At 35.8% G+C, this 72,089-nt stretch overlaps 1 protein-coding gene across 2 annotated transcripts; it reads left to right on the forward strand.

The window, feature by feature from the left end:
• Positions 1-4,821: 4,821 nt before the first annotated feature.
• Positions 4,822-60,500, forward strand: POT1 (protection of telomeres 1). Of its 2 annotated transcripts, XM_021553439.2 has the most exons (21): positions 4,822-5,080; positions 5,876-5,961; positions 9,491-9,624; positions 13,769-13,841; positions 15,123-15,214; positions 18,986-19,096; positions 20,912-20,959; positions 22,100-22,208; positions 28,919-29,049; positions 33,119-33,409; positions 37,289-37,444; positions 44,000-44,160; positions 46,450-46,538; positions 47,705-47,749; positions 48,176-48,332; positions 49,626-49,831; positions 51,123-51,258; positions 53,790-53,884; positions 55,364-55,455; positions 57,529-57,634; positions 58,656-60,500. In XM_021553439.2, the coding sequence occupies exons 3-21, from the start codon at positions 9,502-9,504 to the stop codon at positions 58,766-58,768; spliced, it is 2,334 nt and encodes a 777-aa protein (XP_021409114.2). In that variant the 5' UTR covers positions 4,822-5,080; positions 5,876-5,961; positions 9,491-9,501; the 3' UTR covers positions 58,769-60,500. The 2 variants fall into 2 exon arrangements, with proteins under 2 accessions (XP_021409114.2, XP_077639555.1); XM_077783429.1 differs by lacking the exons at positions 13,769-13,841; positions 15,123-15,214.
• The last annotated feature ends 11,589 nt before the right edge of the window (positions 60,501-72,089 follow it).

A 72,089-nucleotide genomic window follows, 5' to 3' on the forward strand; every position in this document is an offset into this window, starting at 1 on the left:
AGATTTTCACATACACTTTAGACTTGCTGAAGTACAGAATTGCCACATGCAGATGTGTCTCCAGGATCACATTAGTGGAGACTTTCTTCATTTCTTTGCCTACATTCATCCTCTCCCATTTCTTTTTCCTTGTCTCCTAGATACAGAAGAAAATTGTCTCCTGCCCAAAATAAGTCTTTCTTCACCCAATACTCCATTAGTGAGTTATTTAATGCTGGCTTCTTCTGAATCTGTTCAGTCATTGAGCTACTGCAATATCAGTAATAGTCTGTGAAAGTGTTCTATGCTATCATATAATTTATACAAATCATAACCTATACAATTTGGTGTAATAAACTATTTATCCTACTCTGCAATTCTTGCTTCTTAAATTATCACAACATACCCATTAAATACTTATAAACATAAGTTCTATTTATTTTTACACCCACATAAGTTATACCCATGTAAGTGAACTTCAATCAAACAGAACACCAATATAAGACAAACAGCAAAGAATTACTTATTTTAGTACTTCATATATACTTACTTCAAACTACTCCAATTCTGGCTCTGCATTTCAGATTTCCCAGCAGTTACAAGTCAAGAATCTGACTATTCTTGCCAGAAGGAAAATCCTTTAAGCACAGTACTTTGTAATGAGAAGCATGCTATAGTAATATGATTTCTTATTGAGTGACTACACATTAACTATTTCTATAAAGATGCAATTAATCAAAATTATTTCCTGGAAATCATCTAGAAATTCTTAAACATTTATACTGTAATAAAAATTTCTGTAATTTTAATAAATCTGGATTTTTGACTTCTCTTAGCTTATCAATTCTAGCATGCAACACATAATTTTAGATACACTGCAAAGGATCTCCGGCTGAATTTGGCTGGTATCCATAAAAGTTCAAGTAAAAACCAAGTGCTATCATCAAAGCAAAACAAAGTTAAAAAAGTAGAAAGGGCTGCATTTAGTCTGTGAAATGTCTCTTGCTGAACTTGGAAAATAATATACCAAGGGGGCTGGTAATGAAAATAGCCTGTATTCCTATAGGACAATTATTTTGCTACTGTTTACTAAGATATCCAAGAAAAATAAGACTGAAGAGATAGAATTTTCAATATTGCTTAAGTATCTGACTGACACTCCAATGTGTGTTTGGAAAGACATAATTGAAAAACTTGCCCAGTTTTTTGGTTTTATTTTTTGATTTCTAGGTGTTTTAGGATTGTTTTTTTGTTCTTTTTTTTTTTTTTTTTTTTTTAACATGAACTCAAGGCTAGGTTCCAAAACCCTTATCTAGTTCTTGCCTCATTAAGAGAACAGTCTTCAGAAGTGCCTGTGACTAGGTATTGATTTAATGTATAAGGCTCCTATTCCTGAAAGCTTTGATTCAATGTCTTATGTTACAGTTTTGATGCACAGGGGGACCTCGTAGTCTTCCTCAAGTGAATGGAAAGTTTTTATTATTTTCAGTGAGATTAGAACTTCAGTTGCATTTGGGGATTTCCAAGGATTCCTAAACTGGTTAAGAGCATGTGTAACTTCCATGTGGACCCCGCACCAAAACATGGGTTCAAGAAATAATGCTAGCTGTTATTAATTTAGGGACTTTTGTACTGTAAACAGTTTATTAAAATCCACAAAGCAAAACAACATTAAGATCAGAATTATGATTTTGGTGATTTTTTTTCCTCTGCAGAGGTACTATTTTCTATTATGATACATATAAATTGCAGCACATTTCAACATTACTGCAAGTAGTATGAGAATACACACACTAACTGGAACATTAAAAATCATCTTTTGATGTAATTCATCTAATTTCTCATAAAATTTCTTGAATTAAAACTAGTAACTGAAGAAGAGGAAGGTAACTACCACAAAAAGCAAGGTTAAAATTAAAGAAAAACAGACTTCAGGCTAAATTTTTGATAGACCCAATTGTTTTGTTGACACATAAAACTAGGGTATTCTTTTATCAAACTAAAAATTTTGCTTATATACAGTTTTTCTCTGTTTTTCTCTTTTGATTATATAGAGGACAAAAAATATTTGAATTCTTCTAGGTTTAAGATTACTTATAGAATGAATTTAATACTAAATTTAGAAAGTGTAATGGAAATAGAAGCAGCAAAAGAGAAGTAAGACCAGAAGATCAAGTAACCATTTAAATTACTCTGGAGTGCAACTTGATGTGTCCAAATGATTTTAATTTAATTCGCCTATAATGTATAAGCTTTCCATGATTTCACTTCACTGTAATTTTAATTGGTAACTTGATCAACTTTTTATTTGCTGATCAATTTTACTTATTGTTTTCTATATTGAAAATAATTGGTTTCAAAATGTAGATTTAAAAATAGAAGCCATAAAAGAAAAAAGACTATATTCCACCAGAAATGCTCACTCGACAGATTTTAATAGCCTAAAGATAAGTTTGATTTCTCAAAATCATTTGATGGAAACAAAGGATGTGGGCTAGACACACTAATCTTCTCAGCCTATCTGCTATAGCTGGCTCTTCAAATGGCAGATCATTAGTTCTCCATGTAACCAGCTGTGCTTAAATTCCCAGCTCTGACAGCTTCACTCTGGGCTACTATTATCATGCCTGTATAACAAGGTATTAATAATATTTTTGTTCATAATCAAGCATGGTACATCAATACCCAATGGAAGGAACAGGATTATTGAGAATCGTGATGATCAAAGAAAAAAAAGCCAGTTCCAGAAAAGATTGTCAATAGTGAAAATGAGTACAAAGCATAGATGTCCCTCCAGAGGCTTCCTGAATACGGATGGATCCAAGTTCCATTTTTTGAATTGGATTTGAATTCTAAGTGTAACTATAAAACACTCCGGAGACATAACTAAAAGAGCTCCAAAACAGGAGGAGGGTTGTGAAGGAAATTATTTGAAGGTAGAGAAAGGAGAAAATTGTTTCCACTGGGACTTTTAAAAAATCACTAAGTGATGAGAAACAAGAAAAAGAAAGCTGTCCCAGATATTCAGGACTGCAGAGATGGGAAAGGAAAGAAAGAGAGCATAGACTGGCAGCAGCCGTATCTCTGAGGTGCTGGAGACAGAAAGCTGAAGTCTCTAAAGGAAGAAGCGTCACTGTTGCAATGCTGAGCCACGACTGCTGTAATTTTGAATTGGCGAGCACCGCAAATGGGATCTTGGCAGGTGTCAGTGGGATCTTGGCATGTGTCAGCTTGCAGCATCCAAACACCAGCAATCCTCAGGGACCGCGTGTCGCTGTCAGCGACGAATCCTGGTTTCCATAGCCGCTCAAACAGCAGACGCCAGCAAGCACCAGGGTGTTCTTTTCCCCCGGATTTTTTAACCTTCTGCAGGTGGCAGCTTTTACGTTCGCCTGAGCACGGCCGTGGCATGCGCGTTTTACGGGCGAGCCCACATCGGCCCGGCCGCCGGCTCTGAACCTCCCGCTCCAGGGGCTCGGAGCGGAGCCGGGGCTGGGGAGCCGGGGGGACCGGGAGGGGCCGGGAGGGACCGGGAAGGGCCAGGAGGGGCCGGCACGGCTCCTGCAGGAGGGGCTGCAGCGGCCCGGGGACACCGGGACAACGGGACACGGGGACAACGGGACACGGGGATACAGGGACACGGGGATACAGGGACACGGGGACAGCGGGACACGGGGACACCGGGACACGGGGACAACGGCACACGGGGACACCGAAACACGGGGACACCGGGACACCGGGACACGGGGACACCGGGACACGGGGACACCGGGACACCGGGACACGGGGACACGGGGACTCCGGGACACGGGGACACCGGGACACAGGACACAGGGACACGGGACACGGGGACTCCGGGACACAAGACACAGGACACGGGGACTCCGGGACACGGGGACACAGGGACACGGGGACTCCGGGACACGGGGACACCGGGACACAGGACACAGGGACACGGGGACACCGGGACACGGGGACACCGGGACACAGGACACAGGGACACCGGGACACAGGACACAGGGACACGGGGACTCCGGGACACGGGGACACCGGGACACAGGACACAGGGACACGGGACACGGGGACTCCGGGACACAAGACACAGGACACGGGGACACAGGACACAGGGACACGGGACACGGGGACTCCGGGACACAAGACACAGGACACGGGGACACAGGACACAGGGACACCGGGCTCGGAGACAGCCCAGCCCGCGCTTTGCGGTCGCCGCTCTTCCCTCACCCGCCCCGCCCCGGTCCCTGCCCCGTGCCATCCTCCTGAGAAGGAAAATAATTGCCGTCCAAAAACAAAACCCGTTCAAATTAAAGGTTAAAGAGAAACAGGCTTCAGGCTAAATTTCTGTCAGACCCAGTCGTTTTGTTGACACATAAAAATGGGGTATTCTGTTATCAAAATTCTGCGCTTGTTTTTCCCCCTTTGGTTATATGCAGGACAGGGCATAAGAACCTCCAATTCTTCTAGGTTTAAGATTACTTTATAGAAAGACTCTAATAGTAGATTTTATTAAAAAGTAACTGGAAAAAGAAACAGCAAAGAAGGAGAGAAGAGGAGAAGATCAAGTAACCGTTTAAATTAATCTGCAGTGCAAATTGATGTTCCCAAATTATTTTAATTCACCTATAACGTATAAACCAGTCCCTGCTCCCATCCCCAGCCGTGTCCCTGGCCCGGTCCATGCTGGGCGGGCGCGCCCAGCGCCGCCATTGCGCGTGCGCGCGCCGCCCGACCATGCGCAGTGCGCGGCAGGCGCGGAGGCGGGCGGAAGTGGCGCAGGCGGCGGGACCGGGGCAGGGACCGGGACCGGCACAGACAGGGACCGGGACAGAGACAGGGACCGGCACAGACAGGGACCGGGACAAACGGGGCTAGCGGCACACGGGGACCGGCGGGTCTCTGCGCCCCGCTTTGCTTCCCTCCGGCCTGCAGCTGCCCTGCACACGGGCTCTGCTCCGGGCTCTGAGTCCCGGCACAGTGCTCCACGACTTTGGAAGTTGCTTTCTGCGCACTGAGTAAACCGAAAGGGGAGTTTAGTTGATAATTATGTTGATGGTCTTGGTTCTAAAGGCCTCGGCTTATTGTAAGTGGTGGATTGGCTTTCTGAAGCGATTGGTTCATATCGTGTGAAGGGTGGGATCTGCAGAGTAGCCCTCTCCTCCTGAGGCCGCTGCTATGCAGTGCATTGCTGCTTTCTAGAGCTGAAGTACTGTTGAGATAATAATGGCTGTGTAAGAATCCCTTTTCCACAGGTAATGTTTGATTGTAGTCTCTTTTGCAGTAAAAGTAAAGTAAATTAAAAGTAAATGTTAATCTGAAATAAAGGAAATTTTGTTTGCTTAAGAAACCTAGTTGTATTCTAAGGAAACTAAGTGTCACCTTATTCTTAAGAGTAAGAGCAGCTGAGGGTACACACTCCCAAAAAAGATAAGTGCTCTTCAGCAAGAGCAAGCTGAAGCCATGCATCTAAGGGAGTAAGATGTGCCACGCTACTGACTTGATTCCTCCTTCTATTTTAATTAATCTGACTTGATATTTTCACTTCTTGAGAATTCTCAAGGAACTAATATTTTAGAAAATTAGATTTTTGAAAAAATTCTAGACAGACTACAGACTTTGTTCACTGATGGTCTTCTTGATCTATGACCAAAGCATTGTCTTGTGATGGCAGATTGGGTTTGTAGTAGTTCTGTACTGTCTATTTTGTTCAAGCTGCAGATGTTCATTTTTACAACAGTATTATGTAAAATATAGTAGGAATGTATGGTTGGTCTACACAGGTGTGTGCTTTTATAATGGAGCATGACTTATTTCATAATCATTTTGACTTCTGCACAGTTAGCCCAAATATTGCACTGATTAGTATTTGTTTTTACAGGGGCTTCACGTATCTACCACTGTGACTGACTACATCAATAAGATGCTGATACTCTTGGCTATTCCTTCATTCTTCATGAGACTTTGGTGAGGTTTCCTCCAGAAGTCCACATAGTCACATGTTTTATTCTCTTCTGTTTCCCAAAATGACGTTGTTCTTTCATGTAATTTTTATGTGTGACTGAAGTATTTCTTGGTAGTAGGGAAAGGACTAAATTTTCTAGTTAGTAGGCAGAATGTCAAGGCTAGGCCAGAGCAACACATAAGAGCTACTAGGACCATAGTCATCGTCAGTCTTATGCAACTTGAGTGTTGCATGTCACATTCTCTCTGGTGGAGTTAAGTTGTATGTTACATCCTATATGCAATATATAGTCTACTTTAAACAGTCTACATCCTTTTATATAATTCTTTGTTAAAGTTGTGAAACTTTGTTTGCTCACTCTCCAAATTTTTGTCATTTTAATTACTGGAAGGCAAAAGGTATTTGTAGTTCACAGTCTTCTTTCTGCTCTGTGTATGTGTTGTATCTCTCTCCTCTTCAAGGAGTGTCCCATGCTGCTGTCTGCCTTTCTTGCAGTCTGTTGGTTTTGTTTGGAGCTTTTTTTCAATATCCATTGTAGAATGTCATAAACCCAACCTGCTTTTCTACAGGAGAGGTTTGTTGGGAGCAGATATTAGGCAGCAGCGCCCACCATCCATCTCCCGCATTTTCCATCCATCCTTATTTATAGCTCTGTTTACACCATTTTCAGGCTTCTTAGGCTCAAGTTGGAATTATTCCTGTCAGCACTAGTCAGACTTTTGGGAGCAATGAAGGTACTTGACTCACTTACTTGCACTTAGTTGCTCTCCAGAAGAGTTGGGAACAGCAAGGACAGCACTAACAGTATCTTCATGTGGGTTTTGAAAGCCAATGCTCTATCGGTTTGATTTGGAAATTTACTTTTATAACTCTTAGAACTGAATATTCATATCTTTGGTTTTTAATTGCTGGGAACAAGAATCTGAAAGCTTCAGAGATTAGCAGTTAGAACACATGACCTTTGTTTTATATATATAGGAGTTTAAATTCTGCAAAAACATCCCACTTGTTCTCTGCTGGAATGTTATTTACAATGCTATTTGTTGTTAAGACATCTTCATGGGAAAATAAAAAAAAACCAAACAGAAAAATCTATTTTAATTGCTCAAGTAGTGTAACAGAGAGAAACAGGATAAAAAAAATAGTTAATCTGTTATGTTGTATGTCTCCCTGGCTCATTATACAGTTGCTGGGTGAAGATCAATATCGCTGATTAACTTTGAAGTTGATTCTTTCTAGGTGGAATAGATCAGCTTCTCAGTCTGCTAGAATAAAGTAGGAAGTAGATACTTTGAACTGAAAAGCTGTGTAAATCTTCCAGTTGCTCTTTTTGCTGGAGACTTGAAATCTGGTAACGACAATGCTGTTGTGGTGTGTTTGAAAACATAGAGATAAAGGCATTGTTTTTAGCCTCATTTAGTAACATCTTAGAGAAACTCTTAACTTCTAATACCTCACTAGTCAAAAGCAGGAACAGCATCTGCACCTATGTAGGAGGCTTTTACTTCTCCTTCTGTTGAAGCAGAAATTGAAACCTGTCTGGTACTGCACCTCCCAGCTCTGTGCTGTCATAGGTAGACCCTGGCTGGAAGCCAGGTGCCTGCCAAAGCCGCTCTTATTATTCCCCTCAGGAGGACAGGGAAGAGAAAATATGACTAAAAGCTTGCAGGTTGAGATGGGGAGATCACTCACCATTTACATAGACAAAAGAGACTCAAACCAAGTAATTTAACTTACTGGTCATCAAACCAAGGTGGGATAATGACAAATAAGAACAAATCTAAAGACTTTTCTTCCACCTCTCCCATTTTTGTGGGCTTAGCTCCACTCCAATTTCTTTACCGGTTTCTCCTTGTGAGCAGTGCAGGGTTTGTGGTCAGTTCATAATGCTTCATTCTGCCTCCTTCCTCCTCATGTAAATTGGAAGCTAGGAAAAAACAAAAGTTAATCACCCTATATGTGCCATTGCAGCTGAGACATCCTCAAACCAAAGTATATTACTGATATGTCATGAGTGACTGTGACTTCTTGCTTATATCTGTTAGTCAAGAATAACAGTGCTGGGGAGTTTCCTGGAAAATGGGGAAGGAGAAAGAAGGGTTGCTCACAACAAGAGAAATAGTCATGAGTTATTAGTAAAGTCTGATATCTTTGGATACTAGAGTAACAATAAGGTGGAATTTAGATTTTTGTGAGGAATAAGGTATTTTTAAAATAATGTGTATAATTTTGCTCTCTGCACCTGTATGTGTTGACTTACATTTCTTGCTTATGATTCACTGATCTTTCCATTTTGCAATGGTTTCCCAATTCCATTTAATTATAACTGAATATTTTGTTGGAATTCAGTCTGCATAGCACTGCAAAAGCTCTTTTGAACTGTAACTGAAATGTAGTTTAAGCTTTTACTGAGTAGATTACCAAGATTTTTTTGTCCATTCAAAACTATAGGAAATACTTTCTTTCCTGTTCTTTACTATCATATGAAAATTAATAAAACTGTTGGAAATTAGGGCTGTGGCTATAATACTGTCATTTGGATTTTCAGAAAACAGAATTAGTTTTTTGCTTACTTTATTGCAAACAGAAGGTTGATAATGTTGTGGCTTTTTTTAGATACCCACTTGAAATAAAAATTATCCTGCAAAGACAAAGATACCCCCAGAAGAAATGAGATGACAATGTAATAAGAAAATACAGCAATAGCTCCTTATTGATAGATCACTTTTTTTATTTCTCTTATGTGTAACTTCATGCAATAGACTACTCTTCCTCTCTCCTATTCTCAGCAATGTAACACTGTCACTAGTAATTTATTTTATTGACTTTCGTTAGAGTGAGGACAGACCATAGGTGACACAGTCATACATTTCTTCCTTTGTACCAAGTGCCTTCCATGCTTAGCATGTGTAGATACTCACCTTATTTTCTTTATTGTTTTTTCTTTACTTGATTCGTTGATGAAGAATTTTCAATTTGTACAAAAGCATCTGTTGTTCATTTTAAGTTAAAATGAAAAATTTTTTAATTTCTTGCAGTCAAATTTTCTGAAAGGGAAAAAAGTGAATATGGGCTATTTGTCCATGACCTTGTGCTGGAGAAGGAGTCGTTCAAAGTCTTTGTGTGGTTTTTATCTGTATTTCTGTACATAAAATATTATATCTGTACATAAAATATTAAGACTGTTCACATTACCCTTTGCATTTATATGTATATCTATTTATTTCTATATAAAGTAATATTTTATTGCCATTTATGGTGTTCTGGAAAACACCAGAAATGGTGTTTGAAAAATCAAGTAATTTGGATGGTTGTCTACTGCCAAGGAAATGTTACTTTCTTCTTGTTGTGTATGGTACTAAGAGATGAGGCTAATCCCTCTGAAAATTCTTAGTTTTACATAATTGTAAAAACAACTGTCTTGTTGTGAAATAGGTAAATATTCCCCTTCTGAGTAAGATGCAACTTCTGGTAACTCATAATTTGAACAAAATGAGGAGCTTCAGGACGCTTTTCATGATTTTTGTTTAGATGAAATAGCTATGCCTGTTCAATTGCTGAAGATCATTGAAGGACAATCTGAGATTCCACTACCAAGCCATTTGCAGAAGGAGAATTTAAAACATTTGCAAGAAGGGTGTGATCATACCAACAAATACATTCAGGTAAACTGACCAGTAAAAGAATTTTGTCTTGCTTTGAAATAGCTCCTGTTGCATTATCAAGGCACTTTCGTATTCCATCTCATTTGGTGGCTTTCTGCAACTGTGGGTGTATTCATCTGTTGCATATCTTTTAAGCAGTGAAAAATTATGACCTTTTTGAACTTCATTGCATGTTGCTGTTACCTTCATTGATTCACAGTCCCATCCCTTTCTCTTATGTTATCAGACTAAAATATTGTAGGGGTTTCTTTTTACAGAGTTTATAAGCTGTGGATCAATTTAAAAACACATAAATATGCAGAATGTTTTTCTGAAAATTAAGGGATTGGGGGAGGTTAAGTGGTATTTTGTTTAAAAGAAATAGTAATAAGCACCCCAATACTGTTAAAGATCAGATTTCAGAGTAACTAAAACACTTCTAAAGTAGTTCTCCTTTTGTATCAAATTATGCAATATCCAGTTTTATAAAAAGTGTTGTTTGTAGAAACTACAAGCATCAAGACACAATTAGACTTTTTTATCATTACCAAGTCTGCACTTACGTTTGACAGTAATCCCAAATGTATTTCATATTTGAAGTACAATCTTGCTATACTAGTGAAATGCAGAAATAACTTTTTCATGCCTAAAACAAGTATTCTCTGTAAAATGCAGTGTTAATTCTTGAGTGTGTTCTTTTTCTATCCTGTTTAATTTTTTTTGTCTGTGGCTCTGAGAATCGTTTTAGGCACCCCTGATGCTTGTGTATCAGGAAATCAGCATTAACCCAGGCCTTCTTTCAGTCTGTTAAAGGGGGAAAAAAAAATAAGGAAATTTGGTTCTGAAGAAAACCTAAGTTGTCTTGAATGCTTAAAAAAACAGCACAAACATTTTAAAAATATGAGCTGAACTGATGTAATGTTTTTCTGTATCTGGAAAAAACATTTTTGCTACCACACCCATATATTCTCAGTTCCAAATGTAGTGCTTATATGACCCTGTGGTTGAGTCCATTTATGAGAAGGAAACTGTCAGAAGACCATCCATATTGCTAGAGAGAGGATAATTTTCTGCTGCTGTCACTCTGCACTGGATCATTGTGTGTCAAATTGATGCCAGGAGTGGTGCACTTTGGTATAGTGAAGGAACAGAACTGACCTGTTTGGAAGCAGGCAGCAGTTGAGTGGTGTAGGAGGTGATTTGATTGAGAATGATTCAGCCTCCCTCAGGTCCTGTAAAGGAACAAATGGAAACGTCAATAGCCACTGCTGCTAGCAAACAGGGTTATTCCTCAGGGGGTAGTTTCCTGTCCCTGTTCACCTGCCCAATACATAGACTTTCCTGCTTTGAAGAGCTGTATCTTCAAGCAGCCCTGACATGGAAGAACAGGGATTCTTGTTCAGAAGAAAGTGGTGAAGGAGACAAAAATGCATTATAAATTAGAATGTTTCTGCCAAAATATACGTTTCCATTCGGAAAGCAGAGCAATTGCTACCAGACTATGATTTAAAGCATACATGCAGTGTTACAGCTGAATCTGAAAGGGAAAGTGTGTAGAATCTCTTTCTCAGACTTCTGCCTTAAGTTAAGAGAACTTCATGCTGCTGGTGACATGGATTAGTCGGTGACTAAAACATCTTGGCATAAACAGCCCAACTGGAGAGCTGATAAAGCTGGTGCTAATGCACCATTAAATGTGAAGGAAAATCCCGTTCTGCAGGCTGAGCTTGAAGGGAATCTTAGAATGCACTGATGTTAGGTTATCTTAGTGGTGGCACAACTGTCACTCTAGACCTGCCAAAATAGGGATCAGGTCCTGCTTTGACAAGGAGGGAAGGGCAGAAGAGGATTTTTATTAAATGTGTTCTGGAAAAAGCAACAAAAAAACATTTGGGATGCTTTTGTCTGACTTGTGCGTCTTAGTCCTTTCATTCTTCTGCACGTTTTTATCTTCCTGGCACCTCTTTGAAAACTGCAAGTTCCAAATTTGTGGAGAAACAGCACAAGCAAACTTTGTACCTCCGCAGTCGTACTGTCTGTTAACTAAACATGATAACTTCTCCTATTAGTTCATAATTGTCTGCATTTTACTGTGGCAAGTCTGAACTAAACCTTAAAATCAACTGCTAAATCAGCTATAGAACCAAACTGAAGGAGCGAGGCCTTATAAGGAAGGAGACACATGCAGCTGAAGAATTGTACATTATGGGTTTGAGAGTGTGTCTAGTGGCATAATGGGATGTTGAGGGTTTTGGAAAAACCCTTTAGGAAAAGGTTTGCTTCTGAGTTTAATAAGCAGTGTAGGATTTATGAGGGAAGAGCCAATTTGAGAAAGTTTTGGTAAGGTAGGTTCTTTTGAAGTTTGGACATCTCAGGAGTTTCAGGCATGTGGAGAAGGCAGTGGGGCAGTATGAGGAAATGGGTGGTAGCTGGGGAAGAGAATTCTACTAACACCTGCTATAGTGTAGGTGTTTGGGATACACAGGAAAGTGGAGGGGCCAGAACATAATAGCAAAGAACATGATCCCAGAATTTGAATACTCTTTGGAAGATACTGGGATATAAAAGGAAAAATAAAAAATAAAGATTGTCAAAAAGCAGCCACTATCGCATCAATGAACTTCACTTTTAAAAAGTGTGCTGGTGCAGATCAAAGTTTCTTACTAAGAAAGAAATATACCTGTTAATGTTGAGTGTTCCTGAGGTGACTGTTTCATTGCAAAGACTTTATTGGAAAAATTCTGTAGTCTTTTTTTTACCTGTGAGTACAATTCAAGACAATCTCAGTAAGAACAATTATATATATAATGTGTATATGTATGTGCATATATATAATGAAATTTTAAACAAGGCTGTAATTTTAAAAACAAATGAGAAAACTTTCTGGTTTTAACAGGTGAGTTCCTGCTTTTCACAGAGAAGCCTAATGAGTTTGTTAAAGAGATTAAATTATCAAATTATTTTGGAAATCAGCATTTGTAAATAATATTGAGGTTTTGTGGAGTAGTATTCTTTCTTTATAAAACAGATAGTAAAATCTTGTTGAATTTGTTTTGGATTATTCCTCAGTTAGGATGTTGTAGGACAAATTTTACTCTGGAGACCTCTGGAGTGACAATTCCCTGCTGCATGTTTTATCCTGATTTGGTTTAAGAAGCATTTGCTAGCATTTAAGTCAAGCTTCCCACTGAATATGTGCACTGTAAAGTCACTGTGATTTACCTGACTGTCCTCTTAGTGTTGCATTTATAGACATATTACTATGCTCTCTTTTTGCAAGAAACCTTTTAGCCTATTTTTGTGGTGTTTTTGTAGTTTTTTTAAGAATTTTACAGAGTCTTTTTTCAATAATTTTATTTTTCATTATTGAATCAATTTTTGTGTTTTATCCTTGAGAAGGTTACAATCTGCTATACTGTGAAAAAATACACTTGACTGACATTTTTGGTACTGTTGATGATAACATCTTTCTAACTAGATACGATGATATCAAGAGATGTTGACATCACTGAAGTTGCTGATTTTTGTTTCACTGTAACTTCAGCATCTTAATAAAAAGAGTATTTTGAATTAATCATAGGATCTTTTAGAGCATTTGTATTATTGACAAATAATTAGGACACGACAGTTTCAAAACTTTGTAATGCTCTTTTACAGCTGTTTTTGTTTTCCACAGATTATTTATCTTCATATGTGTCTATTATATCTTTACTGTGATTTTGTTTTGATATTTATGTTGTAATCCTTTGCCAATATTTTTGGAGGAGCTGTATTTCTTAAGATTTTGATCACTACCTCTTCAGATGTCTTTCAGCTTTTGTGCTAAAACTCCTATCTTTTTTGCTATTTTTGTAACTAATAAAATTTACATGTATAGTTCCATAGCTACTGTTTTATTGTTTATCATCTAGTGGGTGGTATCTAAATAGTATTGACATGTAATACTTCCTTTCTTATGTCCCAAGAATCTTGCTTTTTACTCCTGTCTATAGCAATTGATTTTTCTTTTTTTGTCAAGAATGTAAATGGCAATTTGTACTTCTTCCATAAATTCTGGGGTTTTTTTATATTACAACTGTTTCAGCTGTTACCAGTACTGCAGTAACTTAGAGGCATACGGTCTTAGTTCACAACATTTTATTTTATTTTATTTTTTGCTTTGTAGGGAGTAGTTACTCTTTCCTACCCATTAACAAAACTCAGAGATGGAACAGACTTTTTCAAGATTGTTGTTCAAGGTACTATATTATTTATACATTTTAAATTTATGGTACTACAGTAAAATCAGTAGTTACTGCTTTTGTACAGTGCTCAGTAGAGTGTTAGATTCAGAATTCTCTCTTAAGCTGTTCATTTTCTAAAAATAAAGTTTATCTTAAACTTATGCCGTGTAAGTTAATGGAAACAATGGAAACAAGTCTATATTTCAGTAGACTTCTTGTTGCATAACTTTTAAAAAGACTGTTCTGGGAATGCATTAGCTATATATATAGCTTTAATAGTATATTTTCAAAATGCTTATCATAAGAAGGACCAAGAAAATTGCACACATAATAGTTAACACATAATACATATAGCATATACTATATAAGAGCACCTTTAATGTAGGTCAGTATTTTGAATAGCAGCAAAATATTTGTGTTTCATTCTGTTTTAATTTAAGCATTTAAGAAAAGGAAATTTCACCTGATTACTCAAATATTTGAATACCAGCAGCTAGATTAGCACTTTGAAAGACCTAAGTTGTTCATCATGATATTAAATGATATGAAAAATTAATATGTTCTTTAAGTTTGTCATCCCCTCCAGTCAGGAAGGTGGAGGAGGTAATTTGAACTTTCCATTTCCTTCCATTTCATTCTCAGCTTATTCCTTGCAGTGGCTAAAGAATCACACGTGCTCTCTCTGAGCCTCCTGACTCCTGAGCAGCCAGCCTGGGGTGTGCAGGTGCTGCCTGGTGCTGCTGCCGCCTGTGCCTGGTGTTAGCAGAGGTGAATGGAACTGTTGGCTCTGCTGGCACCAGGTTTCTCAAAGGGATGCTTAACCTCCCTGAGTTTTGCTGATGTCAGTGGCTGTTCAGGAGAGGAGAGTTCATGCACATTCTCCATGGAAACATAAGTTTGCACATCTAAATCAGTGAAACAGTAAAAAGTAGAAAACTGTAAAAATAACAACATGATTTCTGCTTCAGTCCTCCTGGAAGGCTATTAATTAATATTTCTGTGACCTAGAATATCTTCAGTTTATAATAGATTCTATAATAGGATCTATGTTGAATTATCCAAGTGGAAATCTTTTTCATGTCTGTTTAATTGTACACTGGTATACAACAGGCTCATTTTAATACTCTTATGAAGAATATTCTGAGCAATATGCCTGTAGTTAGCAGATTTCCTGTTTGTACATTAATTGAAAAGTGTTAGGCTGTAGATCAACTTGTTTTGTAAATCTCTTTCCACAGGTCTTTTGTTTTGGAGAAGGTATAGTGATTGGAATAACTTTTGTTTTTTATTGTCTAGACTCGGATAACTTGGGTTCCCAGATCAACAGCATCAATGTTTTCATATATGGAAAAATGGCAGAGGATTGTGCAAAAATTATACGCCAAGGGGTAAAAAAACCACCAAAACATATGTACATATAAATTCTTGTTTTAGGAATTTTTTTTCACAGATGTGTGTTGATTTCTTTTCTTCTCTTGGTCTAGCTATCCCTAAAATTGGAAATAGTCTGTTCAGTCCTTTCAAATCTATAATATTTGCATATGTAAATTCTTTCTCACTAATATTTAGATAAAGCAATTCTGTTTATCAGTGCTGTTTACCTAGCAAGCAAAGGATCATGAATATGGATAATAGAGAAGTCACCTTTTATATTCATACTTTGAATGTTCTGCCATTTAATAAGATATATTTTATAATTAAAATCACTTGTAAGACAGTTATACTAAAAGATTTTTTAAAAATTCCAAACTGTGTATACAGGTTTTTTTTATTGACTTGGTGCTGATGTCTTGCTTTGTCATAGGTGGAAGTTTGTTTTGATTAGCTCCAGGTAAAAGACAAGTCAGCCTGTGAGTTTGTGAGACAATGTGGTTACCACTAAAGGAGGAAAACAAGATAAAAACAATTACCTCAATTACCTCAGTCTTTTATAAGATTGTCTGCCAGTATACTGACATTTCAATATTAGCCAAATATGAAATTAAAATTAGTATATGATTCATTATGAGCTCATGTTAGTGTTTTTTCATTTGTGATACGATTTCACACTAAATCATAGAATAGTTTGGGCTGGAAGACATCTTTAAAGATCAGCCAATTACAACACTCCTGCCATAGGGAGGGACATATGGGCAGGGACATATTTTACTTCATTAGATTCTCCAAAGCCCTATCCAACCTTATTTTGAACACTTCCAATGATGGGGCATCCACAACTTTTCTGGACAAATTACAGTCTTCATACAGATATCTCCATTCCATGTAATTTTCAATTTTGATGGGGAAGCCAGTGTGCAAAGTTCCTGAGCTAATTTGCTAAATATGCAAGCTGCAAAATCTTTTTAAATTCAATTAACAGATCAGTTTTGTCCTGATAAAAATACCAATGTTGAACAGGGCATTGTGTAGCAATTACAACATAAAAATATCATTACTAAATAGCTGGATAGGAAACTACAACCCATAGGCAACAACCTTTAGACAAGCCAAGGTGTGCTAGAACCTCCGTTTTTTCTTCCCCATTTAACTGAACCTTCATGGTGCTTCCCTCATATCTCAAGTGAGATTTTAATTTTGGAAGAATATGAATATGAGGAAACAGTAATTTCTGAAGCTAGCAGAGTTTGAAAAAAAAGCCCCACTTTTTTAGTCATTAAAGAATTAACTTCAGTAAGGTCCAGAAAGTAGTGTTTATTTGCTGCATACCATTTCAGATTTTAGTATTTTTTAATTTTCATATCATTCCTGGTATACTGCAAGAACTTCAGCTAAGTAGCCAGGGGGAGGAGCTGGAGATTTCAAAAAATCTGAGTAATCATGTTGTCTCCTGAGAGTCTTCTCGATCTGTAACATAATAACCATCAGGAAAAATACTGTATTTCCTGTATTTCACACTTCCTGAATGAGGGAAATAGAATTTCTTTTTATCATTTAAAAGTGTTGCTTGAATGTCCTAATTTATTTATGCAATATACTTCTGTTGACATCAAAATCCAGCAATTTATGTAAATAGCTTTGATTCCCAAGGCAATTACAAGATCTTTTTAGCTAAAGGTGAAATGGAAACTAATCTATTTTGAAAGCTAATATAACATTTAATTTCAAAGCACCAAGCAAATATTAGGAATTTTTTTTGCATATTTAGAAACTGCAAGTCACAACCTGTCAAAGGTGACTGTGAATTTTTAAAAAATCTGAGATTTTTTAAAATTCTTTCTGCCTATTGAACTAGATTTTGAGATTAGTGTTGTCTTTTTCTCATGGAAATTGTACAGTCCTTGCACAGTTTGAGAGAAGGTTTGTTTTTTTGTTTTTCTTTAATGTGGTGCTATGTATGGCATATATATTACGTGAGAGTAATCACTACTGATCTAACACTGCTCCAGAAATTCTTCACTTATTCTCAACTTGTTAAAAGGCTGAGTCTGTGTAATTCTGAAGTTCCTTCTGACACAGGACAGCAAGACGAGAAGTTACCTGTCTCAGCAGCCATATCCCAGAATCTTGTACAGTCTATATTCTAATAAAATGCTGAAAAGCAAATAATGTATAAGCAAGATACGGCTTTTTAGATTCATGCTGTTTTAGATTCATGTTTATGCTGTCAAATGAACATTCTGGGTAGCATCAACTAACAGTGAAAGGAAACACACATACGAACACCTGATTTTGGCAAAACTCATGGAGTTTCCTGAAGTTTATATTTGTGTGTTTCTCTATCTGGAAAGAATGAAACATGTATGTTAGTAGGACAGCGTGTTAGAGGTGTAGAGAATACTGAGTGTTCTAACTGTTTTGACATGTTTTAACTTAGCTTGGAGTATGGCTTACTTCTAGGTTTATATATTACATTTTAGTCAAAGTGTATATTGTGACAATAACTGAAAATCATCATGCCCTAAGTAGTTTCATTGTGAATTCAACTGTCTGATTAAATTGATGTTTTCTGAAGAAATTTTTTTTCCAGTGTTTTAATAACTACATATATCACTGTCACTTAATCTAGAAGCCTTTCTTTTTCTTGCACATAATATTAAGGTTTTGGATCTTAAGTCATTTAGCATAACATTGTCAGATTGCTGAAATAGCAAAGAAAGCGCTGTCATAGTGCAATATTTGCTAAAACTGTCAGCTTCAATCAGAAAACTCTTTTATTTGTTGTAATCAAATAAATGCATGAAGAAAAGTTATTCAGTAAAATTTTATGGAAGTGCTTTTGGTATAAGCTTGAATAGAAATAGGATTCCAAGTCTAACATGTTTATAGGAATGGAGCACACTGGCACAGCCCTGCTAAGTAGTTCTGACAGCAAGGGAGCTGATGATAAAGGAGCTTTACACTGTATCAGATAGCTTTTTTTAATCACCTCTCATTACCTAAAGATATTTAATGTATTCTCTATCTTCTCCTGCTTTTTAATTTTTACTCTTTTTTTCTTTTTTATTTGGTGAGGTTGCTGCTAAAAACATGTGCTACTGCTGGGACTTGAATCATGTACCCTTTAAGTTCTCTTTTTCTTGTTCATTTTGAGGTGTCTGAGGAGCTTTGTACCAAAGTGAAAATAGAGTTACAATTGCTTTCTGTGCCAGAATCTCAGGAGTGATGCCAGAGATGTTTTTAAGTTCTATATTGCTACCAGAAACTTACCTGTTGATTGACCTACCTATTTAACCGTTACGGAAGCAGTTGGTCCAGCCACAACAGAGTTTATAGGAGAGTTTCTTAAAAGTACAGCTGTAATTCAATGGGAAAGAAGCTCTAAGAAAAAAGGTTTTATTGCTGACATAGGGTTTCTTTTCTACCTTAGTTAAACTAACCAGAAAGGAGGCAGTCTTTAATGTATTAAAAAAGAATTATTCTTTTGCTTTATTCAGTGTGAATCTTCCTCCCTAGGCTTTGTAAAAAATAGCACTCCATTACAGAAGCATCACAAGTGTGAAAATTTTAGCAGAATTAAAAATAAGAGCTTTCTGGCATTTGTTATAAATTCCATGGGTAGAAGGACTAAATTGGGAAACTTAGAGTTTTTACAGTTTGTTTAGGATTTTTGTTTCTTCAGTATCTTGAGACTTTAGGGTGAGATTGCACATTATATAGTCTTAAAATAGAGCATGTGTTACAGTCTGTGTAATTTTCTGTTTATTGCTCTGTCCCCATAGGAAACCTTCATAGCTGCAGGATTTAAGGTGATAAAATTGCCTGCAGCGAGAGAGGATGGTAGACATGATTGTCACCTGGAAGTGTCTGAAGAAGCTGGATCAGTCATTTATGTATGTGGTTGCCTAATTTTTTTTTTTTTTCTTTTACATTTCCAATATGCTAACATTAACATTTTGCTTTATAATAGAAAAAAATCAGTAAAATCTATTAGAAACTGAAATTGTACAGATTATTTTACCATGTTGATCAGTAAACATGACATGTTTCCTCTGTGTGTGTGCACACATGTAATTTTATAACAGCCCTAACGAAATGATTTTCCAGGTAAATTTCTACATGTTGTGTGCAAGAATTTGACTATGGTTGACTTTTGATAGATTCCTAGAACTGTTTAAACTACTGTTGTGCATAACACGTTTCAATAATGCAGACAAGGTAGACAGTGCAAGAGTGATTTCAGATCTATAATTTTGAGTTTTCTCTGGTCTATGGGTTTATACTGTTTTAACTCAAATCTTTAGTTGTTGCCTTTCAAATACATGGATTGCTGTAATCTAAATTTTATACAGAGAATTGTACCCTTTTATCCTGAGCAAAATATTTGTTCTTTTGAAGTATTCTCACATCAGTTATGTTAAGTTTTACCTATATAGTTGCAGTCTAATTAAATCCTAAATTTAAGAAAAAAAAACTTTTTTTTTCTTAAATTTCAGAAAGGCACTTTTGTTTTGGAATTGGCCTCTATAGATAATTAAAACTTGGCACACTGCTCAATGAGAAACAAAACTATTTAAAATGATAGTACAGGCTGTTTCATGACATTCATTATCTGTTGATGATGGTGATACACAGGTAGAAACAATATTTTTCATTGAAGATCATGGTTAGTAAAATTGCCCTGAGTCTGAATAGGTGTGTAAAAACTAAAAGTGTCTAAATTTTAGAAATTACACTAGGCCTTCAACTAAATACTTGCAAGACATCATGACATACAGCCTGATCCCAAAGACACTGTTCAGCTCCCTGAATGCCTGGGTTGTGCTGACGTGTTTATCTCATCGCTGACCTCAGAATGGAGCTTGTGGCACTTCGTTTGGTTACACACATATTGGATGCTTAACATTAATTCAAATGAGCAGACTTTGTGTGTGCCTCAATTCTCTTGGCATAACTTTCCACTCTGCTGTTTAAAAGTAAAATCAGCTTCAGGAATGCAGCTGGAGTGGAGAGCAAAAGCAGATCCCCAGCAGGAGTGAGCAGGGCACAGCTGTGACGTGGGGCTCTGTGTCCGGCAGCCAGGCTGGGCTGTGGCATTGGGATGGCGGCTGAGCCCTGTGTTCCTCACATGGAGTGGGGGGTGTTGGCTTTTCATCAAATCTCCGTAGTTAGTTCTTTAAAAGATCTTACACTGAAGGTAAGTCTGGCTTATAAGTAAGACTCAAAAAGTTTAGGAACTATCTTTAAGTAAAATTTATCCCATTCTGGTGAACTTTTTCTTCCAAAGGAAGGTAACAAGTCACTGAGAATAGATCTGCTCTAAGCACTGACATGTACATAAGTCTTTATGTACAAGACCTTAAACCCATTTAAGGTCTATGTTAAGCAAGTGCAGTATTAAATTTGTGGCCTACAGGTTTCAAATGGTACTCTGTTAATGTGACCTAACATACTCAACTGGATGACTTTAGAAAATGTGTGTATTTTTTTGAAGAACATTTTGTATGAGTGTAAGTGCAGTAAATACTGCTTTTTCTTCTATAGCTAAAATTTGACCAGATTCAGATGTGATTCAGATACAGTAAAAATGTATAGGGCTGGTTTGTATTTCTATATAGTGTTGTATTTGCTTTAAAGTTATCAAATGTTGTTATATTTTCAGTACTTTCAATTTTGTAACCAGAAAGTTTGTTATTTTTTCTTCACAGATTTACACTAAACCGAGAACAACTGCTGCTTCAGAAACTGCATCTGTGGTGAGTTTGTGTTCAGGATATTTTTAAATCACATGGGATTAACTGCATGTTAATAAGAAGGTGTGGAATTCATTTTTGTTCATTTTAATTTACTTCCATGCGCTTATCCCAGTCGTCATTTAGTTTTTACTTTTGCAGATAATAAACCTGGAACACAAAACAAAATAAAAAATAGTATATTTTCTGTACTTGTAGTATAGTTCCCATCTCAGCCTCCAAATGGATTTCATGTTGGTTTAGGAAATTTGAAGTAGAAAGGTAACTGTTGGTCTAAGTAAGATTGTATGCTTGTATTGTAAAAATTAAAAAGGAGATATGAAACTTTCTTTGATTTAAAATCGGACTTTGGATACTGGTCTTAACATTTATTTTGATTTCTTTTTGGAACAAGTCCTTATGTGTCTGACTTAAAATTCTACAAGAAATAGTATTTTAAAGGCAGAAGAATTGCTTTATATAATTTTAATGTTCTTTATCATTATGTTAAATATTCAGTACCAATAGTGATAGAACTTGTTTTCAATTTTTATTTAGAGTTTCATTTTTTTCAGTATAGTACTTGAAAATCTAAGTTATCAATCAGTTTGAGAGAACAGGTCTAATCAGCAACCTTAAGATGAGAGGAAACTAGCCCTTAAACTGTAGAAGGTAGCCCTTAATTTCTTTAATCCTCCAGCAGCTGTGGTATTTTAATCAGATGTGTACAGTGGCTGTGAGAGGTAACCCCCACCATAAGCCCAAGACAAGGATTCTGTGCATTGACACTGCCAAGCAGAAATAAAAAGCTATTTATGTGTGTGCTTTAAAAAGTCCTCTGGGTGGACATGTAAAAATGAATCAGTAAAAAAATTCTATTTCATTGTTCTTTATTTTAATGACTTTTACTCACCTAGTTCATGTATTCAAACTTACTTCAATTAACTGGTTAGTTTATTGTAAGAAAGGTGTAATCACAGAAAGAAATTAAAAGTCTTGTGTGCTTTCTTAGTCTTAAGTGAATAAGATACAAAGAAGTAATCTATTTCTTTTTTTAAGATGAAATAAATATGTCTGAGGATGAATGATGTTAAAAGACAAAATTCTGTGTGAATGTTTGAATAATTTTTTCTTCTGTTCCCTCATTGTATCATGCCTTTTCAGTCTCCAAAATATGTGTATACTCCTCTGAATCGTCTTAAAGATGGAACTGTAGTGAACTTGTATGGCATTGTAAAATTCTTCAAGCCTCCATATATTAGCAAAGGAACTGGTATGTACTATATTCAAGAGATTTGAGATGTCCTCCAGCCAGAACTATTCTTACTATGTTTGTTTAAAATAACCAGAACAACAAATTTACATGATCCTTTGACCATAGCTTTGACCAGCTAATACCAAGGAAACAGAAAAACAAATAGATAAGAGATACCAGTCAGTTCAGGCAGTCTGGTGAAGATAGCAAATGAAGAAAATTCTTAAAGGAGATTTATTATTTGTCCAGCAACTTTAACAAGACTTCAGGGAATTGAGGACTTGGAACATCTTAATTAGACAGGCACTGATTGCTGGAAATCATTAGGGCAGCTAATCATTTACATCTTTCCAGATATGTAAAAATGGGAAGTTAAATGCATGTCTCTGAAGCAGCTAGGAGAGATTTTTTTTCAGCTGAGTTATTTGTCAAATTAATCACTTCAATTTCTTTAGTAGAAATTTAATAGGGAAAGTGATAATTTGTTTAGTAACTAGTCCTTGCCAGAATGTCATTAATCACTTTCTGATATGTCTTCCCTGTATATTTTCAGTTGACATTATTAAAATAACACAACAGTATCAGTGAGGAACAGGGACACAATCTGATATTTCTTATTTATGAAGATAGCTGTAATTCACTTGCTACTTTATAATGAAAATCTCTAATACAGTTCTAATTAGTCTGGGGTTTTGAGTAAAAATATTCACTAATCAGTCAAATATTTCAGTGTTGGTTTTTGATTTTTTTGCACAATCCAGAGTGATGTTTGTTTGAGAGGGTACAAAATGGTCGATGATTTTCCTGCATTGTCAGGGCATGAAGTAGCTCTTGTCAGAAAATTTTCTAGTTGCTTTAGGTCTGGCGCAGTCCTGCACCAATACATTCTCTATCTGACACTGTAATAATAGAATCATGTAGCTTCAAGCTGAGATGCCCCCTGGAAGCATGGAAAGTGGGGCCACTGTACTTTATCCACATGGGTGTTTATTCACTATATAGATATGCCCTGAAGTATAAGATGCTGCTCCTTCTCACACATACTAAGGCATAAGGCTGAGGTTTTGCACTGTGGTCCCACTGAATGTGGATACTACTGGACTGGTACTTAATTTAGTCTTGCTGGTTTATAAAATCTATAATTAAAAGATCATAATTTTCATGCCATTATTGCATTAGGTGAGTGTTAAAACACTGGTGAATTAAATGAGTTTTCAGTATGTTCATAAATCATTTTATGGCAGAGAAAGTTGTTTCAACTAAGCATGCTTTTGCTTGGGGCATATAGTTTGACACCTCTGTATATGAGAACTTCATGAGTTCTGAAACTGTCTAAAAAAGTGTTTTGGGTCTTGCTTCATACAAGAGGCAGATGGGATTTTGTCTGCTAGAAGGTATGTTGGAAGTGTTCAAAACTATATTCTAACTTTCCTTCTCAAGAGTTTAAAATAATTTAAATTTTTAACAAAGATGATATTCTCCTCTCTCCTCTCCCTTAAATCTTAAGGATATCTCAAGTACTTAACCTTGAGACTTAAAAGAAAAGTAAATAGAAGAAAAAGAAACTCTGTGGCGTCCAATTACAGAGATTATGTGTTTTATCATTAAAGTTTTAGGACATTACAGCGTGACACCTACTGCTTCCCCAACTCTCTTTTTTTCATGTAGATATTGGTCAGTGTTTCCATACTATTTCCACTATTTCCACTATTTTCATCTAGCATTTTATCATAGATACATGCAGTATATTTGTATGTCACCTGCTCAGTTAAAATCTCATTTTATCCTACCTAGACATCCATTTAAATTGTAACTCTTTCATTTTTATGAAATATTTCTTAGGACCAAAATTAATAAAGGGATAGCAGTTTTGGAAAAGACACCTCTAAAAAGCTTGACCACTTCCAAGTCAACAGTTCTATATGTCCAAAATGCAGATTAAGAATCAAATCAGATTCTTAAAGAATTTTTCAAGCCCTAAGTTTTATTTTTATTCTCAATTTTTATTTGATCTTGAGCCAAGTTCATCAGACATCCCAGAATTTGTTTAAAATTATGTAGCTGAAAGAACAAAACTCTAAAATGATACCATTTGGTCAACTTGAATTACAATAGCCAATTTTTAGCTAGTAAGAGTAAACCAACTTTACGGTGCAAAGGAAACCCATCACAGAAAGTTGTGGTATCAATTTGTGAGGAAGCAGACTCAGTTGTATCTGCAGTAGTTTTTCCTTCAAAGTATTGTGTTCCATTTTGTTGTTTTTTTTTTTTTCCTGAATCAAAATGTTGAGGATTTATATAAGTTTTGCAGAAGAGAATAAAAACTGTTGCAGAGGTAAAGACAGCAATTTCATTTCTGGGCCCTAGAGACTAGAATAAATTTTTCTCTTTTGTTCACAGTGGTTTATATGCATTTCTTTTTAAAATAACCATTAGTTCTTATCTTAAAATATGGAAGATAAATAAAAGATAAAAAAATATTTAAAGAATTAATAATTACTTGAATAAATAATTAAAAGAAATCTCAAGACAGCTACTTTTATCTACAGATTACAAATTATGGCATTAAAACATCTGTTTAGCCAGATGTTTGTAGTTACCAAATTGTATCTCTAAAGTGTATCTCCATGTTAGAAATAATAAGCCTCTAGCAAACAGTTTGATTTTTCAAAGGTTTTGTTTTGGGCTTCTGCAATATATGCTTGTATGTACATATATATACACACATAGGAGTGTATTATTTGTATTATTTTTTCTTGTCTTGTTGAAATATAAATGGTAAATTAGCTGGGTCAGCTGTTTGTTGTTAGTGCAGACACTTGTGTATTGAATGGCCTCAGTAATTCTTCAAAACAGTATTAAATGTTTGTTTTAGTTTTGAAGAGAGAATAGTTTGCTACAATAATCTGTCTTTTTTGTGTGTATTGAAATAAAAGAAACAGAAGGCAATCTTTAATTAGAGTCCCTGGCTGCTAACAACATTGCCCAAAACGTTTTTTATCTCTTGGAAGGGAGAAGTTATTGGTTCAGGGTAGTGGGTTTTCCACTAAATGTTATTGAAGAATAAATATGTGATTGCCCAAAGGAGAATGTGTAATTAGATCGATGCTTTCCACCTTAACAATTTATACAAGCATATTTGTCAGGAACTGCTGGAGTCCTCAGTAGAACTACGATAAATTTTTAATCAGTAAATACTAAACAACTTGTTGGTCCTACAGTATCAATAACTACTAATCTGGAGAGCTTTTTTAACAATTCTGGTTTTCTTAGGATGACTGAAATATGAGTTTGTATGTGAAGCTGTGGTGTATAGGGTTTTTGTGGTTTTTTTATCTATCTGTACACACTGTGGGAAAATGCTGGCTTTCTGCTCATGCTAATAACCAGCATAACAGAGGTTACCAGAAAAAAAAGTGGGAATGCTGTGGCATTATGAAGGCAAACTTGTAACCTGAAGAATAAACCTAGGTTATCATGATAGTGGAGGCAACTTTAGATTTTCAGTAACTTTCACAGAGCTGCAAGAGATTCCTATTTCAAACTATTTAAAGGATTTAGAAGCTTGACAATCAGCATTCTCCATGCAGACAGTGCAACCTTCTACTGATTACCAAATAGTTGTGGAATTTTTATGAAATGAAATAAAGAACTTGTTAACAAGTTATAGCAATTGTATTTTTAAGAAAAATAAGGACTTACCTGAAAGAGTTATAAAAAGTGTGTAAGATGCTTGTAGACCATCACTCTGTACTTTCATTTAAATTTAACATGAGCTATGTCTTCTTGTTTTCGTAATGGCTGTTACAAATGGGTGACACCAGCATAGGTAGCTGTCCATGGCAGATGGCTCCTCACATGATGTTAAGCCTAAGTGAGAATACCTCTTCATAATTATTAAATATATTTTAAAAAAAGGTAGCTGCAGTTTGAAGTTCTGTGTAGCACTCTGAAGCACTGAAATTCAGTGCTTTTACTGAGACAATCTAGTATGAAAATAGAAAACTTTCTTCTGTAGCATATAAATTCGCTGAACTGTGCATCTGTTTTATCATATTTTTAAGTCAGGTTATTGCAAGTAAAATCTACCAGTGGTAAAGAATCTCTTTTAAAGAAAATCATTGGATTGTTTTAAATTGACTCCAATATGTAAACTTCAATATTTATTTATTTATTTGCTTGGTAATGAAGGAAATTTGCTTTTTTGGGTAGTATATTGAGAAAAATCAAAAGTATGACCAATGACATATTGTTTTGTTTAACTCTAGGACATTATGTAAATTCAGCAATTCTGTGTAGAGTTTGACTCACTGTTTTTTCAGAAAAGTGAATTCATTGACTGATCTATAATGCTACTGTGGAAAACAGGAAACAATTTTCACATTTCAGCTGGAAAAGACAGGTCGCTTTTTGTTTTTAACCTTCAAAAAGGACTTCGCTGAATGAGGATTTCATTTAAAAAAATCAGTGTTTGTGCTTTGTTCTCAGAGACCTCTGTTGTAATTAGGTTTGTAGAGGTGATGTTTTGAGGTGATATTAAGGAATGGAAGACTAAAGTCACAGAGACAGAGAACCTATATTATGTAGAAAGTGTTTCCTGGCTGTGTAAAGTAAGTGTACTATTTTATAATGCTTTGACTAGGATGATTATCAGACTTACATGATTGTACTAATTACACAGAAAATTGAGGTAGTGTATTTAACTTCTACCAGCTGTACATGTATGAAGCTGATTAGGTTGCATAATCACAGCATCAAGGAGTAACCACAATTTTAATGTGGAATGTTTTGCATTTCCCCTTGATTGTGATATTGGATGATATCAGTGCACTGTAGCATGTTATTCTGCATCCCCAAAGGCTTGTGAATCTATGAACCATATGGGCTTTTCTTCTTAATTGCTCATTTTGCTCATATTTGCAACAGATCTTTTAAAATAACCTTTAGAATTCATACTCAAAGAAATACATCAGTCTTTGGATTACAGTAGTAAATACTTGCAGTTTTGTCAGCCAGAGACTGGAGTTTATTTTTGACATTCCTAACATAGAATGTTAAAATAGACTGTGTGGACCTTGTACTAGTTGTACTAGTTTTATAAAAATACAGAAGGTTTTTGTATCTGTAGGAAAAGTTTTATTTCTTGGTAAGCCTTCACTGGATTCCTTTCACCACTTCATTCACTCAAATCTTTAGGGAATTTAAACTTTAAGTTTAAATGAGAGCAAAATTTAAGGGTATATGTGCTGGAAACAGAAGAATATTTCTTCTGAAGCATGTATTTTAATCCAGTCTTACATACCTGTCTTTGTGCTTAGGGAATCTATTCAGAGAGTTCACATATAACAATCATCTTTTTATGACTGCCTTCCTGTAGCTTTTTTATATAAGGCAAATCTGTCAGTTGTACTAGACTGACAGCATTCTCTTTCAAAACTGTCTAGCAACAACTTCAGTGTCTGCATTTTTATAATGTGCATGATGGGGACCTTATTGAATTTGTTTTAGACCTACAACACCTTTGTTCACTTCCTAGCTGTATAAACTGGCACAGTGTCATTATCGCTAGGTGCCTCATAGAATTGCAGCTAAGGGAAGTTGTGGTTTTTGATAATTTCAATTTTTTTTCTCTTATGTTTGGGTTTTTCTTTTTAAGAGATGAGAAAGTGTCAGGGCAAAACAGATTTGATTTGGGGAATTTAATTCATTCCCAGTTAACATAAGCATCTAATAACTTATTCAGATATTGAGAAAGAAATAACTATTTGAACACTTAGGGAGAACACCATTCCTCCACCTTTCCCAGGTTCAGCTTCACTCCAAGCATCACGCCTTCCTCCTTCCTAGTCTCTGTTCCTCTGGCTGTGGATACAGATGTCTCTTGGAGGGACAGTAGGAGGTACAGGAGATCAGGGCCAGTATGTAGCCTTTCTTTCTGCTGTTACTTGGTTTCTCAGGTAGGTTAGCAGCTGCCATGTTGTGAAAGAGCAAATGTACTTTTACTCTGTTTTACATTTATAAGGTATCAGAGCACACATGTTCTGTAAGCTGAAATGGAAAATAGACATTTCGTTTATGTCATCCACAAATACTGTTATTTTCTGGGCTGGTCTGCATTGTCATCTTTGTATCTTGTTTTGATTTTACTTTTTAGATCATTATTAGAAGTGAAATTCTATGAAGTTTAACTTCAGAAAGGCATATTTCATATTTTTACTTTCTAGCTACCACTGTGTGACTATTCTTGTGGCATATATATATATATATATATATATATATTTTGCGTATTGTTGAAATCAAGTAATCAGTCATGTAATTTGTTTTAATTTGCTTGTAGAACTCATTAGCTTTTCAGAAAGCTGTGCAAAATAAATCTTAGAAAATTATTTTATTAAATTGTAGATACACACCTAATTTTGTAGAAGTAATTGAAACATGAAAGAATAGCATGCCTATTGCAGACAGAAGAAAAAGGTTTGTGTGTTCTTGCACACAGAGCTGTGCTTAATCACACATTTCATTTTCAGTTATTAAGGCTAATTATCAGCAAGATAGGCCACACTTCAGTTATAATGGTACTGTAAAAAAATTAACTTTTGAAAAGTTAAATAGATCATAGCAGAAAAAGATTTGCCATAGGGGTGTTTCTGTGTTCCTCCCAAATTTACTGTCTGTGTATTAATAATTCCATAATGCCCATTACTCATCCAGACACTTATATTTTACAGATTATTGCTCAATTGTAACACTTGTGGACCCATCAAATGTGAAGTTAACATGCAGTCTTTTTAGTGGAAACCTAGATTCTCTACCAAAAATTTACAAAGTTGGAGATATTGTTCGATTTCATAGAATAAAGGTATGTACTAGGATGGGGGGAGGGGGGTTATGTGCTTGCTTTTCTGCAGTGAGAGGACTATAGGAATAATTCAGTTCTATATGTATAGAAATTAACTCTTGTAGGCATTGGATAAAGCAGCTGATTGTTAAAACAGCAGTGGTTATGGTATGGGCCAAAACTGAAAGTAAACGATGACATTTTTTCAAAAACAATATTTATTAAACTACTTGACAAAACATTATGTCATACTTTTACATGGATAGAATTTAATTGACATAAATCAGCAAAATTTATTCCTCTTCAAACTGATAGAATTCAGGTTTTAAATATGTAGAAAATATTCCAAAATAGTAATTTTTTACTCTAGTAGAATTTCTAAAGCAGTATCACAGTGCCTGCTGGCTTTTTAAATTACTAAGCCAGAATTTATTTCAACTGGCTTAAGTATATAAACTTCTTGCATGCAAATTTTTCCACAAAATACTTATATCTTTAGGTGAATTGAATTGGTAAATAAAATGCAATGTAGTGCTAATTTGCTTCTTTAATTTGTGTTTCCATTGCTACAGATGTTTCAGACAATCTTAGTTTGCAGGCAGCAATTCAGAGAATAAGCTATCATTTATGATCCTAATAGCTAAATGTGTTTATCATGTTTTCAAAAAAAAATCATTTTACTTCCATGTGACTGTCTTTGTTAATTTTCTTTTAGAAGGTGCCTGCACATAGTTTTGGTAGTTCAATGTTCTTCTTGTGATATTTAAACATATTCAAAATAGTTTAATTTATACTTCAAATTACTTCTCTGTTTCATCAGTATCTCTTTGTTCATACAGCTAGAGATATAAGTAAACCAGGATTACATTATGAAAATATTAGAGAATATAATCAACATTCTGTATTACCCAAATTTGTTTAGACTATTTACTTAAGATGGGAAAACATTTACAAAATATAATGAAATATACCAGATGCATTCTGGTGGGTTTTTTTTTCTGACAGGTTACTTTCCTTCATACAAATATCATTAGTGACAGTCATAAAGAAATGAAATCTTCCTTCTTAGTATAAAAACATATACATTAGTTTGGTATATGTTGTTTCCCTAGGCATTCTTTGATATTCTGAGATGATCTGGGCCTGCAGTGGTTTCATAATAGTCTTTTCCTTCTATAATTTAACAATCAGTTTTGATGGAAAACTGCCGTGGAGATGCTATTATTCCAGCTTTATACACTACTTGCTATCACACTTTTCCATTTAGTGAAATGAATAACATCATCTTCAGTAAAAAAAAAAAAAAAAAAAAGGAATATATTTTACTTTGCTGTAAATCTATTTATAAATATTTCAAGATGAGCTTCTTTTCTTTTCAGGATCATGTTGTACCCCATAGAAATCACTAGAGTTTATTGGCAATGCAGTTTGTTAAGGTGACATTTCACCTGTTGTTCCTTAGTTTACAAAAGCTATGCCAAAGACTCCTGCAATATGTATTGGAATTTACTTGCTTGCTTAGAATAAGCCAAATGCATTTTATCTGCTCTGTTTTTGTCCCAGAGGGTATTTATTTTTATTTAGCAACCATTATTTATTGAAATTATTTGAAATCCTCAAGGTATTTTTAAAGTGATAGAAGTCTGCCCTGTTTCCCTGTTAACCCCTTGCTTCACCCTCCCCCACCAATTTTTTAAAAAATATGTCCACATCCTCTAGAAATGAGACAAAATCTACTGAAGGGGAAATTGTTGTCATATGCAAAAGTCCCAGATTACCTCGTTTATAGGTTTAATTCAGTTTCAGAATTGTTTGGAAAATACAACAGTGCTTAAATTGATTAGAGATCTGCTTAAGATTGCCATAATGAAACAACATTTGTCCATAGATTTTGTTCATTGGACACTCCAGTGATCCCTCATGACTTCAGCAATTATTTGTTTTTAAAGGACTAGCCCAGAGAATTTCTGTTGTCCATCATGTTTTGTGGGTCTAACATAAGGAATTTTCCAGCTATGAAATATTTTTCTCTATAACCCATTCTGCATTTTCTTCTCTTGTTTCTTCTGTCGTTCACTAAATAAAATTGCTGAATTCTGTTTATATTTGAGAGGACTCAGTGGCTGCTCCACCTTCCTGTGCCTGCGGACATCTGGTTTTGCTAAAGATCATTGGTCATTTTGTCATCATGACAATTGAGATTTACCTTCTTAGATATTTTTTTTTTTTTTTTAAATTATTATGTTATAATTGTGTCTTCCAACATCAAGGCTGATTTCAAATTCACTAAATGAGGGTACTGGGAGATGTCAGAAGTGCAGTATGTCAGTCTCCTGAATGCTCAAAACATGACAGGATTTGGGAAAAGAGGAGGAGATTTGAGAAAAGAGGAAAATAACTGATGGTGGAAGCCCAGGGAGACAAAATACTTTCTTTCTGGTTTTGTGAAAGGCTTAGAGTCTTCACAGAAGACTAGGACAGAATTTTAACTAAGAAAGAAATCAAGATTTTTTTTAATGATAATTTTAAAGAACTAGTGAAGGAATAAATGATTAGGTAAATGAGCAATTAAAACACTTCAAGAAATATTTCACATGTTAGACAAGATACAAAAAATACTCTTGAAGTATATTTTGATACGGGATGAATAGGTAAAAGTGATGAGAGTTTTCATCCCCTCTGGATGTTACCTGTTTAGAGAAGCTATGGAATATAATGCCACTAAATCTGTGTGTTTATATTAGACCACATCTTTCACGGGAACATGTTTTTTCAGATGGTAGATAATGGGGGGCAGATTGATAATGAAACCATGTATTTTCCTTATTTGTGCTTTGGCTTTTCTTGTATTTTTAATATTTAAATGTAAAGGTTAAAAGATTGAAGTTTTTCAGTGTTTCACTGAAGAAAATCTTCATCCTGAATTAATGTGCTCCATTGGTCAGGTTTGAAGAATGCTTAAGTAAATCAAAGTTTATCTTAGACATGACCCTTAATGCATTTATGCATTATGTCAGAGTAGCAGGGATTAAGGGAGTTCCTGTCACCAAGATTGAACTGCTTTGCTTATGAATTTCCAAGGTCAGTGAATGCCTGATTTGTGTGCTGTTTAAATTTCACCATGTTTATAGGCCTAAATCATTGGCAGTATTTTGCTGTTTAGAACTTCTGACACACGTTGCATGTTCTGCACTTTCAAATCAGTGGGATTTTCAACCATTTGGAAATTGAGTGCTGGGAATCCCATACTAGACTGTCTCACAAATGCCATGTTCATGCATGTTACTGCTTACTTGGTGACCCCACATTAATTAGAAAGGGATGCATCAAAACAGACTGTTTCAGATTTCTGGATAATGAGTCATGCAGTGCTTTGATATGAGTAAATCTATAATTGCAGGGAGCAGTAAGACTAGACTAGACCCTTGAAAGAATGCTTCAGACTTTAAATACTGTTTTTTTTATATGGCAGCAGATGCATAGTGAGATCAGCAGGATTCAGGAGACCTGCCATGAGCAGGGCAATGGACGTTGAATAGTTGTGATAGCTGGATTCATAATCCAAGGAATGAAAGCTCATCACTGCTTGCTTTATGGAAAAAAAAATACTTCCTTGAACTGATACATTTTTTCAGTTCAGTAATATTAGGAAATGGCTATTGTGAGGGGCCAAAACCAGGAATCCATAATAACTTTGCCACAACTCTGCTGTTTAATTAATTAAAAATTAATTTCTCTTGTGCCTAGGTTTCCCCATTTAAAAGAGCAATCCTGATGTGTTCCCCACACAAATATTTTGATGTGTGCAAATACAATACTCTGCAAAGATGCTGTAGGTATAAGTGTTAGAGGTATTATGAGTCTGCCTCTTCAAAAATTTCTCATGTAAGATTATATTTCTGCTTATACATTTTATTTTTTATTAATATTAATTTTACCATTTTGTTTTTATTTTGACTCTGTACTCCCAATGAAACCAGAGACAGAAATTATCACTGGTACATTTTCCACGCACGTGATAAAGCAGAAATATATTTGTTTATCCATGCAGTGCAAACTTTATTTTTTTCTCATTCATATTTTATTACAGATCAGGGAATACAATGGACAGATGCAGGGAATTACCAGTGGGGGATTTGCATCCTTAACATTTGATGGAACCATAGGAGCTCCAGTAGTTCCTCGAACTTCTAGCAGAGTGTACACTTTCATGGACGAAGAGCAGAAAACAATAGAAGAATTACGTATTTGGGCAGCCAGTAATATTTCCATCTCTGGATCAGCAACAAAATTGTCTGATGTTCAGCCAATGCTGTTCTTTGATCTCACTTGCCAGCTGGTAGGAAAAGCAAAAGTGGATGGATCTTCTTTTCTTCTAAAGGTAAACTTCATTTTTAAAAATAATTTTTTAGGTTTATTAAGACATTGAGATATATTTTTCAATAAAACAGACATTAATTTAAATAGTATTATGTAGATAAATATTTTTAGTGTAAACAAATCTGTGATCCTTGGCTATTTTGTTTTCATGAAACAAAATAGGAATCCTGGTTGTCTTTGAAGTTGATCACCTGATTTGGTTTTCTAGAAAGGTTTATATAGATGGAATTATATAGATCACTTCACAAAGATTTGTAGATAAATATCACAAAATTTTTAACCTTGAAAAATATTGTTAGTTTTAAACTGTATCTTTGTTTTCTAGTTAGCAGCATTTACTGCTTATTTTTCTAGATTTAATGGATATGACTAGTGCAGTAAGTAGCACTGCCTAAAAAAGAATGAATGGGTTAAGTTATCAGGATGGATTTCAGGTAGCTTCTTTTAGTTATATGTAAGCACTCTGGGCATCAATGCTTACTGAAAATGCAAAGTGCCACAAAACAGGAGAGCAGATTCTAAAGGTGATCTTTAACATTAACTAAATGAAAAGGAGGTCTCCATAATATTCCTAGTTTTAGTTCAGATGTATCAGTCTGGTATTCCAAGACTCTTCTTTATTTATTTTTGTACTTGATGGGTAAAACATGAGTACAAGCTCTAATTTTCCACTTTGTGACTTCATAAAATTATTTATTGGTTCTACTGTGTTGAACTGTATTGTTACAGTATCTTTAGAGATAGGACTTGTCATTATTCCTTCATTGCAGCATCAATGATTTTTGTCATACAGAGCAATACGTTACTACAGAGAAACAAACTTTAAGTTCATGCTGTAACATATTCTGCAACTGCTACAAATATTTCCATTTAATTATGCCTTGCAAAATAGATGTCAGATGAGACCCAGTAAATTTTCATGACTTTAAGTTGCTCATTAATAAGTGTATCTTCAGCATTGAACGACCTTTTGCAAGGACAGAGACAAGTGCTTTCCTAAATTATTATTTCTTTATACACATTTCTGTCTTGCAAGACCTGAAGTCAATTTTGTCACTTTTGTATAGTAAAGTGATGACTTGGGAAAATTATAGGGTAGATTTAGGAAGGTAGAAGCCTGAGGTCAAATAATGGTTGATCAGTTTTTTAGCATAAAATATGAAATACTTAAAGATCTATTACAATAAATTGGACAAGCTTAAAATTGCTACATTAATATTTTGTTGCTAATTTCCTCCATTTTTCAACAGTGGCAAAATCCATTTCTGATATTAAATACTCGTTGTGATAGAAGAGAAATCTTTCTAAAAATTTGTTGACAGATTTCTGATTTTTTTTCTTGATTTGCTCAATTAAAAAAAAACAATTCAATACCAGCTATAATTGAGTGATAATTAAATATTATTTTATTGTATTATTTTGATTATCCATTTTATAATAATTTCTTACATTTATTTTATTCCAAGTATAGAAGTTAAATAAATGGTTGATTATACTATGAAAAGTTATTATTATTATAAGCATTGATCTCAGGTACCTAGTGTAGAGTGCTTCAAAAACAATTAAAATGAATTTCAGCAATTTTGTGTATCACCTGTAGTATAAGTTTTAAATTACATTTAATAAATTAATTCCTATTTGCACAGCAGCAGAGTTGGACATGGCATAAAGATGGTATCACTGAGCTGTTAGTGTTTACCATTTTCTGAGAATTTTGTTAGTCATATTGGTGGAGACTAAAGAATACACACTAGAAATTATTCTGTCATTTGTGCCTCAGTTTTATTATTAATCTTTTCTTCCTTTCTGTCTGTCATTTAAATGTGTGCATTAAGATAAGTCATACAATGAGTATATTCTGCTGAAGAAAGAAACAGATATTTTCTCTCCCATTTTAGTGATTTCCAGTCATTGTGATCAAATGTTATTTCTTTAGCTCCAATCTGTTCATGACTAGTAATAGAACAATCTGATGTTTCTTATTTAGAATTAATTTAACCTGTTTTGGGTTTTATTCCTGTATTCATTTTTGAAACTAGAACAGTTTGAAACCAGAATGTTTCCATGTTTTGTGTAGAGTTTTCCAAGCTCCTGAGGTAGACAGTTTTATCTGTTATCGTATTTGTGCTAGAAAAAACCCAAACCCAGCTACTTTTGAAAGATTTTTTTTTTTAATAAACTTTACTAGCTTATAAATTCCTCTAAACCAGCCCTGTTACTTCCTCTGGCAAAGGACATTTTTAAACTAAGTCACCATCCTTTTTATCTGAACAGGAAGCATGCAGGTTATTTTAATCCATTTGTCAGATCTTCTTTCCAGAGAAGAATTACCAGTGTGTACCAAGTAAAGCCAGTTGAAAAATAATGGAAAAATTCACAAATTTAAGATTGTTTACTATGTCAGAGTGACTATATTTGTAGTATATATGCCCTAAATCTGTTTTCAAGCTGAGTTCTGGGAAAGATGTGATAATTCAAGCAATAGACAACCTCTCTTTCAAAGGTGGTTTTAAGTATTTCATGGTGCAGGATCAGAAAATAACAGGCTTTTTTTAATCTGTGGCAGCATATACCACCTCATTATCTGGGTCCTTCAGAATATACTCTTATTTGGCAACATAATTTGATATCATGGGTCATTTTCTCTATGAACAGTTTTTGCTTTTATCTCTTGGTTCTGGATGCATATTCCATGAGTTATTCTTAGTACATTTATACATGGCTCTGCTGATTCTTAGATCTTTTCCTGTGGGTCTCTTGATCCAAAGCAGTTAAGCATAAGAGGCAAAAATCCTTTAAAAATTAGACTTCAGTATCCTTTTTTTCTTGCCTTCTGCAATGCCTCACTCATAGGACAAATCACCTTGGAATCACAAACTGAAAATTGGAAAATAGGTTCTTCTGTTGAACCTATATGTATGAAATCCTATAAAATGCAGCATTTCAGAAGTCCAAATGCTACTAGATTTTTGTTTTACTGTGCCAGCATATCAAACCACTATTTTTGAGTCCTTGAGAAGAGTATATCTTCAGAAACTCAAGCAACCATAGTTTACAGAAAAGTGTTTGGGCTAAGAAGTAAGATTTTGGTTTCAAGTATTAAGCCTGTCAGTAAACTTACCTTTTGAGTACACTTTGATAGCTGAAAAATAACTACTGATATTTCAGTGGTTGGAGTGTATCAAGGATTTAGCTTTAGGCAAACAAGTTTTAAAATCCTTGTTAATAGATATAGGTTAAGTACTGATGTTTTTATTATATGTTCTGTGTAACTAGCAGTGTATACTGCTATAAGAGATCATCAATAATTAAGTCAATATATGCAGTGCACTCAGTATTCACATACTGTAGCTGGAGTGGTTAAAACCCTTATAGCAGGATTAAAATATTAAGTTCTGCGTATGATGAATTCTGATAGTTGTAAGAGCTGACCCTGAGATTGTCTCAGCTGGTCAGAGCATGGTGCTGAGAGCACCAAGGCTGAGGGTTCAATCCCCAGGTGGACCATTCACTTAAGACTTAAACTTGATCTTTGTGGGGCCCTTCCAGCTCAGAATATTGTGTCATTCTGTGCTGGATAAGCAGCTGAGGTTTTGCTAGAGCTGTTCTTTTTCTTTTTTTTTATCTAAATATTAACAAATTGTGGGTCTTAGGACTTAATTATGTTCTCTGTAGAGGTTATTTTGCACTCTGTAAGGAATAATAAGTTTAAAAAATTCTCTAAGGTCTAATTCAAGTATTTTAAGGACTTTTAGATTGATACTGCAACTAAGATCTCTTATTATTAATAATTTTTGATCAAACAAAATATTTTATAAGTTATTTAAAGTCTGAATCTAAAGTATTCTGAGCACATTGAAATAGTTAAGTTGCATTGCAGGTTTGGGATGGCACTAAATGTCCCTACCCCACATGGAAGGTGCCTGTGGAAGCAAAAGAACTGGAAGGAGAAAAAGTTCTTCTTCATCAGCTGAGAAATCTGGCGGTGGACATTCTGGTCTATGATAATCATGTACAACTGGCAGAATCACTTAAGGTAATGTGCAGTTTGGTATTTCACTCTCTTTTTGTGGCCTGTTTTCTGCTTAGAAATCACTTCAGAGAATGCATCAATTCAGTTCTGCTGTAATTACTTTCATGTGGCTCTTTATCTTTCCCTGTATTTCCCATACCTTTTATTTGAATGCAGAACTTCAGCATGTGTTAAACAGGCTCATTACCCAAAAATTGCCATGAAAAAATTCTTCAAATTAAGCACTTTCCAGACACTGCAATATAATAGATAATACAATGAAAATAATGCACTCAAGAAAATGTATTCTGTGCTTTAGAATTATTTTTAAATGATACAATGCAGTGTTAAACTTGTAGTCCTGTTAAAGACCCTTAATTCTTAAGTCAGTAGATTTTCTGTTTTATAAGCTTCTGCAGTTTGCAGAGCAATCTTCATTTAGTAGGTCAGTAATGTTGATTATGCTTAGATAGAGAAAACAACAACATAATTAAACATCAGATCTTCAGCAATACTGCCATCTTGCTTCTGAATACAGGAACTTGGCGAAGTTTCATGCCTTGCCCTCTTTCCTCAAGATCATTTTTAAGAGAACATTTTACCAGAAAATAAAGATAAGTGATAACTATTTTTTTGCTGGGTTTTTCAGCAGACATGAAATCATTTTGATAAATTAACACCTATTCATAAGTAAATTACAGATAGCAAAATAAGTGTAAGAATTTCTGCAAGAATTCGTAAGAAAAATGACAGAAGTATTTCATTACTTACAAGTTCTCTTCCAGAATTTTTCTCTTGCTACCTGGTGTAAAAAAATCAATGTTCCAGTGAAATGGTATGTTTTGAATATGAAGGGAAAAAGTATTTTAATATTAATAAAGCATATTTTCTTGATTAGCTTATAATACTCATAAGAATAATAAGAATACTTATTATTCTTCCCCATTTTATTCAATTCAGGAGTTGAATCACAATATAAATTGAGTATATGATACATGGGATGTCTTCATACTTGCTCTCAGTTTTTTACTTCCTATCCACTTGCTCTTTAATATTTCTGAAGCATTTTTATCTTTAATAATTTCAAAGGAAGTTGTTAAGAAATTCCATTTGACCTCTTGTGGGTGTTTTTGTCCTGCTGGCTATGTCCAAAGTTGCAGTAGTTTCAGTCATGCAAGCTTTAGAAGTTTCAAATTAGATAATTCTTGTACACCACTTTCTAGTTGCTTGTCTTAGTGGAGTTATCAAAGAAAAAGGACTGTTATTCTGACAACTAAATTTCAGAAATATTTACTGATTTCAGATTGCAACATGTAGGATTAATTGTATTTCACAGAATAATTTTTATCTCTATTATAAAATTTGGCAGGAACTCTCCCTAAAATAGACAGGGATTTTTAAAGGCATTTAAATACTAGTGGAAATCATGTCATATCATAAAGAAGCATAATCCAAATATGTATGATATTTTATTGAGTTCAGGATCGTGTTATGCAAATATTTTTTTAATTCATTTTTGTAGCAGTGTAGAGCTGGCAAGTGTTTAGTATATCCAACACATACACCTTCCCAAGTGTGATTAGATATTTTGCTAGTTTGTGGTGTCAGAAACAATAAAAAGTGCACTATTTTTCAATCTTCTTTTCTATACTTAACACTAACTTAGAGTGGTCTTTTTTAATGTAAATTATTACAGAATTGTTAGGTTACACTCTTGCCTGTTGTTGTGTACCATTTGCAATGACAGTTGCAGCTTGGAAATTATGTTTTATGTAGGAGCAATCTGTTTTACACAACCTTAATAACAAGAAGGGCAGATTTAGCAAAACCTTGAAATACATGTTCTTATTTTAAAATTATATCTGTCAGCACATGTTCAGACAAGGAAGCTCTGAGTAAGTATTACATGCTAGAGAAAGTGGGTAATATATTGCAGGAAATTTTTGGCAAATCCTGGAGCATGGTGTCAGGGACATTGCTGCAAGAGTTCATTAAAAACTTTAGATCATCTATCCAGAGAACACTGAAGATATAAGCACTTTATCTTATTTTCTAAGACAAATATTTAAAATGTTTTATGGAGAGAACTTTAGTTAAAGGTATGTTGAAAGTATGTTGCAGCTGATGCTGTAAGTAGACTTTTCCCCTCTATATATATTGGCATCCCTTTCCTGCTGAGCAAGACTATGGCTTTTCAGCAACAAAAAGAATTTTCAGAAATCTCATCTCTGAAGCAGATTATTTATTACCTGGGGCATAAGAACATGGCAAAACCTACCGTTAAGGAAAGAAAACAGTGTTCACTGCTTTTGGCTGGATTTCCCTCTTCCTTTGGCAGTGTACCTGGAGTTGATAAGGCTTTCTCATTCCTGTAGGAGGCCCAGCCTACAACTGTCTGGAATACAGTTGCTCCACATTCTTTAGCCTTATGCCGGTTTTCCGAAACTCATCAGGGTTCACTGACTTTGCTATGCAGTTTAGGAGTAGGTCTGTGACATGAGTTTCTCCATCTGGGGCATTTTGCTTAGGTGGTAAGCATCAAGGTGAGTAACTGTCAGCAGTCAGCAGGGGTCCAGCTGCCTGCAGCTGGTCAGAGATTTCCTTATTTCTCTCTTTCAGTGTGATCAGTGCATTCCTCTTCTGGCTTGATGCCATCAGTTCTGTATTGCCATCTATTTTATGGATAATGCAACTAAAACAATTATCCTTGAGCATACGTATGAGTCCTAGTCCATAGTTTGAAAGTATTTGCTCTGTGTTACATATCTTCAGATGTAGAATTTGTATATTTTCAGCTCTTTCTCCCACAGTATCATGCCATGTCTTTCATGATAGTAGTTTGGACTAAGAAGTTTGCTTTCCTAGTGCCAGAGCCACATTTTCAACATACAAATCAAACGAGTTACTACATGGCTGCAATACCTAGCTTCATCTTTTTCAGACCTACATTCCTTTGACATGAGTTGTATTCTCCCCACTTCTGTCTTTTTACTCATTGAAAAGGGAAAAAACTCAAGACCCACTCTTCAATTCTTCAAACTCTTAAATGGATTTAAGTTGGTATCTCTTACTGCCCAAGATGGTGCCCAAATGCCATGTATATACTTTGTCTCATTTGCAGAAAGTCATGCACTATTTACTCAGTAAAATTGGACTGTTGATGCAATAAAAAGGATGACAAAGAAATACCACTGAATACAATCAACCATAAATATAGGCAAAAAAAATAAGTACAGGTGAATTTTTCAGATGACTCCTGTAGATAAAGATAGCTTCTTGTGTGCCTTTTTGGACAAACATGACTATTTACCTGCAATGATACATGCTGTTGTCAATTCACTGAATTCCAGAGTGATTGTGAACACACTATATGTTTTGAAATAATTATGAGAATTTCCTGTGCTGAAAAGTTGTTCTAGTTAACTAGCTACAGGGAGCTACATATATGACTTCTGCATTTCAATTTTCTCTAGCCTTAATATGTATTCTTTAAATAGTCATATTTGCATCAGACTGAAAATAGGGTATTAGTATATTTCCTGTAGTATATGACTACAAGAAATGTTTTTATTCACTTTAATTCACTTTTAAATGAACTTCCTCTAAACAAGGTAGGTCATAAACAGAACTGCTGTGTCATAAACAGAACTGCTGTAAAGTCGAGTAAGGATCTGGGTTTGTAGATTTTAGTGATGGCTATGGTGTTTAATTTAGATTACAATTTCTTCTGAATCTGAATGCAAAGAGCTGTATATGTATATAAAGAGCTCGGTCTGCAGGCATTCTATAAACAGAAATGCAGTAACATTTTTATCCATGGCATCCACGTTTGCTTTATGCTGTTAACAGTAAGCAAGGCTGCCTCCCAAAGGAATCCACGGAAACAGCATGCTGGCCACCCAGCATCTCTGGTCTGACATTTAGAACCTTGTAGACCTTTTGGCAATGCTGCTTATTATGCACCTCTTTTTTGTAGTTCAAAGTGATATTAAAATATATAAAATACATAAAATATAACATTTTCAGAAAAGGATCCAATAAATGTTTAGAAGATTATTTTTTAGTGATGATAAGTCTTGCAAAATAAATATTGCACTAAAACTTATAGTTCAGTTGACTTTTGTGTGATTTTTAGCACACAAGTTTAGATGGTAGACACAGCATTTTGTATTCTTGGCTTCTGAGCTCTCCTCTCCAATATTTGTTTGTGTTTATACATAGAGAAAATACTAATTTATTATATACTGGTTTTTTAAAAAAAAAAATTGTCAATTAAAATCAACTTTTTCCTGTTTATATGCAAATTGCTCTTGGCAGTAGGGAAGTAGTTTGACACTGTTTTATTTGCATAAGGTTGTTCCATAAGCAGAACATAGGTAAGAACTTTTAAAAAAAGTTTATCCAAAAGCATTTGTCATTGTCATTAAATTGGTCTTATAATGTGAGTGTCCTTTGCTTTTTTGAATATTCATAATTAAGTGAAATCAGCATCTGAAAAGAAAAGTTGTCTTTAGATAAGCCTCTTAACTGCCATCTAAATGCACACACTGTCCTGGTGGTGCTTTGAATGAACAAAATGAGCAGCCTACTAACAGGGCAGGTCAATTAAAAGTCTGGAAAGAGCTCCATGCAAGAAGCAAAACAGGTGTGGGCTGAAGTGCACTTTTTATGTCCCTGCTGCCTCAATTGGAAAATATGCTGTGTTTTTAATGTGTGATTATTGTTTAAAAGAGCAGTTTGATACCAGCATTATGTAGTTGTAGTTTGTTCCTTGAGGAACAGAGGAGGATTCTAGACACAGGTTGCTGCTCCATATGCTTTTATGCATATATACATGTGTTTAAAAGTGTTGTAGTATGACATGACCAATCCAATCAAACAGAAATACTTTTTCAGTTTCCACTGGTTAAAGTTTGATCTCAAGCTGAAATATGACTTAATAACTTGCTGTAATATTAATTTTAATTGAAGTAAATTTAAAATAGTTTGTCATTTTTATCAGACTATTTAAAAGATTTTTAGAATTAATATAAAACCAGGTCATTGAGTGTGTGTAGTTTCCCAGCTATTATCTGGATCTCAGATTATATTAAAATATATTTGGTAACTGTGTAACTGAGTCTCCATTTTATCTGTCCTTAGAACATTGGGCTTGGTTTTAGTTGTTTGGTTGGGTATGTGGGTTTTCTTTGGGGGATGATGGGAGTTTTATTTTGGAATAAAACCAAACTTATAAAGATGTGTTCTGTTGTAATATAAAAAGGTAAAAGATTTTAGAAAGTACAAAAAAAACCCAGAAAGTAGACATAAAGATGAGAAAAGCTAAGAAATTTCAATACCTTCTCATAAGAAGCTAAGAAAATAAGAACCAAGTGAATAAATTTCAATTTATCATAAATAACAAGAAAGAACAAAAACTTGTTGATAGTTCAAGATGTGAAAAGTCCTAGATATATGCTTTGCAAAGATAGAAAAAGTTTCAATCTTATGTAATGAATTATTGTGTATTGTTTGAAGTTCATAGAAGTCTTTTTGTTAAACCCACGTGTCTCCTTCTCTTATTAGAGTATAATGACTTGACACCTTTTCTTTTATACTATTAGTTCAAAGAATATGTAGAAAAAGGCTTTGCATAAACTACATTTTGTCTTTCATCTAGATTTGCATAGGTGTTTATTTCTCTGTGTCTCGTGCTTTTTGCTTGTATGATACAGACAGATAATAAATCCGAAGTCTATAACCAGTCAAGGTCCCATCCCATTTTGTGAAATACAGACCAATCCAGCAGCGTTCAGTGTTCACCACTCCATTAGTTTCTTTTTAATAAGTACTTGTATAAGTTAAGTCCATTTATGTAACTTGACAAAACTCTTTCAGAAAACACAAAATCATTCTAAGCAAAACCGGAAGCATATTCTCCATGAACCCGAGGAGATCTAACAGGGATAGGAAAAACGCCAAGATCTTTCAGTTTCTAGCACATACTGTCTTTTTTCCCTGGTGCTATGTTATCTGCAATGTGAGATATGATGGAGAAATCTGAGTAAGCAGATGTTTGTATGTTGATATGAACATAGTAAGCCATGTACAATGATGAACAGGAAGTCAATTGCTAAATGTGATCATTCCCAGGACAATCACAGGATATCATTCTCAGTCTGTGTTAGGAATATAGCAGGCAAATTGTGCCCTTGGGAAAGGAATGTATTGACTCGTTTGGTGTGTCTTCTGAAGTGTGTTTGAGAATTAGATTTACTAAGAAGGCTTATTCTGGTTCTGAATCACCCTTTGCTGCCAGTAATGTTTCCTGATAAAGCAAAACAAAGATCAAAGTGAGAAGTTTTGCAGTTTCCATACCTGAACATACTTAAAACCCATCTGGACACAACCCTAAGAAGTCTGCTCTAGTTGACTCTGCTTTGGGCACAAGAGTTGAACGAGGTAATTGCCAGAGGTCCCTGCCAGCTTCAGCTGCTCTGTGATTCAGTTAAAACAGGGAAGAAGCTTCATGAGCACTAGAATTTTCCATGTAAATAACTAACTTTGTGTTATCAAAGTGGGTTTTTCTTTTCCTTTCAGATTGGAAGTTTTCTGAGAATTTACAGTATTCATGTGAAACAAGCAAGCGCTGACAATGAAGATGTCTCACACATGGAATTTCATCTTCATGGTGGCACCTGTTATGGTCGAGGAATAGGACTCTTGCCAGAAAGTAACCCAGATGTTAAGGAACTAAAAGAGTAAGTAGTATGTGTAGATGTTTGGTTTTTTGCAGATCATTCTTGAAAACTCTAGGCTAATGTACAGTTTAGAATTGTGTTTCTAAGAATCAGAAACTCAGAAACAGAATATGTCTTTAGTACCACTAAGATGAGAAGTATTTGGAGGGATACAAAAATACAGGCAATTTTTTAAAGACTTAAAATACAGTAGGGATCAAGATTTCAATATTAATTAGCTTAATTCTAATTATGCACGCTTTAAACCTGTGCATGTGTGCTACTTGAAAGTGGTAAGATTAAAGATGTTCACAACGAAGGAGATAATTTACATTCTTTACTAAACTGTCTTATAAGGAATTGGAATAATTTAGGTTCAAAAAGACCTTTAAGATCATCAAGTCCAATTGTAAGCCTTGTCCAAATGCCCCACTAAACCATGTTTCTAAATGCCACATCTCTATGACTTTAAAACACCTCCAAGGATAATGGCTCTTGCCTGAGCTGCTTTTTTCAATGCTTGCCATCCATTTCTGTAAATAAATTTTTCTTGATATCTAATGTAAGCCTCCCCAGGCACAACTTGAAGCCATTTCTTCTCCTTATGTCACTTGTTACCTGGGAGAAGAGGCTGACCCCAACCTCAATACAACTTCCTGTCCCCTTGTTGTAGAGATAAGTGTTAAGATCCCCCCTGAGCTTCCTCTCCTCCAAGCTAGACCATGCCAGCTCCTCACAGGACTCGTGCTCCAGTCACTTCACCAGGTCCTTTTTGGCTGAGCCTCTTTCCAGCCACTCTGCCCCAGCCTGTTGCGCTGCATGGGGTTGTTGTGACCCAAGTGCATTTCACCTTGTTGAACCTCATACACTTGGCCTTGGCCATCAGTCCAGCCTGTCCAGAGTGCTCTGCAAAGCCTACCTAGACTCCAACAGATCAACACTCCTGCTCAACTTGGGGTCATCTGCAGACTTATTGAGGGTGCTGTGCCTTCAGTCACCTTGTCCTCTTCATTAGCATAGATGCTGAACAGAACTGGCCCCAGTACTGAGCCCTGGGGAACACCATTTGTGAGTTGTCAGCAGCTGGAGGTAACTCCATTCTCCACCACTCTCTGGGTCTAGCCATCCAGCTAGATTTTAACAAAGGAAATAGCAGCTGTCCCAGCCATGACAGCCAGTTTCTGCAGGAGAATACTATGGAAAACAGTGTCAAAGCCTTTACTAAGGTCCAGGTAAACTACGTCCACAGCTGTTTCCTCATCCAAGCAGGTCAGTTTGTCATAAAAGGAGATGAAGTCAGTCAGGCAAACCCTTGCAGGCTGTGTCTGATCCCCTGGGTATCCTTCATGTGCCACATGATGGCACACAGGGTGATCTGCTCCGTGACCTCCAGCACTGAGCTCAGGCTGACAGGCCTGTAGTTCCCTGGATCACCCCTCTGACCTTTCTTCTAGATAACCATCTGCATTCAACTGGGACCTCCTCACTTACCCAGGACTGCTGATAAATAATAGAAAGTGGCTTTTTGACCACTTCTGCCAGCTCCCTCTGTATCCATGGACAGATCCCAGCCAGCCTCTTAAACCTGTGTAAGTGGTGTAGTGGGTCAGTGACCATTGCCTCTTAGATTATGGAGACTTCATTCTGCTCCCCATCCCTGTTTCCCAGCTCAGGAGTCTGGATGCTTAGGGACTAATTGATCTCTTTATTAAGACAGAGGTAAGGAAGGTGTGAAGTACATTGGCCTTTTCTTTTGTCACTGTTTCCTCCCACATCCAGTAAAGAATGGAGATCCTCTTTAGCCCTCCTTTTGTTGATGATACATTTGGAGAAGCTATTTTTGTTGTCACATACAGCAGTAGCCATATTAAGTTCTAGTCAGATTTTGGCGTTTCTAATTTTCTGCCTGCATAAAATCCTTGTAGTCCTGCTGAGTGATCTGCCCCTTCTTCCAAATATTATAAACTTTTTTTCTTCCTTAGGAAAGGCTAAGAAACCAAAGTCCATATTCCATTATCAGGAATTCTGTTTCTAGTAGTAAATATTTCGTTTGGCACTATTTCGTGTTTAATGTTCCAGAAGTAATTTGGAATGTGTCTCATCTGCATAATTAATATAATCTTCTAAAAATTATGGTTCATTTGAGTTTTATGTCTCTGCTGGAACATTTATGTCTGAACACTATACCTGTGTATTGATAATAAATAGGTTTTGTGTAAGTGTCTATGTAATCCTCTGTGTGTGTGTGTGTGTATGATGATAGATAAAAGATTTCTCTAGATTATAAAATATTTTGCCATTTATCTTTAGATTCTTAGAATCTGTGAATCTGACAGACAGACAGAATATGGAAAGCACGTGTTCAATGGACATAGACAGCACTTTTGGCAATGTTACAGGTAAGAGCAATGAAAGCCAATTTGCTCTTTTTTCTAAGATATATATATGGTCAAGATAAGGTCACAATTACTGCTTCTCTATGTATGTAATACTACTTTCACATTCAAAGCCCTAGACAATTTTTTCAGTTTATTAGACTGGAAATGTACATTACTCTTTCTTGTCTTCCAGCACAAACATTTCATATTACATGGAAAGATACTTTTGTAAGAGTTAGTGAATAAATTCTTAAACACAGATGGTGTTCTTAATCATACTATATTAGATCACAAAGCAGAGTTTTGTAAGTGCCTTCCTCTAAAGGGCAATTCTGCAGGGACAGGCTCTGAAAATGCTACTAAACAGCTGCGTGTTGAGGGGCCCTTCTTAAGCTATTGGATGGAAAGTTGTGTCAGTGGCAGAGGTGTAAGGTGCACTTCCATGGAACAGTGATATCTTATAGACAGTTCTACAGACCCCATATTATTTTCTGAATTGTATTTTTAGCCCAGGATAAGAATAACTAAAAGGGAATTAAACTCTAAAGCTGGTTGGACATAGTATGCTTCTAGCTTTTAAAAACCTGTGTTACTCAAACATTATTAACATAAAAATATAGGATATTTCTAAAAGGATGCAAAAGTCAAGAATAAATAAATACTTCATGTCCAGTCCATAAAAGAAAATTTAGAAAAAATTTTGCACCTCTTGACTGCACTCTCTGTGTGTAGTAGAGGTTCTTGAGAGGGGGGACCAGGCAGTCTGTATTGGTCTTAGAATAATGTATTTATGCTCTTGTCCAGAAAGATTGCAGGGCATGAATACAATTAATGTTAGCAGATCATTCACATTATACTTCTGAAAAGTGTTCACTTTGATAAGCATTCCTATTTAATGTATATGCTAACTTCCCCTCTAATATTTGAACTCTTGATATGCAATGTATGTCTCTTGCTTACTTTTGCTGCTTTTTCTTAGTTTTGTGTTGTAGTTTTTTGTTGTTGTTGTATTGTTTTTATACATTATTGGGATTTTCGTTTTCATTTGTTCAGGTTTTGGTTTTGTGTGTATCTACCTGTCTATCTACATACCATGTATGTTTCCATATGTATGTCCATATGTCCATTTCTTTATGATAAAAAAAGAAAAGAAGGAAGGAAAATAATTAGGAAATTCTTTATTTTAGATCTCGAATTGCACTTACAGAGATGTCAGCAGTTATCTGTTACAGGTAGGTAACATTTGACCTTAGTGAATTTTAATTTTACTGAAGAACAATAGTTTTGAAACATTATCTTAAAGGTTATTATAGGAAGAGCTATTCCAAGAGTATAAATTCCAAGATTATAAATGCATGTATGTTGTACTGGGTTTATTTGTTGTTAAACAGAATAGAGCATATTTGTGTATTCTACTTTCATTTAGGTTTTATACATGTTGCGTTTCTGTACCCTGAAGTACACCATGCTCCCGCAGCCTGATGTGATTTATCTTACTGACTGTAATAACAAGTTCTATTGATAAAACTAAACCTGCAGCTGGGAAGGAAAGAAAAGTTGGAAAGGCATCCCTGAAATTGCCATTTCCAGTATTACAAATATGATGGTGATTAATAGTATGCATGGTGCTTTTCATTTCTTTGTGTATTGTTTTGCAGTATTAACAGATCATCAGGATTTGAGTACTACAGAACTGAAAACTGTAACCAACAGCACAGCTCCTCAACAGTATCGCATTAGAGCAAAGCTGAGAACTTACAAACCCCAAAAGCTCCATCAGTCTGTTAAACTTCACTGTTCCAAATGCAAGTCTTTGTAAGTGTTTTGCACAGTATAAATAACTAGGAAATGCTCTGTATGTTTTGGGATATCTAGATTTTCAGTGTGTTTTCAACTTTTTTTGTGCAAGATAAGCTGAATGTAAATGTATACCATTATGTGCAAAGATTTGGAACTCACTTATAGTAAGTAGGAGATTTTTAAATCATCTGATGAGTTCCATTTACAGAACCCTTTGAGTGCTTTCAAAACAATAATTTTTCTTCATTTGCAAATGCAGCAGTACAGTTTTTTCCATACCATACTTGTATAGAAGTATCTTAAGTGTTTCTTTATTACAGTTTTAAAATAGGATATGCAAAGAGGTATCATAGTTTCCAAATGAATTAATGAAATATCTTTGATGAAAGTGCATCTTCCAGACAAGGCATCTTTTCTAGATCCAAAAATATCAGGGAAATCATACAACTTCAGGCTGCTCCCTTGAGTCCTGTCAGTGGTCAACACAGAGAAGAAATCAGTGCCTGCCTCTCCTCTCCCCTCAGGGGGGTGTTGTAACTGCAGTGAGGTTTCCCCTCAGTCTTCTCCAGGCTGAGGAGACCAAGTGACCTCAGCTGCTCCTTATACATCTTCCCCTCAAGGTCCTTCACCATCTTTGTTGCCCTGATTTGGATACTCTCAGAGACCTTTTACAACCTAATTGATTCTATAATATTTGTGTAATTTGAATGGCCTGCATTATTGCTTCTCTGTGTATGACAAATGGAAATGCACGAATGGTGCACTCCAGCAGGACGGGATAGAAACTGTGTAGTGCAGAGTTGCAGATTTTCCCTTGACAGTACTGACTCACTTACTTATGTGAAGTTATCTTGATCCTGTCCTTTTTTTCTTTTTTCTCTCTCAGTTTATGCAAAGTCAAACAGACTAAAACATACAACTTGAAATTACATACATTTATATAGTCTTTTCACTCTAATGATATGTTATGCAGTTTGTGGCCCTTTTAAGGCCCAACTGAAAGCACATAAAGCTGATAGATTTGGTTTTCCATGAATTTTCATTTGTGTGGAATGTAGCCACTAGGCTGCCTTTGCGCCTAGGTAAGTTAATGTATTACTTAGCATATTTATTAACATGGAAGGTTGTAATATACTATACAACTCTTAATGTTTAAACTGGTAAAACAATGAGGATATTTTTCCTGTATGTCCTTTGACTCTCATGACTATATTCTAATATTTATTTGGAATACTGTCATCCTTGTTGGTAGATTGCCTAAGGAGAAACTGTTATTAAATACTTAACTCAATTTGGAAATGGTTTTAGGCAAGAAGTTCCAGATAGAGATGACTTTGACTTCATTTTACACGGCTCTGCTAGTACTGCCCCAAACCCAGAATTATACAATACATCCTGGTATGAATCTGTAACATGGACTACCCAAGAGCAGAAACAGAGGGAAATTGCCATCCATTTTGTGAAGCATGATGAAATGCTTCAACATCCTGAAGACACCTTGATTATGATAGAAGGTGAGGTAAATTACAAATATACCAGTTCTTACAGCGCTGTGTCCACTGTGTGTGTGTGTACAAAGTAAAGATGTGTTGAAGTTATATTCAGTGTAAGTAGTGACTGATCATAAAGATATCTTCAAAGAAAAGAAAAACTGAGCTGGAACTAAAAGTTATTTTTGTGCAAACAGGAGATTGCAGTCTGTGAAGGTCTTGTAAGCTGCTTCTGTCTATTTTAAAACTGTGCCAATATTGTTTATTGTTGATTCTGCTAAAATTAACATCTGAATTTGGTTTTTTTTTTTGTTATCTGTGCTGACTTGTTTTTCAGTTCTGTTTTAAAAACTTGCCAAGTCTTCTCAACAAGCCTGTTTTTAGTATTGATATAGAAAGTTTTGAAAGGCTTCTGGTAATACAAGAGTAGAATTAAATTTGTCAGCCTCTGGATGTCACTGTTGTTTCAGATTAATAGAGCTTCTCTCAGGTTTTTTTTGTTTTGTTTTGGTTGGTGTGGTTTTTATCAGAAAAGAGGAAAGAGAAATAGCCACTGACCTTTAAACAAAGCAATTTAGCAATAATTTTTATATAATAAAAATAATAAATTGCATATAGCACCATTCAGAGTTCAAAACAAACCCTTCAATTGTGCTCAAGCAGTGATGTGAATAAGCAAATGTAAGTCAGGTGGTCCTTTGTGAGAGGGTCAGTGACAAAACCCCTTCTGTTTTCTGCTTTCTTTTATAATAAATTAGTTCTGATAGCTGTTTTATTTCTGACATGCTCCCAACTGACTTCAATCTAACTTTTTCTTTCTGAAAAAAAAAAAAAAAAAAAAAAAAAAAAAAGAAAAAAAAAAAAAAGAAAGAATTATTTCTTATCTATTTTCTAGAACAGTGTGAGCAATACAACTTGGTAAATCTATTTTCAGATATTAAAGTGTCAGGAATTAAGTATGTCTGTGTGTGGATATGTCCATGTAAAAGGTCAGTTTGGTTGCTTTGATTTTTTTTTCTAAGAAAATGGCTAGTAAAATCATAGGAGTAATTATATGAAAGTGATGTTAACTAAGTACAACTTCTTGGTTACAGTGTTAGCTATGAGGAAGATATTAAGGCATTTGCTTTGATAAATGTCCGTCTTTGTTTCTTAATTGAGTCTGTTGTTGACTGAAACTGAGAAGGTATTGGACTCATTGAGTTTTCAGTAGTGGATATCAATTATTATTGAAGGCCCGGAAATCAGCTGAGTAAGTTGTTCAATTTATTTCTGACTACTGTTTAAGAAACCATGTTTTTTTGGTTTTTAATAGGAGGAACACTAAAAGAAATCTGGAAGCTTACAAAAAGATTCAAGTGTGTTATTCCTGTGAGATCCACAGAAGATGATCTTGAATTACTAGATCTTTCAGCTCCTTTTCTTCTTAAAGGGAATGTAAAATATTATGGGTAGGTTAAAAGTATTTGTTGATATTTCAATAGTTGCAGTGATAGCTAGCATTAGCATTCAGACTGCAGTGATAACTTAGTTAACCCAAAGATTCTCTGTAAAATACATAGCATGATCCACAGTACTGACATCAGGAATGAAATGCCATATCATCTGATCAAATGACTGACTGCAGTTTGGCCCTTGATCTGTAAATCTTAACACAACACTCCAGTTTCAGTCTTGTCTGTAACACACATGGAGTGCAAAGTACCTAAAATACCTCTTCTTGTCCAGATCTTCCATCTTCTGGTCTCAGTTAGTCTAAAGTCAAAACATACGTTGTTTTTAAAACTGTATGCTGAGGGGGTTTAAATGTGTGTGTACATATATATATATATATATATATTTATATATATACAACATAACAGATAATATTTAAATAGCCTGTAAATCTACAACTCATTCTCTCTCTTAGTGTTGGGCAAGCTTGAGGTTTGGAAGCAGTAAGAGATTTTGGACAGCCCTTCTTTACCATTTGTATCTCACTGTGAGCCACAGCACTGCAGAGTGCCTTATCTTTTTGTGGATGTCGTTCACTGTAGAGATGACTGCAACAGGTTTCAGAATTCCACAGTTCCAAAGCTGTGGAATACAGTACCCACACCTAGGTCTGGTATGTGTGATCTGCCATGCAGTGCCATGTTCCTGCTCAGTGAGAGCTGACAGCAGTGTGTTTGCCCATTGCCTAGCAGCATGCAGCAGCTGAGCTCAGAAATACCAATCTCCTCCATGCAAACTACTGAGTCCTGTCTCTCTGCTGTTCAGGCAGAGCACAGTGCAAATGGGGTGCTATGCTAGGTCTGCAGGCAGTAAAAAAAATTCTGTGCAGAAATATTCCGTGTTTCCTGTGAACCCTAAAGTTTCCCATAAGTGGCCATCCATAAAATGGATACAGATAATTGTTTCTCTCTGTCATATATAGTTTTGACCTTTACAGATATTGCTGTCTACAGCTTTTTTTAAATAAAGGCAGTATATGGGTACTCCTACTGGGACAGGATCTTCACCAATACAAAGTATTTCTGCTTGTACTTTCATAATCCATATCCATATATTTCCCTAGCTATACATAAGTCACCTTAAGATGTTGTTCTCTTTGCAAATGGTTGGACTATAAAAGTAAATGGTTTATAAGATATTTAGGAAGGAACCTCACAAATATGTGAGCTATAGCTCGCTAAATTTCAGAGCTATTTTTCATGCACATTTTTATCAGTGGCATATACTTAGCAAAGTCTGGAAGATTCTGTATGGTAGAATGAATTATATGTGTGTGTATTTGCATGTATATTCATTTATATATAAAAATAAACATAGACGCACTGAATATAAAAAGCAAAAATCACAGTTAAGTTTGTTCATTGGAGTTTGAGTATGTTTTTTAAAGGAAAAAAGTGAGTTGACTGTATCATTTAAGCAGAAGCAGTTTTATGGATTTTTATGACATTTTTACATATAATTTTAAATGATAATAAATGTTTATTTTAACTTCTAACTAAAATGTACTAATATGGAAGCTTAATTTGGAACAAATAGTTTTGTTCTGTAATTTCATTCCATTATGTAAATGGGAGCAACTTTGAAAACAGTTCTTCAATATCCACTTGTAGCATTAGCTTACTGTGTCACATGTAAAATTTATCATAATTAATACACCAGGAATAAAATAGATTGTTTTAACAACTCTTAGTTAATATTCTTTACATAGGCAAAGCCAAATTTCTCTTGTAACTGTGTAATGGGTTTAGAGTGTGCTACAAGTTCAGATTCATTACTACTTTTACAAAGTGAGAAGTAGTGGCATATGAAGATATGTTTAGCAATGTAGTGATCTTAGAACCATAGAATGGTTTGGGTTGAAAGACCTCTCATGGTCATATAATCCAATCCCCTGCCTTGGGCACAGACACTTTGCACTACACCACATTGCACAGCTCCATCCAGTCTCGTCTTGGACACTTCCAGGTATAAGGAATCCACAGTGTTTCTGGACGGCCTGTTCCAGTACCTCAGCTCCTTCTTTGTGGAGTGCTTCTTCTTTCTGCACAATCTACATCTACTCTCTTTCAGTTTAAAAATGTTGCTCCTTGTTCTTCACTACAGGCCCTGGTTAAAAGTCTCTCTCTGTCTGTCTTTCTTCTAAGCTCCTTTTATGCCCCAGTAGGGTCTGCCCAGAGCCCTCTGTTTTCCAGGCTGAACAACCCCAGCTCTCTCAGCCTTGGTGTACAGTTTTATTCCTGTCTAATGACTGAAGTAGTCCTGCAGATAGATTTATTTCTCCTCATGCATAGTTAAAAAACAGCAGTAAGGGGTTTGTTTAGCTCTAAAGCTGGTGTATCTGGTAAGATAGTTACGTCAAGCAGCAATAGAAGTACTTCTGCACTTCCACTGTGTAAGAAAATCAGACTTTTGGTTTTTTCTGTGCAGAACATTTCTAGGACAAATACATCAGTGTTTGGTAGGTCTCATATCTTGTTTTAAATGCTAGGTGCAAGCAGTGTTCAACTCCAAAGCCTATGAAGAATTTAAGTTCCATTGCAGCAGAACAGCAACCATCATGGGAACCAACTGAAATAGCACAAGGTTAGCTGGCACGATATTTTTCTGAAATACTTTGTCCTTTGATTCTGAACTGTTGATGTGAAATGGTTTGATTTGCAGTTCTGCGTTGCAGTTTTGTACAGAAAGGATGTAATTATGATCATGTTGAATATGGTGCTGTAACATTTGCTCACCTTTTACCAGTTGAAATAACATAGTTATTTTTGGAACAATTGTGGTATGAATTAAAAGATGTTGACTAGTTTCTTCTACCATTGGTATGAATAGTAACACGACAGTGCAGATGTCAATAATTTTAGATTGGAGATGTTACCTTTTACCTGTACGTACTTGCAGTTCTTGAAGTTAATCTTGCTTTTCCTTTTGTAGATAACGTTTTTCTGACCTGAACTAAAGACAGTCTTATTTAATGACTCATACAAGTTAGACTTCTATCTTTTGTAAACTTCATGTTCCAGAGAGTCTGCAAAAAATAATACTCAAATGAAAGGAATTATTCCACAAAAATTATGTGCATTCTTGTGCTTGAACACATTTGCTTCATGTGTTCCTTGTGTTATTATATGCAGTCAATATGTTAAAATGATAGAAAGGGAGTTTAAAACTTTACAAGGCATTAAGGAAAAAGAATATTTGCATGTGTTATCAATTCATGTTCTAACATATGAAGTTGGAGTATCTAGAAGTATATAATTGTGGTAAACACTTTCTAAAAGAAAAAAACTGAGCAATGCAGTGATTTTATTAAATAAACTTTAATAATTGTATCCTGTTAAATAATTGTAAAGTTAAATAATGATTGAGATTTAATTCTCAAAATGAGAACAATATTAATTAATGCTTCCTGACAGTTACACTTTTTAATGTATATTTTTCTTCTATCCAGCTGTATTTTGAGATTAAATTATAAACCTGCAAGCCTATCAAATCAGTTGAACATAAAATGACTGCCAGTTTAAGTAGGTGTACCCAGAAAAGAGTAATGCAGAGCAAGAATACTTTCAGAACTGCCAGAAAAGTTTTTTTTCTGAACAAGCCTGGTAGATTTTTTTACATCATATCAAATAACTGTTCTCCTCAGAAGATAGTTTTCAGTTGGAATTCTTATTACCACTGAATTAAGAGCATCTCTCCTCTGATCTTCCATAGAGAAAAGAACACAGGAGTAGGAGGATCCTACTAAGGTCAGATCTAAGATCTAAGCAAATATTAGCTTTTTTGTTAACTAGCATGGGAATAAGTACTTAAAGATCTTTGTGTTTTTATAGGCTCATCTATTAAAGTTTTTCTAGGAAAATCCCAGTATTGTCTCAAGAGATAAGTGACATTCTGTTGTCAGACAGCAGAGATTCTCTTTTGGTCTTTTAATTTATATGTCTAATGACAGTATTCAAAGTCAGTTACTATTAAAAAAGGGATATTGTCAGGTCAAGTTGTTATAGTTTGCCTTGCGTATTCTCTCAGAGAAATATCCTTTTATTTTTTTTTTTTTTTCTTTAGTTTTAGGTATTGAACTGCTCCAGTATGTTTTTATTATGAAGTTTACACTGGTTGATGAAACAGCATCACTAAATGCATACCTTTTTGATTATGTAAGTAAATCTAGGTAGACTCTATAGATGATGAGAGTTTGGATTTTGTTTTTAAAATGGCAAATGTATGTGCACAAATACTCATTCTATGTTACCTGCAGTGTTTTGTGGGATTAATTACAATATTATAAGTTAATACTGTACAGAGTATAGAATGTTAAAGCATAAAGACAAAACTGATGCTTGAAGATAGATTATTTTGTATTTCCATAAACTTTTATATACTCCTGTGGCTGAATTTCTTTTTTACTGGCAATGTTAAATTATGCAGCCTGAATGCTGTGTGAATGATAGGAATGTTTCAGGATTTATGCAGCTAACTTCTGCATCAGTTTAAAATCTCACACCTCTTTTTTAACTCTCAATGGAATTTCTCCATTCAGTAATGCTTGATTTTTTTGTTTCACGTGATCATGAGGTAAGGAGGCCCTCTTTCCTTAGGCAGCTATATCTGTACAGATATTTATCTTGTATTTCAGAAGCAATTTACTCAACTACTTTACTAACCTTAGAATTTACCTATCTTCAGTATTCTCTGAAGCAACTTAAAACCATTCCTGCTACCTAAGACACTGAAGACTGGATGGTATTCCTGTCACAGCAATATGGGTGTGACAAAATGGAAAGGGAAAAGAATTTAGTGGGACGTTTTTCTGCACAGTAGTGTTATTTAATGTGTAAATATCTGCATATTTTCCATCATTATATTAAATTACTTTGAGTGGGACTCTTCCTTTAATGCTGGTAGTCAAAATAGTATCAGGAAAAAAATGTGTTCGTTCTTAAAATACATGGTGTTTCAACAGAAAAGGAGATCAAAGACTACAATCCCCATTTCAGCCAGTCATCTTTTCCTTCTACTGTCCTTTTTTGTTTTTATATCAAGAAAAATAAAACTGCAAAATGAAGTTGTGGGAAAAGATTTAAACCATCTCTTGATGCAGAATTCCAAAAATTTTTATTTCAGGGTGGCTCACTTTCTTAACAGATACTGCTCAGTACTACAGTTTAGCTGCAGGAAAATACCCGCAGTTTCTTCTGAAGTGCCGGCTGCTCGCATTCCTGCTGGTGGTACTTCAAAGACAAGCCAAGAGTTTCCAAGCCTAAACTCCAGTCCTTCAGCACCACCTGAGAAGAAACTGGGCTGCTTTGAAGTGCAGCTTTACATTAGCTTCCAGTTGCACTTCCATAAGAACACAGTGCTTTCTTTACTTTCCTCCCCTCCTTACAGGAAAAGTCAGTGAAGAAAAAGAACGAAAAAGTTCTATAGTCAGAAAAGACTGAAGAGAGAGAAGAGAAAGTTGTCTCTTGTCATTTTTGCTGCTGGATTATCCACTAACTTCTGATCATTACCATTAAACAGTTATACAAAAATTATACAGAGGCAGAGTATACTGTATTTGTATCTTTTAACAATGATGAGAAATTACTACCAAAACTCATAGTTCACTATGAGAAATCATAGGATAATGAGCCTTTAGAGATCCAAAATCAGGTAAAAAAACTTGGAGAGAGTAAACTGGGAGTTTTTTCAGTCGTGTTTAATATATGTAGTTTAATAATACAATGTTCTATTTATTATATTCTATCTTCATTCACAAGTGTACCCCACAGTATAAGCCTTTTTTCCGTAGTTTCTAAAACTGCTAGCAAATGAAACTCACACTAAAAGAATCCCACAAATATAAGGCTAGGTTGGACTGCCCCTTGTTTTCAAGTGATTTTTTTCCTCTCAAGATATGAGGGGGACTGCCCATCCTCTCTGGCCCAACATTGTCTGATATTGTCTGGTTATGGAGGTTCATGAGGAATATCTGCCAGTTATGTATAGAGACTGACATATGTGCTTTCTGGCTGGCTGTACTCCCTAAATACTCAGGGGTGCTGAAAAACAGAGCATTATTTTTTTCAGACAGATGGGGTTTTTTCTGCATCCAGGCAGTTTCTTGAAATAATACTATTCTTTTGTTGTGTTACCTGATTTTCATTTCCTAAAAGAACATGCAATCAAGGTTCTGGCTAATGATTTCTTAGACCTCTTTCAACACCTCATACTCTTCTGTTCTCTTTTAGGAGAAGTTTTTTCAAATTCCTGCCTCTGAAATCTTAACTAATAATTTTCTTCAAGAAAAGATGCAGATGACCATGAATACACTCTGTCCTCCAGGAAGAAAATTAGGTCAGTTTGCTGTTATTTTAAAAGAGGGTGGGAAGGGAAGCAGTCTTTCAATCTGTTATTGCATATGAAAAATCTTAGAATTCAACTTAGGCACAGGCAAAACTCAATACAGAAAAATGCTGGAGCCTGAAAGCAGGGTTCATGTTAATTTGTACTGAAGCATGTCTTTCATAGTAATTCTGCCTTTGAGAAAGAAAATTAATGGTTTGTTAAATTCTCATGTAGCATGCAGTGTGTATGAATACAGTCATGCCTGTGCAGCCACTAATATGCCATCTGTATTCATATGGATGTTAACCAGAACACCTTTGGACTGAATGTCACAGCATGGTAGGAGAAATGAAAAGGAAATTCCGTTTTCCCAAAGCACATGCTTTGGGTGATATCCTGCTTTTGATGCTGACTTAGAGCATCGCTTGCAATAGGAAATATCCATGGAAATTGAGCAATGCTTAATCTAAATCCATTTACAGAGATTTTTGTGCAGTGTATGTGTTGTGGCAGAAAGTATTTCTGCCCAACTACACATGTCCAGGGTAGATGGATGTGTGATGCAGCTCCAGCCTCCTGAGCACACTCCAAGTACATGGCTGTCAGTGACCCCTGCAATCACCCCAGAGTCTTTGCCATACTTAAAAAAAGTTGTCCTGTAATAAAGATTGTAAAAGATTTTCCCTTTGAGACCTGTGAAATTGTCTCATTGAGACATGTGGAGATGAAATTTTATTATTGGAAAGTCTTTATGTATATGTATTTTATTCTGTGGCATGAGTGCTGGGTCCAAGTGTTTTGTGGAGTACTGGTGCAGGGAGCACAAGTCTTGGAAGACTGTCACCAAACACCAATTCAGATCATGTGGGAAACTTAAAAGATACCAGTTGGAATTTCAAAGTTAACAATTTTTCTTTGTATTAACTATTGTGTACATTTAGATATCATAGTTAAGATCTTGCTCAAGTTATGCTTTCTTCCTATAAAAATTTGAATGAATATTGAACAGTAATTTGGATTTTGTTGGTAGGTGAATTGCCATGGCTGGAATGCTTCATCAAGTCCTATAATGTCAGAGGCGCAATGGAAAATCAAGTTTATTACCAGATTTTTGACACCACAATTGCTGAAGATGTTGTATAGTCACGTGTTGCTAATTGGAAGTAATCAGTAAGAATCAGTTTCTGTGGGGGGCTGGGATCAGAGACTGTATTAAAAAAAAATTACCTTTGTTCCGTTCTTAGGAATTCAACTTGTTTATATGAATTTTTTGTTTATGTATGAATGGGTATGGGAATTATACTATTATATGTTTGCTGTTTTCCTTGCATATGACTTTGTGATCCAAGGGCAAGTGGAGGTGCTATGCTTTTCACTGGAAGCTGCTTGGCTGATGTTGATGGAAGCAATCTACTTTCCATCTATCCTTCAAAAAGGCAGTAAGGAGGGTACTCTAAATTTGTGAATTTTGCTCAGAAAAATTAGTCAGGATGATGCTGTGCATTCATTTTTTGTATTAAATTACATCAACAGAGTCAGAGATACAGAGCTCTGTAGTAAACTCAGACTACTTAGTGCAAGCCAATATTACTGTTCTCAGTTTGACAGGGAGTCTGGTTTTTAGAAACATCTTTGATTTTGTACTGATATGTACATTTAAACAAACTCCTACTGTTGGTAGCTGCTACATGTACCAGTTATTGTAGATTCTGGTGGGGTTGTGAACATGACCGTGTAGTGATTATCACTAAAATTAAAGTCAATCATGAAAGTAAAGTAAAACTGTAAAATGAATATTGATATTTGGTAGATGGCAATGATTCTGGGATGGCCTTGTTGGGTACCAAAGTTGTTAGCATGTTTGTTAGCTGGATCTGTATTTTCAAAGGCTTGATCTGCCTTTGCCATCTTACATAGTCAGATTGTGTGCCAAAATTTGGAGACACAGAACTTTTCTAGTGCTATCATGGACTGAAAATTCTGCTATACTAGAAAACTATGTGGTGGTTTTACTTTGCATTCAGAAGGCTCTAGGACAAGTTCAGGACATGTTTCTTTAAGGATAATTAATGTAGAAATCCCTGTCAAATCAAATGCTTTCCATCAGAGCAAAATGACTTAGTATTTATAGCAGCTGTTTTAAAAAAATTTCAGAAGCAAGATGAAATATTTGTAAGTAGATTATTATTTTGATAGTAGATGACATTTTATGGTTTTTTTTCATTTTTGAGGGCAATTTAATAGATTGTGCAATTTGTTTTAAAATTTCATCAAATATCCTCTAGTAATTTTTTTGTACTGTAAAAATTACACTGGGTTTATATGTCATAAGCCAGGATATTGTTCTTTATTGATCTGTGAATAGGGACAACCAATATTAAAAGTGGTGAGTGAATATTTCCTTTAAATTTTTTTTAAAAATAAAAATATTTTGGAATCGAACCAGCAGTTTATCAGAGTCTACTGACTTAAGAATGTTTTCTTGAATTTTTGCATAAATGCATCAACAGAAAATAATTACAACAAATTAATATTATAAAACTTTAGACACTGGCCATACCAAAATGTTTTCACAAGTTAGAAGTTAAATTGAAGGGAATCTTCTTTGCTTTTATTTTTTATAGTGTGAAAACATGAATTTCTGTTGTTAGATTTTCGTTAACAACTGTGAATTATATTGATATTGTATATTTTTTCTAAACATGTCTTCATACAGCAATAAATAAAAAGATGTTTTGAAATTCAGTGTAAAATAAATCAGTTTCACCACATGCCTTGTCTCAGATCACTGCCAAAAAACTCTACATATGCATGACATTATTTTTTTATTATTGAATATTGTATTAAAATGTTTAATAAAGATTTCTTCAAATAATGAGGTTTTTCTTGTACTTGACTTTTATTTCAATTTCATAACTCTGAAAACTGTCATCAGTAGCATTCAGCCAACATAATGCTCCAAATGAACGGTTTGTTGGATTAAAATGTACATATTTCTGTTTCTAAATATAATGCATAGAAATAAATTAATAACTATATATTTGTTCATATGAAGGATCCCTATATAGAAAGGAATTATGGTAGAAACATTTAAAAATGGCTCTCACTGGTAGCCTTTGTATGGAGCAGTGGAAGTCAGTGAGGTGGGACTTGGACCTTAGTTACCAGTGCTGGTCAGTGCTGAGAGCTGTGAGTGTCTGACTGCAGGGTGAAATCCTGAGATTGCTGTCCTTGAACATGCAGCACCTGCAGGCTCTGGTGTCTGAAAGATGAGCATCTCAGGCAGCAGTGACTTTTAGCCATTATTTACAATTTTCTTAATTACAAATAAAAGTCTTACTTCCTTTCATGAGTTTCTTGACCAGGTGTGTGATTTCAGTTTCTAAAACACGAATAAAAGTTCAAATGTCTACTCTAATAGTTTTTAAATTGCTGAAATATGTATTTTAATACACTCAAAATCTGAACCAATAGGAGATTAGGTTAATACTGGTCCACTAAAATCCAGTGAAAACTCCAAGCATGTCTTGCTGCTTTCACATCTTCCCAGCATACAGGAAAAAACATCACCAGCATACAGTCAAAACATCACCTTCCTACTGAAAAGGGAAAATATGCATGGAATGTGAAGTACATCACACACAGCAACATCATCAAGGGCGAAGAATAGTGTTTTTAGGGGTGCCTGTGTAATTTGGTTCCTTGAAGTCTGTGTTTTAAGGGAATTTCAAAACTTAAGGACTTTGGAAGTCTCTCCAAATAGAGTTGAGTTTAAGCTGTTGGACATGTCATACCCCGGAGCTCCAGCTAGAAAGACAATGTAAATAAATAACATACTGCAGAAAGAAGGAGGCATTCCTGGTAGGTGACCTGCTGTTCAGTAGTGATTGAACTTTCTCATCAGCTTTTGCAGTTATGGGATCCAGAGATTTACAGACAAGGCTCTGAAATGCTTAGCTTAATGCTAATCCTTTGCCTACTGAGCAGCAGGAAATGGGACTGTAAGAAGGGCAGTGGAGCTCAGAGGATACAAGCTGAGGTTTGCAACAGAAGGAAGAGAGTTTATTGTCTTAACAGGCATGAGTGCTTGGCTTTTCAATACCAGTGTTTTAGATCACGAGAATTTGTGCACATTAGGTCACTTTTTGGCCAAGCCATTGCATTAAGAAGTAAAACTGGCAGGAGCTGGGATACTACTATAGGGAAAGACCAAATATTTAAATGGAGTTGTGAAAAACATTAAGTAAATATATGTTCAAGTTCTTCAGGTGCAATGGGACTACAGCAAAAAAAAATTCAGTAGAGAAAAGAAAATACAAATAAGAATTTACTTAAAGTGTTATTTAAAGTATACAGTGAATATTAAGAATTGGAAACAAAAAAAAAAAAACAGCATAAAATGGAGACAGAAGGAAAGAACAATTCCAAAGGATATTAATAAAAACAATAAGTGATAGAGAGTCTTTATGGGACAGTTTGCTGCAGCTCCTGTTCACAACATTTCCTGTACATTTAATTCACAATGAGAACTATGGCTTGGGAAAATATTCATCTGATGATGGAATACCAGCTCCAAAGTGCCTAAAAAATGTAGAGCTCCATTGTACTAAAATTAATGAATTAATATTTGTGATAAAGCTATGGGTGGACTTCACCCCAGAACAATGTGCTGCAGTGTGTTTTTCCTTATTTTCTGCTGCAACTCCAATAGATGCCTACAGAGGTATCTCCATAAAACTGCTGGTTTGGGACCATTTGTCTATGTAAGCAGAGCAGACTGAAAGCCTAGGAAAAAATTTGCATTTAGTAGATACTTGTTTTATTTTGAATTCTTCACAAGGATATGTGCTGAATGGTGAAATATGTGCCAGTAAAGAAAAGATTTTGGTTTTTTTATACCAACTGGTCTACTACACAAAACTTTAAGCATAACTTCATTCTGTACCTACTGTGTGTGCATAGCCTGTGGTCTGACACTGCTAAACTGATGCTGACAAAAAAAGTATGGTTTTGTACAAGCTACACCTTTAGAATTGAGTCCATATTCAGGTGTAATTTCAAAGGCCAGCTATCAGTTTTGAATTATGGAGATGTTGCTTCACTGAAAGGAATTCTCTGGATAATGGCAGTTTATAAATGCTGCTTGAATTTTTTGGTTAAAAGAGCAGCAAAACAGAAACCAAAATTTGCTGCTGAAACAAATTTAATTACAGATTTTATTTTTTTATTCTTCACTCTACAAATGTTGCCTTAAGCAACTCAAAGCCCCTCTGAAGCAGTGTTTGAAGTGACAAATACAATCAGTTGTTGACAGGGTATGTATTAACCAAAGGGGTTCCTTATTGTTTTTAACAGGGAGTGGGTAAGGGGCTCTCACCAGCCAGCTGTCTTAAATGCTGTCACTGTGACATACATTCATTTGCTACTCCATCTTGGAGGATACACTTTTCCTAACATACTTACTATGCTAAAGGAGTAAAATCCCATTAATAAGAATGGAAACATAGGAGTGATTGCCTTTGACATAAGCCCAGGATACAGAGCTGTCAAAGGCCACCTAGACAAGCTGCCCTGTGGTCTCCGGTCACACAGAGGTGCCCCTGTGGTGTCCTGGCTCTGGTCAGGACAGGGGTAATTTTTTGCTGTAGCCAGGAGTGGGCATGGCTGGGATGCAGAGTTTTTTCTGTACCACTTCACATCACTGCCAGGGGTGGGGGAAAGGGACTCTTCTGAGCAGAAGAGGTTCCTTGCAGTGAGTAAGCATGGCAGAGCTGCCCCTCTGGTCTACTATCGGGGATTTTTTTCCATGTGTATAATTTATTTTCTTGTACCCTCTGTCATTAGTATTATTGCTGTTACTGCTCATTTTCTTGTTCCATTGCTTTTTCCAGTAAATTGTTCTTATCTCAAGTTGTGACCTTTGCCTTTGGTGTCTCCAGTTCTCTTCCCCATTCTGCTATAGGGGACAAAGAGGGGAAAATGGGGGAGTGAAAAAGAGCGGAACATGGTTTGGAGAGTCTTGATGGGGGCACTGAGCTGGGAACTGCCATTCCTAAACCATGATGAGTGTGTAAGGTCTCACTGCCCAGAAAACTGCATTTAACTTGAAGGAAAACAGCTGCTTCCATTGCTTGCTGTTTTGTTGAGAGTAAACCAAAGAGCTTTAAGGGTAGGGAGAAAGGTGAAGAATTGCTTTTTCCCTACAGGTCAGTCAATGCATTTGTTTAGCAACGTGCTGTGGCTTGGGTCCCTCTTGCAGGAAATAGAAGCAGAAAAGACAACTTCAAAAGCTTTGTTTGAAGGGTTGGGAAAGGTCAGAAGTTACACATGAAGGAACAATGAAGAATGAGGAGTGAACCTGAAATATCTAACATAGCAGTTCTGTAAATCAGATATTGTACCTTGCAAATCCTAATGCAGATCTGTTGACTCCTGTGCTCCATATAATTTGATAATAAATAACATTTTTAATATTATTCCAATCTGTTGGAAGTGATTAACTAGACTAATTCACAATTATATTTCTAAAATAGTTTAATTCCTCTGGGTCCAGTTACTGGAATTTTTCTTTATCCTTTAAAAACTGTATGGAAAAAAAATGGCAAAATTACAATATTTGTAATTCACCAAGTGCCAGGACCTACTCAGATCACTTTTTCTGGCAAAGGTGGTATTCCACAATGATACCTTCTAAGTGTACCTTTTCACAGCAATATTTTCAAGGCAGTTTAAAAATAGCAGTAATTTTCAAAACTCATTTAGCTCTGCTGTAAGGCCTAGAAAGATGTGAATGTCTGGCCTACTTTTCAATCTGGGTAAAGAGGTAGCTTATGTGATGTGATGGAGCAGGGAGTCCTGAACTCTTTTCTTAGGGTCTCTGGCAAAGGCACTCAAGCCTCATCTTAAATATTGAGGTCAGTGGCTAATATGTGTCAGGAAATCACAGAGCTGTACCAAATTCTCCTGTCAAGAGCACGTGCAACAAAGCAAATCAGAATTGGAAATCAATTATAATTGAAACTGACACATGAAAAAATGGGACAGTGATGTATTCTGCGTTTGGTAATTCAGCTTTTGTAAAGAATTTTCATCTGAAACTTAAACCAAATAGTCAATAAAAACTTAATTTGATGAAAAGCACAACAAGACTACTTGCTCAAATAGAGCGGAGGCCCCAGAGGAGGCACTGAAAAGGGATTTTTTCCTTAGAGATACCATACAACTGCTGTATACCATAGGATACCTGATCAAGGTTATACATAACAAATTCACAATATTCATGTATTCAATGTGTATTCAACCACAGTTATATGTATGCACCTCTTTGGGAACATTCCTTTATTGAGCGAGCAGTATTGGAGTGTGTGGGAAATGCAAGCACTGAGACCTCCCAGGGCCTCAGATATACAAGCTCAGAGATAGAGATGGATACAGTGTTTGACCTAAGACCTTGGAGAAGGCTTGATGCTTTAGAACAGAAAAGTGAAACAGACACAAAGAATAAAGATTTGTAGTTTAAACAGAAATATGTTTTAATTAAGTAGAAATATGCCTCATATAAGCCAATAAATATGTTAAGCAAGATAGTAGAAAACAATTACAAAGTCTAACAACAGAACTTGTGATAGAATTGGTAAAAAGTAGAAGATACAGCAATAAGTTTTTGTAGAGTTGTATGACTGGATAAAAAGATGCATTGCAGCAGAATCGTGTAAAATGTAGCAATTACCAATTGATTATAAAGATGCTAGTGAGCTTTGTGGAAGTAGCTGATTGGATAAGAAATTTATAAAATGCATTGTAACTGGAATTTAAATGGCTTCTGATGTACAGCTTCTGATGGGATAGCTTTGGATGTAACAACCTTACGGTCTCGCCCTTCCATGAGACTGATTTTGCAATAAAACATCTATTCTGTATCCTGAACAAGACTGCACTCTCCCTGGGGCTCTCCAAAGCTGAGTCCAGATTCCAAACCTGCCAGCTGCCAGTGGTGGATGAGTCTGTACCTGGGAATGCCAGGGAGCACCAAGTTGGCAAGCCCCAGCCCCAGCAGAACGCCGTGTGGCGGGCTGTGACCCACAAGGAGGGGCTCCTCTGACTCTGCAGCAGCTGCACCTCTCAGCTGCAAAAGGACTCAGATTGCTGTCACCCCTCTGCAATTTCCATACTTAATAAATCACCTAACCAGCTCTGAGTGTCAGTGCCTTTCTTCCTGTGATCCCAAAAGAGCTGTCACCTCCTCAGTATAAAAACCCATCCATTTTCAAAGAAAAATCAGTACTTTCCTGGTTGTCCTCAAATTAATTTTCAAAGGATAGATATTAAAAAATCCAACAGTTGGTGTAGATCTAAAAGAGAACACTGACGAGTTCAAAATAGAAGCAGCAGATTAAGTCATAGTTTACAATAATTGTGTCTGAACAGTTTCACAACACATATGGACAGCTGTGCATCTGTGCCCTGTCCAGCCTCTAACTTGTAGGCTCAGGAGCAGATGCTTGCACTAAGACACTGATGTCTGGCCATTGCTGCCTGAGATGTCCTGCTCTTAAAGACAAGAGTGTGAGAATTGAAAACATAATAAATCACTTGGAAAGTTGTATCCTTCCCTGTACTAGACACACACATCTTAACTGATAGTTGGTAATAGAGGTCTTGGGCATTTTAATCAAGAGGAGAAATTAACAATTAAGGCCTAATTGTACAAACAACCCATCTGTTTTGTATAGTGCAGAACCCCAACCATATTTTTAAAGTTAAATCAACCCCTTACAAATTAGACAATCTGTTGCAACTTCTGCCCAGCTGTGCTTCAGGCAGTGGCACTATTATTTATTAATTCATCTAGTACTAAGAGACAAGTAAGTAGATGGAAAGGGCTTCAAAAAATTGAACAAATGAGTATCACATCTCTTTTTTTAATTGTACTAGAAATAATGCAGCCCAAAGATGTATGTGCTCATTGAAAGAAAATGTTGTTTTTTTAATCAATGTGTAAAAGAAGGAACTGAGAGATTCTTCAGAGATTTCTCTTGTTCTAGGTATTATTATTATCTGCAGATACTTAAAAGTAAGTGCTTTCCTTGTAAATAAGTAATAAAAGGGTCTGTCCTTCATGACAGACCCTCTAGCCCAACCCTTTTACTCATCCTGTTTTGTAATTCAAATACCTTTGGCATATATCTGGAGGATGTTTAAACTTTTCATGTTTACCCTTATTGTTCTGGCAGCATCAGGATGCTTTTAAAGTGACATGCACTTAAATATACACAAATCGAGGATGATGACTGAAAATTTGGTCTAGAGAAGAGACAAGCATAGGTGCAAGCACAGTAAATCTTCCCTGAGTCCTGGACTGCTGTCCAAGGAAATGATGACATTTATTTTTTTTGTATAAGGTTTGCCACAGGCTCATTCATTTGGCTAGCCATGTGTCCACTTTGGCAAAATCCAAAGCTCAGCCTGAGCAAACAGATTATCTTATTAGAAGTACATCTGAAGTATATCCTTTTTTATCTCCATGGACAGAAAATAAGTGACTAATACTTAATTTTTAAGCCAGTCTAGGCAGGAAACACAGCCAGACTTGGGAATAATATGTGCTATGTCCCTCCCAGACAGGCATATGGAGACAGTCTCTGTTGTAAATTGTGTGTGCTTATGATGAGATGCAACTCATAGATGAAACAGATGAATGGAGGGCATCTGAATAGAAAAACCTGACTTTTTTCCCCCCTTACCTACTCTTATTTAGGCAGGGTCACCCTGAGAACATTCAGAGAAGGAGGTTTCATCTTTAAGAAAGCTTGGATTCATTCTGCACCAAAACTTGTTGGATTATTTCTTGCTTCCAGAAGTCGTTAAAGGCCTGACAGCTGTTCCTGACTGTCCTGTTCTGGAAATCCTTTCTGAATTTTGAGAATTTCACCATAAAAAATGCTAAAACAGCTTAACTGAGAATTTTCAATTTTTAAATGATAGTGAGTTAGAGGGAAGCAGCTCTCTCTCCACACAAGTTGTTATTGTATTGGCAGCAAGTCCACTTCCAGATTTACATTTGTACCCAGCTATGTTCTCCTACACCCCCTCTCCAAAAGTTTGTCATCTCCTCTGGATTTGAGCATGGCAGTTCTCCAAATGAATTTTAAATGTTCTGGACTAAAATAAATTATTTCCTTAAAAAGAAACGTTAGAAAGTGATCACTTAGTCTGCATTATTCCACAAGTGCAGCTATGAAAAGAGTCACATGAAAAGCTGGGTTATCAGAGCTAAGAAGGAGTGTCAATAAGTGACAGAAGTGGTGGATGTAGTTATTTAAACTGGATTTGCTGATGAGCATTTAGTGACATGTAGCCACAGCTAAAAAGACCAAGTAGACAGGGCAATCCTTGGGTAGCGTATCACAATGTTCTTGTACTTAATTTTTTAAAAGCTGCTGTATTGGAGGACATCTGGAGATCTGTTCAAATTTCAGAAATGGCTCTGTTAATTTCAGACTACCCTTTTAATATAATACCCTTAGATAAAATCAACCTCTCTTTTCAGACTGAAAAAAAGAGAGTATTGTACAGAGGTGCACAAGCTGTACACCACCCTTACTCTGAGCCACAGGAATATGAAGGATCAGACCTAGCTTAGGACTGTACTAAACATGCCAAGATGGATTTCAGTCAGCTTTGAGCACTGGCAGGACAAGTTTACATTTTCCTATGAAATACCCCAAGTGAAAGACTCAGTCCTCTGCTGAATACTCACAGCACTTGGTGCAGAGAGCATCATTTTTATAAGATGTGGCTAGCCTTGCCTTAGGAAAAGGCCCATGTTACATTTAACTCTGAAGGAGAAAGAGTAAGATTTTGCCCAGATGAGTCCCCATGAGTGAGACTTCAAGTACCTATGAGGAGAACTTAACCAAGGAAAGAAAAGGAACTTTCTTAAGGAAAATGTGTGTCCTAACATAATTCAGTAGAATTTTACTGGCTAAACATCCTAGAAGTTTAAACTATGCAGAACAGAGAAAACATAGGAGTTGGAGGAAAAGAGAATAGCATATTTTACACGCTTGCAGTTCACCTTCCAAAAGAACTTGTAATTGCAGATTGTGACCATAGCCAGAGAAATGAGAAGAATGACACACATTTTTGAAATCACTGGTTTTGTTGCTCTTTATTTTGTTGCTTTTTTTAACTATTCAGAAGAGTTTCTAGCAAATCTCAGGTACTTGGTTGGCAAGTATGTTTAGCTTGGATATGTTTTCATGTTTCCAAATTAAAATTTTAAAAATCTGTCTTTTCTTCCAGAGCAACTTAAAACTTTTTCCATCTCACAAGTTTTAGCTGTGTCTGAACTATAAAGTCCTTACTTTCCAATATTGCTATTAGTACACTGATAGGAAATGAACACACCTACTTCTAACACAAACAGAGGACTTCTGTACGTTGAGAAGCACAAATGGGGTGAGTTCCAATCCAAAATGCTAACAGCCAGTTAAAAAGACACAGTAGTTGTGGTGACCTCAAAATGTGGCAAAACTCTTACTCAAAGAGTAGCTTTGGCTATTTCCTGAAACACAGGGACACATTTAAGAATTAGAGGGTGGAGCGGTACTTTGCAGGTAATCCCATATTCCTACAAGAAGAGAGGAAATGGGCATAAATTCTACTGTGGGTTGTTAACACAGCAAAAATCTAGGCTGGTATGTGGCAAAAGAAGTCTTTAAATAGCTTTATAAAATGAAAAATTAAAATTCTAAATGCAAGCATTTTGCAGAAATGCATCCTGCTCAAAGCCTTCTTCTGGAACACAGACTATGCTCAGCTGGAGGCTTGCCAGATGCCTGGCAGCAGCAGATGCTGAAGAGCCTTGTTTTTGAGGCTCCATTGCTCTAGGGCTGTGTCACCATGGGCTCCCAGGTCATCTGCTTCTCATCATGGAGTCTGGAAATCAGATCCTGGATCTGAGATCAATGTGTGAAGGACAGGTTTCTCTTCCCACTCCTTTGCAGGAAACGGAACATCCAGAGCATCTGTATTAAGATTCACTTCAGGATTTCTTCTTGAGTTTAAGCAATTGTTTCAGAATTACCAACACATCTGAAAAACTCAATTTGCTTATAAGAAACTTGCACCAGATCTAGTCTAAAAACCAGATGTTTAAAAGGATATTCTAGCCCTTCTCCCACTCCCCTGCAGCTCTAAGCATTTCCTACCAATGTTTGCTTTGGGCAGGTGCAGCTGACCTTGCTGCCCACGGCAAAGCCAAGGACAGGGCTGGGCAGTGGCTTCTGTGGGGAGGGGTTCTGCAGCAGGGCAGCAGCTGGCACGTGCACGTGGCTGTGGGAAGCACAGCACCTCCAGAACTCTGTGCCACCACTGCAGAGCCACAGCTCATCCACACAACTTCATATTTCTGTTGGGAAAGACTGAAATAGCCACCTCATAATGCCATGAAAATTCTGTGGCAGGAAGTCTGCAATAGGGATTTAAGGTTGTAACAAAGATCATCCATACTTAATTTTTTAAGTAATAAGTAACAAGCAATAATCAGCTGATTTAAAAAGTCACAAGGATGAGGGAAATAAGGAAGAGGGAAGCACATCATAAAATATGAAGTGATGAATAGTATTTTAATAATCAGTTAATAGAGCATGTCTGTTCCTTAATAAACCAGGATGAACTTATATATGGATTTCATTAACATGTTGTAAAGCTTGGTGTATTATAAGATATTGCTTACAGAGAAAAAGCAGCCTTAATATCTCTCCCAGTCCGTCACTAACAAAAGAGGCTAAATCACTATACTAAGATCTTGCTTGGGGAGCTTTTCTGGCTATCTAACCAACAATATTCACAACTGCCTCACATTTAAATAATTTGTGGCATTTTTTGTGAGGAAAATACTACACATCTGGGAGTGAGAATAAGAAAACTATGTCTATTAACAATTTTCATAAGCTCTTATTTCAGACCATACAATGCAAATTTATCATGTATCAGAAGGACAAGGAAAACCAGATTGACATCGATATTTTGGGAAAGTAGCAAAATGCAGAAACATGACAAGATAAAGTCACACCAGCCATTTGTATTTATTTTAACTGTGTCAAACCTTCCATCAAGTTAGTAATAAGCATGCAGGTCATTAAACAGCTTAATTGAATTTGAGTGACATCTGCTTTTGAACAATTAGATGGCACAGCATATTTTCATAATGAAAGAACTTCCTTAATTTTCATACTCTTTCACTGAAGGGTTATTAAGTAGTTCAACCATTAAAGTGCTTATTTATTAGTGAAGCCCAGATGGCCAACCACTATAAGTGTAAATAATAGCTGAGCCATGTCAGACCTTAATTAAGAGATTGCAAATTAGACTAACATCATTCATATCACAGGGGTTAACATTACACTTGGCTGCTATTAAAATTCCATAATGGTTTGTGCAGGGAAAAATACTCCACACCCTAAATATGACCCATTCAGAATGCAATCTGAGGTAAGGAAAGGTAAGGAAGATGTGTGATATCCCTGGTGTGACCCCTGTACCAGAGCTCTGTCATTGATTCTGTGGAATTGCAACCCCTGAATAGTCTTTCCTTCATGTACTTGCAAGGTGCTATTACTCCTGTACTCCTCATGACCTCGGTGGGAGCTGAGAGTATTTAGAAACTGAAGGATTAAGTGAGAAGTCTGTCCTACCCTTTTAGTTATAAATCTGTCTTGCTTTCTCAAAAAATGTTTTGTCTAAATGTAACAAGTAGCTAAGGACTGCAGCACAGTGTGAGGCAGATATCTCTCTTTTCTGAGTAAATTTATCATGTACCTGCTCCTGTGGGACTGTTTTCTTTGGTGAACATTAAAGTAGAGACCCAGAGCCCTCCCAGGACCCATTTTAGCAGTTGTTCTGTCCCAACATACCTTCTTTACACAAGATAAAGAAAGGAGTTCTGATTTAGACTGTAATGGATTTGAAATTTCTGATGATCCACAGGTACAACTCTGGCCAGTTTTCTGCTTGCTTTGTACAAAGCTGGTGGAAAAGAGCTTAAAAGACCAAATGTATTGACAAAGAATCATGGCAAATTTAAGCTCTTTATACATACAGATTTATGGTTCCTGTGAGATGTGCTTTATAGCAGCTGAGTTTTTCTGTGGTTTGGCTTCTGTTTTCATGGTTTGTTTCTAAGCTGAGTGCTCGGGCAAAACTATCACAGCTTAAATAGAAAAGGCAAGGGTTTTTTTATATTTACAGTTCCCAATTAAATTCACCTCAGAACCACAAGAAGTGTTTCCTTAACAAAACATAATTCTAAACCAAGAAGAGAACTGTTGCAACCCAGGCATTGAATTCTGCTATTTAAATAACTGTAGATACTAATTAGATCCATTGTCCAGGCCAGTGCTCAAACACTGAAAATCAATTAAAGCTTAATGTTGCACATAACTCTTCCCAGTGTAAAGAC

The sequence above is a fragment of the Lonchura striata genome, chromosome 5 (assembly GCF_046129695.1).
Source record: "Lonchura striata isolate bLonStr1 chromosome 5, bLonStr1.mat, whole genome shotgun sequence".
NCBI classification, from domain to species: Eukaryota; Metazoa; Chordata; class Aves; order Passeriformes; family Estrildidae; genus Lonchura; species Lonchura striata.

Excerpts from the sequence above, each read along its gene's own strand:
- POT1 (XM_021553439.2), top strand. The coding sequence starts at position 9,502 with ATGCCTGTTCAATTGCTGAAGATCATTGAAGGACAATCTGAGATTCCA. Across the intron at positions 19,097-20,911 it reads AAGCTGGATCAGTCATTTAT|ATTTACACTAAACCGAGAAC; the intron begins GTATGTGGTTGC and ends TTTTCTTCACAG. Across the intron at positions 22,209-28,918 it reads ATATATTAGCAAAGGAACTG|ATTATTGCTCAATTGTAACA; the intron begins GTATGTACTATA and ends TATATTTTACAG.